Source organism: Entelurus aequoreus, linkage group LG01 (genome assembly GCF_033978785.1).
Source record: "Entelurus aequoreus isolate RoL-2023_Sb linkage group LG01, RoL_Eaeq_v1.1, whole genome shotgun sequence".
NCBI lineage: Eukaryota > Metazoa > Chordata > Actinopteri > Syngnathiformes > Syngnathidae > Entelurus > Entelurus aequoreus.
Window position 1 is genome coordinate 21,606,483 of NC_084731.1, and position 72,089 is coordinate 21,678,571.

Sequence of the window (72,089 nt, forward strand, 5' to 3'; positions counted from 1 at the left end):
TCCACCTGGAAAAATTGTAATACCTGCACTTGCCTTTACAGCTGGGGGGTCAAACTAATTTTAGCTCAGGGGGCCGCATGGTGAAAAATCTATTCCCACGTGGGCCGAATGGGTAAAATCATGGCATAATAACTTACAAATACAACTACGACAACTTCAGATTGTTTTCTTTGTTTTACTTTGGCCCAAAATAGAACAAGGAAATGTACAGAAAGAAAATGTACATATCACAAATAATCCTCCTGACAAAACACTTAAGAACACAATAAAATTAGACTTATTCTCAGTGTTTCTACAAACCAATTAAACTTTAAGTCACAGCCCATCAATGTTTGAACAAAAACAAAATGAAGCATGAATAAAAAAACACTTCTATGTATAAACTACCTAAATTGTCATTTCCATTGTTGACTTTCTTTAAATTTGCAGAGAAGAAAATCATTTTTTACAGAACTATATCAATTGTGCAGTGTCTCATGCAGCATTTTAAGTGAGGTTACCAATTGTTTATTTTACTCCTGTTTGTTTTACATTGGGTTGAGGAGTCACAGACCTGTTTTACAGTGTACATTTTGCTTGGTATACTTGCTCGCCCCAGTATAAAATATTTGCTTGCCTAACAGAATCGCTATTGTGACATCCAATGGACACTTTTCGAACAGCAGTTTCTTTCATTTAAAAATGCAGCTCAATTTTACACTTAGCAAACTGGCCGCATGTTGGACATCCCTGCTTTACAGCATATACTGCTAAAAAAAACCTAAACAAAAGAGGAAATCAAAAGGAAGAAAATAAACAAAGAAGAGCCAAAACTGAAATAAATATTGGTCCGGCGTACTCAAGATGTAGGGCATTGCAGGCCAGGCTTAGAGTAACTTTGGACGTGCTCGTGGCTGTTTTCCTTCGAGACAGGTAATCCAATGATGCATTTTCCGAAAAATTTTGTGTGGCAACATGTGTTACTGATAGTCTGCAACAAAATATGAACTAAGGGATCCTTCGATGCAAAGTGCGCACAGTGGGCGGCGGAATTTACAGATTGAATTCTGCCTGGTGACAAGATTGAAGAACCCAAGCTTTATTACTATAAATTATCTTACTTCCTATGATCCGTTTTTTTCAATACTCTTAACAATCACATATATAATTTCTCAACAAAAACACACACCAGCACTGCTGGTGTCAAAATAAATACCATAAATAGTAATTGTGAGAACCCTAGTGTTTGTCAAACCCCCTATTATTTTGTGTTCTTTGTAAATACCATCTGTTTGTACCCCGGTTTGAATTTGCTCATGGTTGGACATTGCCTGAGCTCCTTCGATCCGTTCCAGTTTCACTCCACATAATGAAATGTAAAAGGTTGTTTCCAAGTCCAGCGTGCATAGAGATGTTTCAGATTCAGTTTTGCCCTCAGATCATTATTTTCAGATTATTGAAATCAATTGTTGGCAAAACCTGAACGACCACTTCTGTGTTTCGCCAGAGTATCCACGGCCTGTAGAAATGTGCGTACGTGAAGCATGATGTTGGAGTGAGACACTGCACATTTCCACGCCGAGTTCATTCTTGATACATCTCATCTTTGCCGTGAAAAAGGGTGAAAGGCGGGTTTTTGTGCATACGCAAGCTTAATGCATGAAGCCCTGGCCTTTGACTGTTCAATTGAAGGATGCGGTTAGAGTCTAACAATAAACCTGGTCGTCATTTCTCTCTGCATCCAGACTATCTAACCCATGGGTTGGCAACCCAAAATATTGAAAGAGCCATATTGGACGAAAAATACAACCAAACAAATTCCTTCTGGAGCTGCAAAAAATTCAAAGTCTTATATAAATCTTACAATGAAGGCAACACATGATGTTTATATTAGCTATTAACTATCAAAATGTCTATGTGTCGCAGGCTGACGCAATTCTTCGATGACAGAAATGTTGAAATGTCATATTTATTCTACAAATTTTTGTAACATTGGAAAACAATAGTAAAACAGAGGCTTCTCAGAGGGTGAGATAATTCCTGGAAATTACTGGCTTAGAATGGCCAAAGGTATAGATGTGTGTGTCCAAGTTAAAGGAAACGGCAGGCTGTCTTCTTCTAATGGATTTATAACAATCTATACAAGCTGGGTAATGTTTGCTGTGGTCTGGAACAACATGGCACACAAACAACTATCAGAAATGCAACCAATATCGCATCCAGATAATGTGTCATGAGACATGCAAATATACATTAAATACACAGAGGACATAGGAAATTAAATGATGCAATATAAGTTAAAGTTAAAGTTAAAGTTAAAGTACCAATGATTGTCACACACACACTAGGTGTGGTGAAATGTGTCCTCTGCATTCGACCCATCCCCTTGTTCACCCCCTGGGAGGTGAGGGGAGCAGTGGGCAGCAGCGGTGCCGCGCCCGGGAATAATTTTTGGTGATTTAACCCCCAATTCCAACCCTTGATGCTGAGTGCCAAGCGGGGAGGTAATGGGTCCCATTTTTATAGTCTTTGGTATGACTCGGCCGGGGTATGCAAATATGTGCATAAAGCTAGCCTAATAGCATGTTAGCATCGATTAGCTTGCAGTCATGCACGGACCAAATATACCTCAATAATAGCAACAAAGTTCACCTTTGTGCATTCACACACAGCATAAAACATTTGTTGGACAAGATGAGACAAAGAAGGAGCGACATAAAACACGTCTTTCTGTGGCAGCGTCGGAGAAAGTTGTACATGTAAACAAACTACGGTGAGTTCAAGGACCGCCAAAATTAGTAGGACAAAACGGAGATGCTCTCATCAGTGAATCATGTTTATTATAAACAGTGGGATTTATCACAATTAGGAAGGTTTATGTCATGTTTGTCTTCCTATAGAAACCCTATTAAAACAAAAATATATGTTTCCCCCATCTTTTTCTATTTTCATACATTTTTGAAAAAGCTCCAGGGAACCACTCGGTGACGCTAAAGAGCCGCAGGTTGCAGACCACCGGTCTAACCGCATGACCTTCTCGCCGGCTGTCCTGGTTACCAGCTCCAGCCTTCCTTGTTTGTTGTGCAGTTCTCTTCTACATATTTTCTTAGTGAGTATCTGGTTGTTACTTTTCCTCGTGCATTTATGTGGCTCTGCCCTCTTTCGTTTGTACTTTGTCTCTTGTTTTTTGGGTCACACGACATTCCCTTTTTGCTGCCGTCGCTTTATTTTTCAACTTCTATCCCTTACGCCATTTTTCACAGCTTGTGTGCTATTTTTGTTGATAAACCTACCGAAACATTTTCTGACTGAGTCTCTGCTTTTGGGGTCCAACTTCCAGCCCTGGCAGTTTCACCTCTCACCCAAGCAGGATTCATCACTTCATGCTCACAGACTTACAGTACATAGGACAGCTGTAGTCTGAGAGCCTGGTGCAATATATAAAGTATTCATCACAATACCTAATGACATAGTACACGTTTGTATATGGCGGGGGTCAGCAGCTCTTTAGCAACACCCTAGTGCAGGGGTAGGGAACCTATGGCTCTAGAGCCATATGTGGCTCTTTTGATGACTGCATCTAGCTCTCAGATAAATCTTTGTTGACATTGCTTAACACGATAAGTAATAAATAATTCTACTGGTAATCACAGTGTTGAAAATACCCACGTATCAACCAGACTACAAAGCCATCAGCAAAACCATGCAGCACCAGAAGTCACATTAATGGTAAGAAGTATTTTATTTATTATTGTTGACTTCAGAATAACAATATTATTAAAAAGAATAAGAGACTTATTATACTCTAAAAATGTTGGTCTTGCTGAAAAATGCACACATTTAGTTGTATTCAGTGTTAAAACATATTATATGGCTCTCATGGAAATACATTTTAAAATATTTGGCTTTTATGGCTCTCTCAGCCAAAAAGGTTCCCGACCCCTGCCCTAGTGGCTCCCTGGAGCTTTTTAAAAAATGTTTTAATAATGTTTCTGTAGGAGAACAAACAAAACACAAATATTCCTAATTGTTAGAAAGCCCACTGTTTGATATGTTTGTGTTTATGCTTCACTGATGACAGTATTTGCCCAGTGCCGTTTTGTCCCACTAATTTTGGCGGTACTTGAACTCACCGTAGTTGGTTTACATGTACAACTTTCTCCGACGCTGCCACAGAAAGACGTGTTTTATGCCACTCCTTCGTTGTCTCATTTTGTCCACCAAACGTTTTACGCTGTGAGTGAATGCACAAAAGGTGAGCTTCGACGTTATAGACTTTCGTGGAGTGCTAATAATCCATGCTAACATGCTATTTAGTAGGGGTGTGGGAAAAAAATCGATTCAAATTCGAATTGCGATTATCACGTTGTGCGATTCAGAATCGATTCTCATTTTTAAAAAATCGATTTATTTTATTTTATTTATTTAATATTTTTTTCTTTTTTTTTTTTTTTTTTTTTTTTTTTTTTTAATTAATCAATCCAACAAAACAATACACAGCAATACCATAACAATGCAATCCAATTCCAAAACCAAACCTGACCCAGCAACACTCACTGCAATAAACAGAGCAATTGAGAGGAGACACAAACACGACACAGAACAAACCAAAAGTAGTGAAACAAAAATGAATATCATCAACAACAGTACCAATATTAGCTACTATTTCAACATAGCAGTGATTAAAATTCCCTCATTGACATTATCATTAGACATTTATAAAAAAAGAAAGAAAAGAAAAGCTCCTCTCTGAGCTGCCACCTTACCGTGGTAGAGGAGTTTGCGTGTCCCAATGATCCTAGGAGCTATGTTGTCTGGGGGCTTTATGCCCCCTGGTAGGGTCTCCCAAGACAAACTGGTCCTAGGTGAGGGATCAGACAAAGAGCAGCTCGAAGACCTCAATGAGAAATAAAAACTATGGACCCAGATTTCCCTCGCCCGGACGCGGGTCACCGGAGCCCCCCTCTGGAGCCAGGCCCGGAGGTGGGGCACGATGGCGAGCGCCTGGTGGCCGGGCCTGTCCCCATGGGGCCCGGCCGGGCACAGCCCGAAGAGGCAACGTGGGTTCCCCCTCCAATGGGCTCACCACCCATAGCAGGGGTCATAGAGGTCGGGTGCGATGTGAGCTGGGCGGAAGCCGAAGGCAGGGCACTTGGCGGTCCGATCCTCGGCTACAGAAGCTAGCTTTAGGGACGTGGAACGTCACCTCGCTGGGGGGGAAGGAGCCTGAGCTAGTGCGCGAGGTGGAGAAGTTCCGGCTAGACATAGTCGGACTCACTTCGACGCACAGCAAGGGCTCTGGAACCAGTTCTCTCGAGGGGGGCTGGACTCTCTTCTACTCTGGCGTTGCCGGCAGTGAGAGGCGACGGGCTGGGGTGGCAATTCTTGTTGCCCCCCGGCTCAGAGCCTGCATGTTGGAGTTCAACCCGATGGACGAGAGGGTAGCTTCCCTCTGCCTCAGGGGAGAGGGAAGTCTGGGCTTCCCTGCTTAAGCTGCTTCCCCCGCGACCCGACCTCGGATAAGCGGAGGAAGATGGATGGATGGATGGATGGATGGATGGAAGAAAAGAAAAGAACAATAGTGTCACAGTGGCTTACACTTGCATCGCATCTCATAAGCTTGACAACACACTGTGTCCAATATTTTCACAAAGATAAAATAAGTCATATTTTTGGTTCATTTAATAGTTAAAACAAATTGACATTATTGCAATCAGTTGATAAAACATTGTCCTTTACAATTATAAAAGCTTTTTACAAAAATCTACTACTGTGCTTGCATGTCAGCAGACTGGGGTAGATCCTGCTGAAATCCTATGTATTCAATGAATAGAGAATCCTTTTGAATCTGGAAAATATCGTTTTTGAATCGAGAATCGCATTGAATCGAAAAAAAATCCATATTGCATCGAATCGTGACCCCAAGAATCGATATTGAATCGAATTGTGGGACACCCAAAGATTTGCAGCCCTACTATTTAGGCTAGCTGTGTGTACATATTGCATCATTATTATTTACGACGTCCCAGTCAACTTTCTCACCTGGCCGGATTCCTGCCTTCCTTTTTCGCCCTCTGGCTCCTCTCCCCCGGCGAAAGCGTCATCGGCGCCGCGGTAAACGTGGCGGCCAGCTGGTGAAAGTTAGGGCACTCCTGGCCCGGCTTTCCGTGACTTCCCGAAGGAGGTATGGACCGGTACCTGGTTTCTTCCTGCACCCACGTTTGCAGGATCCCGCCGGGTCCTGTATTGTTCCTGTCGTCGGCCTGCAGGGGGAAGCTCGCCCGCCGCGCTCCTGCTGTCCCCGCCCCCGGAGGTGCGGAGTGAATTCCCGCCACCTGCGGGCTCTGTGTCGGGCCCCACCCGGATCAGCAGCGGCCTTGGACGCGCCGGCCCCCGTTAAGTTCGGTCTTGTTAACGCAAGATCCTTGACAAACAAAACATTTATCCTGAAGGATTTATTCGTCTCCCGCGGACTGGACTTCCTCTGTGTGACGGAGACATGGCTGAGAACTGGTGAGTTCGCTCCTCTAAATGAACTTTTATCACCGGAGTGCTCGTATTTTGATTCTCCGCGGTCGTCTGGCCGAAAAGGAGGAGGATTAGCAGTCGTTTTTAAAAATGACTTTAAATGCCGTCAGATCCGCCTGCAATCCTCCTTTTCAAGCTTCGAACTATGCATGTTTGAACTGGGTCTTTCTGATGTCGTCCTGTGTGCCGTCGTTTATCGACCACCCAAGTACCACAAAGACTTCATAAATGACTTTTCTGAATTTCTGGCCGAAATTCTGCCCAAATATGATCGTGTTCTTATTGTTGGTGACTTTAATATTCACACCTGCTGCCCAGACGAACCTCTATCCAGGAGCTTCCTGAATGTCATTGACTCTTTTAATTTTATACAGTCAGTATCTGGTTCCACACATGAACGTGGGCATACACTAGACCTCGTATTGTCTTATGGTTTTAATGTTGACAATGTCGTTGTTGGTGATGCTGTGTTTTCTGATCATAGTCCTGTTATGTTTAATTTAAGTTTGGACCCTGATGTGAAACCACTTGCCGTGCGTCATGGGCGTCTTATTAGGTCTGACACCGCAGCCACCTTCTCCCCTTTATTCACTGTGTCCATGCAGAGTATATCACACTCTGCAGACACTGAACAATTGATGTGCTCTTTTCTTTCTACATGTTCTGAGGTTCTGGATAGTATAGCGCCCCTCAAAGCTATACGTCCAAAGCCAAAACAGGAGCCTTGGCTCAATGAAACCACACGCACAGCTCGGCGTGAGTGGCGAAGGGCGGAGCGCAAGTGGAAAGGGGATCACTTGGAGGTTTCTTATCAAATTTTAAAAGAAAACTGTCAAAAGTACCAAAGTGTGGTTAAAGCTGAGAAAACGAAATATCTGTCAGACTTAATTTTAAATAGTATCAGCAAGCCACGTGTTCTTTTTAATACTATTAGTTATGTTCTTAATCCGAATCCAGCCACTTTACTGGAGATGACAAGTGAAACTTGTGAAAAATGTCTCTCCTTTTTTAACGATAAGGTTGCTTTTATTCGGGCAAATCTTTCTCGCTCTCCATTGAGTTTTAATGTGGCCACTCAGTGCTCGGCTGTGTTTAGTCAGTTTGAGCCTGTGTCCATGCCTGAGCTTACAGGAATAGTCCACAAACTGAAACCCTTGTCCTGTCCCACAGACCCAGTCCCCCCTCGCTTTTTTAAAGAAATCTGGGACACTATAGACTTGTCTGTTAAGGACATCATCAACAGCAGCTTGATTTCTGGCTGTGTCCCCTCTTTTTGTAAAAGAGCTGTTGTCGAGCCTTTGATTAAAAAAACAGGTCTAGATCCGACATGTTTGTCAAATTATCGGCCCATTTCCAAATTACCTTTTGTGTCAAAAATTCTGGAGAAATGTGTTTTAGCGCAACTGCAGCCTTTTTTAGATGAAAATAGCACTTTAGATCCATTTCAGTCTGGATACAAGGCTTTGCACAGTACTGAATCTGCACTTTTAAAGGTTTTTAATGACTTGCTTTTAATGTCTGATTCTGGTAGCTCTGCCATTTTGGTGCTTTTAGATCTTACAGCTGCCTTTGATGCAGTCGACCACACAATTCTTTTAGACCGCCTGAGAGACTGTGTGGGTGTCAGGGGGACTGCATTAGAGTGGTTCAGATCCTACCTGTCAGAGAGGTCCTTCTCTGTCAGGCTGGGGGACGCCACCTCTTCTTCTGCTCCGCTTTACTGTGGTGTCCCCCAGGGATCCATTCTAGGCCCCATCCTGTTTTCCTTGTACATTCTCCCTCTTGGAGAGATTTTTACGAAACATGGAGTGTCTTATCACTTTTATGCAGATGACTGCCAAATGTATATGCCAATTTCAAAAGGCCACGGCCCCCTGACACCCCTTCTCAACTGTCTATGTGATGTCAAGGCTTGGTTAGCCCATCATTTTTTAATAATGAATGAGGGAAAAACGGAAATTTCCGTTTTTGGTCCGGCCCTCACTGACTTGGGACCATTGCAAAATTATGTGCGTCCCAAAGTCACCAGCCTTGGCGTCACTATAGACAGCGATTTTAAATTTGACAAACAAGTCAATGGCGTTTTAAAATCGTGTTTTTATCATCTTCGTCTTTTAGCAAAGGTAAAACCATTTTTATCTTTTAACCTTTTTGAACAAGTCGTGCATGCTTTTATTTCAAGTCGCCTGGACTACTGCAATGGACTTTATGCTGGCATTAGCCAAAAAGCTCTCTCCCGGTTGCAGTTAGTCCAGAACGCGGCAGCACAACTTTTAACAGGGGCCAGGAAACGTGAGCATGTAACCCCAATTCTTCGGAGTTTGCACTGGCTCCCTGTTCATTTTAGAATTGATTTTAAATCCTTGCTGTTTGTTTTTAAAGCTTTACATGGACTGGCACCTCAGTATATCTCGGACCTCATCCAAATTTACACTCCTGCGCGCGCTCTGAGGTCCGAGAGCCAGCTCCAGCTCGTGGTGCCCAGGACGAGACTTAAAACCAGGGGAGACAGGGCTTTCTCTGTGGTCGGCCCTAAACTCTGGACCACTCTGCCCCTCCATATTCAAACTGCTCCCACAGTGGAGTGTTTTAAGTCTCGTCTTAAGACCCACTTTTATTCTTTGGCTTTTAACACTACGTGAGTTGTGTGGTCTTCTGTCCTCTGTTGTCCTGTGTGGTTAGGGTTAGGGTTATACATTTTGATGTCTATTTTAGTGTTTTAATTGGTTTTACCCTTTAAAATCGTTTTTAATCATATTTATTTTTTATATTGTCTCTGTATTGGTTTTCTATTCATTTATTCTTTGTTTTTATTCAGTCATTGGTGTAGCATAATATTGTTTTTAATATTTTTTTTAATATCGTTTTTAATATTGTTTTCAATATTGTTTTTAACATGGCTGTGCAGCACTTTGGAAACATTCTTGTTGTGTAAATGTGCTATATAAATAAAGTGGATTGGATTGGATTGGATCATTATGCCTCGTTTGTAGGTATATTTGAGTTAATTTAATTTCCTTTACCTATGTCATCTGTGTATTTAATTTATATTTGCATGTCTCATGACACATTATCTGTATGAACTATTGGCTGCATTTCAGATAGTTGTTTGTGTGCCATGTTGTTCCAGACCACAGCAAACGTTAGCCAGTTCGCAAAGATTGTAATAAATCCATTGGAAGAAGACAGCCTGCCGACTAATGTACATCAGAGCTATTCAAATGTTTGTATTTTTTGTATTTAGTGTATTAGTTTCTGCAACTAGTGTTTGGATCCCACTGTACGCAATATCTGAAGAGCATGGAAAAAAGTATTTCACTGTGGTGTACTCTGAATGGCAAATAAAACCTTGAACCTTTAACTTGGACACACACATCTATACCTTTGTTAATTGTAAACCAGTCATTTCTAGGAGTTCTCACCCTCTGAGAAGCCTCTGTTTTCTTAATGTTTCCAATGTTACAAAAATGTGTAGAATAAATATTACATTTCAACATCTGTCAACAAAGATTTTATTCAGCCTGCGGAAGTCATTTCGATAGTAGGCTATTATAGCTGACATATGTACACATTGCATCATTATGCCTCATTTGTAGGTATATTTGAGCTCACTTATTATTTACTTGTATCCTCTTTGTATATAATTTAGTTTTGAATGTCTCAAGACACATTATCTGTATGTAATATTGTCATTTCAGATAGTTGTGTGTGTGCCATGTTGTTCCAGACTACAGCAAACAGTACCTAGCTTGCCAAAGATTGTAATAAATCTATTAAAAGAAGACAGCCTGCCGTTTCCTTCAACTTGGACACACACATCTATACCTTTGGCCATTAAAATCCAGTAATTTCCAGGAGTTATCTCACCTTCTGAGTAGCCTCTGATTTACTTATGGTTTCTAATGTTGTAAAAATGTGTAGAATAAATATTACATTTCAACATTTCTGTCAACGAAGATTTGCTTCAGCCTGCGACACATGGTCATTTTGATAGTAGGCTATTATAGCTAATATAGACTCTTACATCATGTGTTGCCTTCATTATAAGACTTATATACAGCTTTTCATTTTTTGCGTCTCCAGACAGATTTGTTTTTTTTGTATTTCTGGTCCATTATGGCTCTTCCAACATTTTGGGTTGCCGACCCCTGGCCATAAGGTGAGGAAACTTGCGGGGAAAGTGCAACATGCTTGAACTGGGTCTCAGCCAGTCCTCTGAATGGGTTTGTCCAGAACAGCAGATGGTCTGGTCTTTTGAACCATTGTGAATCATCAATCCTCTGCACTGCACCAGTGGCAATCAAAACATGGTCTTCCAGATGGAGAGGCAGACCGTACACACACACACACAATATGTCCCGGTGCAGTTTTTGTCATAAACTCGTGCCGGTCAGCGGTAAAACAGTATGGAATATTTGCAAGTGCAGTTGCTCTTTAAGGCTGTGGGAATCTAATTATTCTGCATTAAACATCAGCATGTACTGTTATACCCGACAGTTTTGCCTGAAATATCCCACTGCTGTCACAAGGATCATGTTGATCTCTTGATGAGAGCACTTTGCTCATAATTATTGTTCATAAGCGAATGCTCTGCTTTTAATAGTGAGAGTGAGGCCCTTATGTTATGTCGAGCCCTCTGGCAGCCTCTCGCAGTATCTGTCACCATCTCGTCAAGGGCAGCATGCACCACACTGACACACTGTATCGGGTGTGTGTTCATGTGTGAATGGTTTGGTGGCCCAGATTTAACAAGGCGCGCCTCGTCCTCATGCATAATGGAAACAGCAGATTCCACGTTAATTTGACGGCCCGAGTGTCCTGGGTAATGTCAAGCACCTGTAAAGGTCGATTACCGAAACGGTACTGTATAAAATGCAGGGTTCGTACGGGTGCTTAAAAATCTTGAAAAATGCTAGGATTTTAATGTGTTTTCAAGGTTTGAAAAATGCTTGAATTTTGGGTGAAGTGCTTGTAAATGCTTGGAAATGTTCCTCATATTTCCCGGCAGTCTGACTCAATAGGCTAATTGTAAAATGGAAACCAAATAAAATAAGTTTCCTTAAAAATGAATGAATGAATGAATCAATCAATCGTTTATTTATACAGCCCTAAATCACAAGTGTCTCAAAAGGCTGCACAAGCCACAACGACATCCTCCGTTCAGATCCCACATCAGGGCAAGGAAAGACTCAACCCAATGGGACAATGAGAAACCCTGGAGAGGAACGCAGACCCCCCACCCCCTCACCCAGGACGACCGGTGCAATGGACGTCGAGTGGATCTAGCATAATATTGTCCAGTCCATAGTGGATCTAACATAATACTGAGAGTCCAGTCCATAGTGGGGCCAGCAGGAGACCATCCTGAGCGGAGACAGGTCAGCAGCGCAGAGATGTCCCCAACCGATGCACAGGCGAGCGGTCCACCCCGGGTCCCGACTTTGGACAGCCAGCGCTTCATCCGTGCCCCCCCTCCACGAGGGAGAGGGGGGCAGAGCAGAAAAGAAAAGAAACGGCAGATCAACTGGTCTAAAAGGGGGGTCTATTTAAAGGCTAGAGCAGTGGTTCTTAACCTGGGTTCGATCGAACCCTAGGGGTTCGGTGAGTCGGGCTCAGGGGTTCGGCGGAGGTCAAGACACACCAGACTCATCGTGTAAATAAAAACTTCTCCCTATCGGCGTATTACGGATTCGGCAACAGCAGAAGTCAGACTGATTTGCAGGTGTGTAATTTGTTGTGAGTTTATGCACTGTGTTGGTTTTGTTCTTTGAACAAGGTGATGTTCATGCACGGTTCAGTTTGTGCACCAGTAATAAAACATGGTAACACTTTAGTATGGGGAACATATTCACCATTAATTAGTTGCTTATTAACATGCAAATGAGTAACATACTGGCTCTTAACTAGTCATTATTAAGTACTTATTAATGCCTTATTCGGCATGGCCTTATTATAACCCTAACTCTCTAAACGTAACCCTAACCAAATAACTCTAAATTAAGTCTTTGTTACTTAGAATATGTTCCCCATACTAAAGTGTTACCAAAAACATATAACTTTGTCTTGAATTTGAAAAAAAAAAAACATTTTATTTTTCACTAAAGAAGGGTTTTCACTAAAGAAGGGTTCGGTGAATGCTTGATTGATTGATTGAGACTTTTATTAGTAGGTTGCACAGTGAAGTACATATTCCGTACAATTGACCACTAAATGGTAACACCCGAATAAGTTTTTCAACTTGTTTAAGTCGCGGTCCACTTAAATTGATTCAGATACAGATATATACTATCATCATAATACAGTCATCACACAAGATAATCACATTGAATTATTTACATTATTTACAATCAGGGGTGTGGAGGGGGCGGGGGGAGGGGGGGGGGGGATGCGCATATGAAACTGGTGGGGTTTCGGTACCTCCAACAAGGTTAAGAACCACTGGTCTAGAGTATACAAATGAGTTTGCCGAAAGCTACACGCTTGATCTGTTGGCTTTGCACGAGCCCTTACATTAGGTTGTTGCCATGCTAGAGTTCTGTGTCGCCCCCAAGAGGACAGTGGTGCATCATGCCGGGAGGTTGTCGTTTTAATGAACATCGGATGGAAAATGACAAATACAAACTTTGGATAAAACGTGGACCAAATCCACGTGTAGCCTGCTGCAAAGTATGCAAAAAGGAAATCCAACATGGTTCGATGTATTTTTTGCTTCATCATTTTGGTTGCCTACTTAACTTGCCTACTCAGTTAAAGCAAACAAGTTACATTTTGTCGTTTTGGTTAATTGCATTAAAATAGTTACGTTATTGGACTTGTTTGTGCTGTGAAGGTCATGTAATGTATAATTTGTAACCTTTTTCACAACTTAGAGCTGAGTTAACATGAATGATTATGTAGTTTTTACACAACATGGTTGTGTGCGTTTCTTGCTCTAGTATTTCCGTTGTCTACTTAAGTTGTCTGGCTAACTCACACTGCAAAAAGTCAGTGTTTGAAAACAAGGAAAAAAATAAAATAAAATTAGGGGTATTTTATTTGAACTAAGCAAAATTATCTGCCAATAGAACAAGAAAATTCGGCTTGTCAAGACCTTCCAAAACAAGTAAAATTAGCTAACTTCAATGAACCCAAAAATACCTTAAAATAAGTATATTCTCACTAATAACAAGTGCACTTTTCTTGGTAGAAAAAAAAGAGACATTTTTGCTCAATAAGTAGAAAAATATTCTTAAATTAAGTAAATGCTAGTGCCATTATCTTGACATAATGATATGCGCTCGGCATTACATTTCTTGAAACCAGCAAACTTATACTAAAAACTAGTTTATTTTCCTTAATGGAAAGGCAACAAGGCAACCACTTATTACTCTCGGGGTCTCCTAGCCGCTCAGGCAAATCATATTGTCTAAAAATGCATTTATCCATCGATAACATGACATCATCGCGCCAAGTGCGTGCTCTTTCAGTCAATTAGTGCGCATATATACAGCCCGGCCCCCGGCCAATTTTTATTTTATTGTAATCTTGAATAATTTATCTGAATGTGAATGAACTATTTCTGTTCAAAATTGTTTGAAATGTTGAATATTAACTGTCAGTTTACTGTACTGTGCCAACTGTACTACTATATGAGTATGTATGTTCTATTGTTTCATTGAAAATAAAACAGCAAAGTCCATTTGGCTGTCATCTGTTTTAATTACGAGACACAATTGTGTCAAAATCGTGATTTTTTTTTCATGCTTAAAATAAGAATTGATTACTTAAAACAAGTAGTTTTATACTTGTGAGTGTTGATGACACAGCTTTGCAACAGTTGATATTCTAGTTTCAAGCATGTTTTACTCAATATAGGTCATCAAATCTCAGCAACAAGCTGTATTATCTTACTGAGATCATTAAGGACCAAAACACTTAAAACAAGTAAAACACTCTAACATAAAATCTGCTTAGTGAGAAGAATTATCTTATTAGACAGAAAAGAAAAAAAAATTTCCCTTATTTGAGACATTCAATCTTACCTAGATTTCAGTTTTTGCAGTGCAGTGAAAGCAAAAAAAGTTAACTTTTGTCTTTGTGTTCATTTCTTATCATAGCCACAGTTATAAGGCTAGATATGCTTAATGAAAGGTAACTGAGGTGTTGTGGAACAACTTTGTGAACAAATGCATTAGCAAATTGTCCAAATTGACAATATATTTAATGTTCAAACTGCAGTGATTTCTCCAGAAATTGATGAACCTTTTGATGATATTACGGACCGTAGATGGTGAAATCCCTACATTCTTTGCAATAGCTCGTTGAGAAATGTTGTTCTAAAACTGTTCGACAATTCGCTCACACATTTGTTGACAAAGTGGTGACCCTCGCCCCATCCTTGTTTGTGAATGACTGAGCATTTCATGGAAGCTGCTTTTATACCCAATCATGGCACCCACCTGTTCCCAATTTGCCTGTTCACATGTGGGATGTTCCAAATAAGTGTTTGATGAGCATTCCTCAACTTTCTCAGTCTTTTTTGCCACTTGTGCCAGCTTTTTGAAACATGTTGCAGGCATCAAATTCCAAATGTGTCATGATCCGTGGTTCGGATCATGTTTTTGTTATGTTCTGTTAGTTTTACGCTCCACAGTTCCTGTTTTTTGTGCACCCTTGTTTGTTTTAGTTACCATGGCGACTTATGATTTTCACCTGCCTCTGATGTTCGGGCCGCGCACCTGTTTCCAATCTAGAGACATTATTTAAGCCTGCCTTGCAGTCAGTCATCCTGGCGTCATTGTTTGCCTCATGCCTGGACCACATACGTCTTGTTTATTTCATGCCACAGTTTCATAAGTTCTCTATGTCCATAGTCAATGCTAAGTGTTAGCTTGTGCCTTCGCCTTGTTTTCCGTTTTTTTTGTACCCTTTGAGTTTTGAGAAATAAATATGTTCCTACCTGCAAGCCCCCCCCCCCCCCGTCGTGACAAACTGAGCTAATATTTGCAAAAAATAACAAAGTATACCAGTTTGAACGTTAAGTACCTTGTCTTTGCAGTCTATTTAATTGAATATAGGTTGAAAAGGATTTGCAAATCATTGTATTCTGTTTTTATTTACGATTTACACAACATGCCAATTTCACTGGTTTTGGGTTTTGTACCAGAAATGGCATAACAATTGGGAAAAACGTCACAATTTGGACAAAATTGTTTTAAAAATACCTCGGCTATATCTCCATGGTTTGATTTAAAATTTTGGGGACTTATGCAGATCCCAAATACACAAAAACAGGTACCAATAAGTAAAAAAAAAAAAAAGTGGGTTTTGCATAGTAGGTCCACTTCATTTTAAAAGGTCACACTTTACATAAAAATGATTACAATGTTTGTCACGCTTGTGCCATTTTTTAAGTACCGGTTTAGGAACTGACACTTTTTAAAAAGGAGCATTTTGATACTGGTTTGGTTAAATCGTAAATGGTACCCATCCCTCATTGGTACTGCGCAAACATGGCTGTTTTTTTTGTGGGTTTTTTTGTCACGTCTTTGTATAGATGGAACACACACTGTGCTTGGCCAGAGTTGCCTGTGGCTCTCTGGAGAGTTATCAGCCAATTAGATGTATGGTAACATGACACCTTTGTTGTGTTCAGTCACATAACTGAGGCCTAAAGTGATATACAATTACAGTTGAAGCATTCATTATTTATTTTCAATAAGTGTTTGTGGTGTTGCATCAAAATGAAGTGGTTCGTTCGAATACAGGTCTCAGAAAAGACACAATATATAAATAATGTATTGTTTTAGTCTTGTCAAGTATGTTATAAACCTGTGGGCCTTGTATTGCCACTTTCATTTACTTGCACTTGGCACTTTGCATTGGTAACCAAACTCACAGCGACTATATCAGGGGTGTTCAAACTTTTTCCACTGAGGGTCAAACAATGAAAAATGTAAACATGCACGGGCCAAATTGATATTTTTCAGTTTCAAAACAAATAGATTATTTTTTGTAATTTTTATTTAATTCTATTTTATTTTTTTAAACCTTTAAAGCTCTTCTCAAGTTTGTTCCTGCAGACCTGAAAGAGTCTTAGTATTTTTTATTTTTTTTGGAAGTCTTGTATATTTCTTAACGCTTAAAAAAAACAAAAAAACATAAAAAATAACACATATATATACACACACAACACTTAAATTCCTAACCCAAATTCAAGTCTGTCGATACAAAAATAAAAATACAATCTGTTATGTTGTATACCCCTTTTGTCAAAAAAAACCCCGTTTTTCAATGGCAAAACACAAAATATGCAATATGTTCCCCAAAGTGGAATATTTAATGGGAAGTAATTGGACCCTTAAAAAGGTAAATTATTAATAACAACATTGATTATAATGCAATTTTATGTTTAGAGCAATGACAGTTTAAAAAAAAAAAACACTACAATTATTGGGTATCCAAAAGGGCCCCTCAAAAGTGTTAAAAATAAGTTTTTTTTTTTTTTTTTAGTTGTATTACTTTCAGTATTTAAATCTTTAGATCAACTTTAGATCATAAGTTATTATTGTTTCGTGTTTTTTAAATGTGTTTGTTTTGTGCTCTTTTTGTCATAGAAAATGTTGTTTTTTCAATGGGAAACACACAAAATATGCAATATTTTCCCCCAAAAAATATTTCAAAGTGGATCATTTGATATGAATTAATTGGAAGCAATTTGTAACAACCCTGATTTTGATTCATTATTATTTTTTGAGCAATGACAATTAAAAAAACACTAAAATGATTGGGAATCCAAAGGGGCCCCACTCATAAAAGCGTTCAAAATAAGTAATTTGTTTTACTTTCAACATTTAAATCTTTAGATCAACTTTAGATCATAAGTTATTATTGTTTTGTGTTTTTTAAATTTGTTTGTTTTGTGCTCTTTTTGTCATAGAAAACTTAGTTTTTTCAATAAGAAACACACAAAATATGCAATATTTCCCCCCAAAAAAATATTTCAAGGTGGACTATTTAATCTGAAGTAATTGGAGCCTTGAATAGGTCAATAATTTACAACAACCCTGATTTTGAGTCATTATTATTTTTTGAGCAATGACAATTAAAAACACTACAATTATTGGGGATCCAAAGGTGTTAAAAATAAATATATACAGTATATATTTTTTACTTTCAACATTTAAATCTTTACATCAGTTTCAGATTATAAATAATAATTATTGTTGTTTTGTGCTCTTTTTGTCATAGAAAACTTAGTTTTCTCAATAGGAAACACACAAAATATGCAATATTTACCCCCCAAAAAATATTTCAAAGAGGAATATTTGATATGAAGTAATTGGAACCTTGAATAAATCAATAATTTATAAGAACCCTGATTTTGATTCATGATTATTTTTTGAGCAATGACAATTAAAAAAACACTACAATTATTATGGGTTCCAAAGGGGCCCCACTCATAAAAGTGTTAAAAATAAAAAAACATTTTTTTTTACTTTCAACATGTACATCTTTGGATCAATTTTAGATTATAAATTGTTATTATTGTTTAGTGTTTTTTTATTTGTATTTTTTTTGTGCTCTTTGTCATAGAAAACCTTCAATATGAAACACACAAAATATGCAATATTTTCCCCCAAAAAATATTTCAAGGTGGAATATTTAATCTGAAGTAATTTGATCCTTGAATAGGTCAATAATCTATAACAACCCTGATTTTGATTCATGATCATTTTTTGAGCAATGACAGTTTTAAAGAAAAATAGTCTCCATGGCAGCCTTGTGTTATTAAAGCAGGGGTGTCAAACGTACGGTCCGCGGGCCGGATCAGGCCCGCTAACAGATTATATCCGGCCCGCCTATGCCTGGTTCACACCAACGGCGCTTGCCGCGTTTTAAAGCGGCGAGCAAAGCGCCGTCATTTTTGTCAATTTTTCCACGAATATCCCGATCTCCGAAGTAATGTTATGCTTTGATACGCTCTGATACGCTCTGATACGAATTAGTTGCCGCTTTGTTACCGTTCCTCACAATTTGATCCCGCTTTGATACGCTTTAAATCACGCTTTGATACGTTTTATTACGCTTTATTGAACTTTATTATGCTTTGATGCGATCATGACGCTTTAAATCAGGCTCTGACACGATTATCAAGCTCTGTTGTGCATTGTTACAAAAATAAGAAAAAAAATGTGAAAAACTCAGTATACTGTTTTCCACACATTTTTTATATTCATTTATTTTTTCAATTTCTCTTTTTTGTTCCGTTATATTATGTTTATTATTTATTATGTTTTATATCTTCATTTCTTTTATTTCTTTGTCATCTTAATAAACATATATCTTTCATTTCTTATGCTAGTTGACAGTAATAAAAGGCATTTCTTTTATTTTTTATATTCATTTATTTTTTCAATTTATCTTTTTTTCTCGTTATATTATGTTTTATATCTTAATTTATTGTATTTCTTTGTCATCTTAATAAATATTTATCTTTAATTTCTTATGCTTGTTGACAATAATAAAAGGCATTTCTTTTATTTTTTATATTCATTGATTTTTTTCAATTTCTCTTTTTTTTCCGTTATATTATGTTTTATATCTTCATTTCTTTGTCATCTTAATAAATATCTATCTTTCATTTCTCATGCTAGTTGACAATAATAAAAGGCATTACTTTTAAACGTAACATATTCTCTTTATTATTAACATTTTCAATGTTAGTGCACCAGTCGAGGAAAATGAGCAAACTACATAAATAACATCCTGTAAATTGATTTTGATATTATTTTTTGGTAACACTTTAGTATGGGGAACATATTCACCATTAATTAGACCCCAAAAGGGACAAGCGGTAGAAAATGGATGGATAGATGGATTAGTAACTTATTGGCTCTTAACTAGTCATTATTAAGTACTTAATAATGCCTTATTCTGCATGGCCTTGTTATACAACCAGTAAGCCATTAACTAAGAGTCCCAACCCTTATATGTTCCCCTAGTATCCAAATAACTCTAAATTAAGTCTCTGTTACTTAGAATATGTTCCCCATACTAAAGTGTTACCTATTTTTTTTTATCTCGATAGATTGAAACTTAACACCAATGAGTTGACTGATGAACATTATCACATAAATTTACTCAGAAAGTACAAATAACGACAAATAAAGATAGAATACTAATAACCGCAACATGTAAGACTGCAGATGGAAATTACCTATAATCTGGAACAGAACATATGTCTTTGAGCTTAATGTTTCTGCGCATTGTCCCTTCAAATAAAGACTAAACTAACCAAGTGTAAAAAAAAACATTATGATTTGTACATTTTCAGAATGAGCTTGTTCTATTTTTACACAAAGAAAACAATCTGAAGTTGTCTTTATTTTTAAGTTATCGTGCCGGGATTTTATCAGTCCGGCCCACTTGGGAGTAGATTTTTCTCCATTTACCAAGGGCGACTACTTTGAACGGAACATTACTAAACTGCGTGGAATGTTCGCATAACCTCTCACATGCTACAGTCCCCCAGGGCTCATTAACAACAGACCTTTGCAAAACTCTTCACATCACCCCCATCATTCCACCACACTGACATTTGTTAAATGATGGTGCCGTTGCAGTTGCTCATGTGTCTACTGAGTGGTGTAATTCAGGGGTGTCCAAACTTTTTTCCACTGAGGGCCGCACACTGAAAAATCAAAGCAAGCGGGGGCCATTTTGATATTTTTTATTTTAAAAACCAATACCATACATGTATAAAAAATATACATTAAGGCCTCCACTCAGGCTTGATCCCAGGAACCCCAAAGGGTTTAGGTAAAAAAAAAAAAAAAAAAAGTGTCATTATTTAGTATTATTATTATTCAAAGTTTAAATCTGTAGATCAACATCTGTAAATATAACTTTTTTTTTTTTTTTTTTTAAGATTTGAGTTGTATGCCCTTTTTGTCAAAGAAAACCCTGTTTTTTTTATGGAAAAAACACAAAATATGCAATATTTTCCCCCAATAAAATTTTAAAGTGGAATGAACATTATATAATAATAACCCTACTCAGTGGCCTAGTGGTTAGAGTGTCTGCCCTGAGATTGGTAGGTTGTGAGTTCAAACCCTGGCCGAGTCATACCAATGACTTTCAAAATGGGACCCATTACCTCCCCTGCTTGGCACTCAGCATCAAGGGTTGGAATTGGGGGTTAAATCACCAAAAATGATTCCCGGGCGCGGCCACCGCTGCTGCTCACTGCTCCCCTCACCTCCCAGGGGGTGATCAAGGGTGATGGGTTAGATGCAGAGAATAATTTCGCCACACCTCATGTGTGTGTGTGTGTGTGTGTGTGTGTGACAATCATTGGTACTTTAACTTTAATTGGAGCTCATAACATAACTCATACCAACATTGATTTTAAATTATTATTATTATTTTTTGAGCAATGACACTTAAAAAAATAAATAAGTCCCACCAAAATGATTGGGGATCCAAAAGGGTCCTGCTCAGTAAAGTGTTAAAAAAAATAAATCGTACATTTAAAAAAAAAAAAAAACTTTTAACACAGTCTCGAGATCAACTTCAGATCTATCCGTCAATTATAACTTTTATTGTTGTTTATTATGATTCTTGTTTGTTCGTTTTAGGTCCTTCATTAAAAAAAATTAAAAAAATGTTTTTTATATGGCCAACACAAAATATGCAACATTTTCCCAAAAAAAATATCTAAGTGGAATATTTAATGTGACGTAATTGGAGCCTTGAATAGGTAAACAATTCATAATAACATCATTTTTGATTCATTATTTTTTTTTTTTTGGCCCATATAAAATTGATACGTCTGTGAAAGTGCGAGACACCTGTCTATGTGGAAACTGCAGCGGTCCCTAGTCCTTGTGACTCAGCGTGTAAAAAAGCCTCATATTAGGTGACCATTCAGTGACTCCGGTAAAGGAGATCAACTGAGCCAAGTTGTCACGAATCTGTTTAATGGCTGCAGAATAGACAGGTGGCGTCTCGGGCTCCATATGGTAGAGCTTTGGTGAAACTTGGTGAAACTGTATGGGACTGACCAGACACGATGTCTGTAGGTTGCTGGGTGATTCCTGGTGGTCCTATGGCGCCTTAGAGGCCAGTGATCCGTGTTGGTCAGTTTGATAACGCAGGTGCTGCTCCAATGAAACGGGTTAATCGCCGTTTTATGAGCAATGATGGAACCTGGTTTTTGTGATATGAGACGGCCGATTCCACAAAAGCACGCGTGCATTAGTTGTTTATATTGGCCCTAAATCATATCTAAAGCTAAAATTATTTTATAAGACTGATTATTTTGGATTATTGTGGTTGTATTGTGAGAGAAGGACAGAAAGTGAGAGAGAGAGGAATAGAGAGCAGGTGAAAAAAACAACAAAAAAAAACAGATTGAGGGTGAAGAGGATGGTTTGAGAAAATATGGGAAAAGGATGTTTATAACCTTACATTACAATAAAAATAAACACAGTGCGGACGTTAAAAGTTAAAAGATTAAAAGATTTAGCTGAAAGATAAGGAGAAACGTGAATAAAAACATTCCTTTGTTTTGGAGAGTATCACGCACAGCGGGAGGTCAGAGTGCAAGCATGACAGCTTGCTCGCGCCTACTGATAGTTAAATTAACTTATACATAATCTTTAAGTGAATTAAAAGGGTACTTAAATACACATGAAGTAGTACGTATAATCTTTGAATTAAGGTTATTGATTAGCAATTAATGGGATAGTTAATAATGTAATTTTAAAACGTGATATGCAAAATTGAACTAACCGAGAGGATATGAAAACGATGGGTGTACATGTTTTGAGTTCCAAATTCTGGAGGAAAAAACCTCAACAAAACGTAAAACCATACAGACGGACTTGGGTGGTAGCCACGGTTGTGCTAGGTCAAGCGAGGGTGGAAAGGAGGGACTGCCAGCTTCTCTGAACAAGACAAGCTCCAAAGTTGTAGCCAGAACATGCTCACAAAAAATACAGGTGTGACAGCAGGACGAACAGCAGGATACAAACAGACCCCTGCTGGACATAAGTGTCAACGGACAATGTTCAACACAATCTTTGAAGCATTCCTTTGTGGTCAACCTGCACACACCTTGTAATGACCTGCTTACAAACTGTGCCCTGACAATTCAATACCGCACAGAAGGAACTTCCTGATGTTGCCTGACAGCACGACATCAGCTGACGACTGCTGGGGACGCCTCCCAGGAACGAGTGGAGGACGGGGACTGCTCCAACTGTCCTAGCACTAGCTGACTGAGGTGCGTCCGTGTGCCCTGCCACCCAAACCGCCAAAGTGTATGATCACCAATTAGACGACTCATAATAGGAGCCTTTTGACTCTTATATATGGTGGGACTCAAGGTATGGCCGCTCATGTGAACTATCCTTACAACAATTAGAATGGTGTAAGATGGACAACTAATGACCCACATTGTTCCCTCTGTCCTGCCTACGAAACCAGAAATTTAGGTCAAATGATAAAACAGGGCGTAGCTGCCGCTGATTGAACCGATACGCAAATACCACATTTTCAATTATTTCGGTTGTCTGTTAAAAACAAAGCTATTGGCTGCAATTTGGACATTCCTACTGTAGGCTACAAAGAGCTAGCAGATACACAACAGCTGAGCTAAAACAAAATTTAAGCATATCAAATAATTATAATTGCTTATTACGTACACAAAGTCGCAGAGAGACAGAAGTCTGTAGAAAGTATTCAGTAACAAACGTGTCCGCATTATTAAACTTTCTACCACAGGAAACATACTGAAAAAATACAGCAGTTACTGTCAGACTCTAATCCGGATTACCTTGTCTATCAGAGACATGGTTAAAACCCACAACAACTTTCGTTCTAATTAATGTCCCGGGGGACAAGATTACAGAAAAGACAGATCGAGTGACAAAGGGGGGAGGAATTATGATTTATGAAAGGGAAAACATTAAAAGTAGATACATTTGAGTATGTTGAAATTAAAATTACATTTTCCTCAGAAATGTATTTCAAGGTAATTGTAGTATACCGACCGACCACAGCTAAAGACATTTTTCTTGATTCATTTTCAGACATCCTCAAACAGCATAGTATGAAAGAAGTAACGTCATGGAGGACGTTAATCTGCACTGGTTAAATAAGACGCGTAGAAAGAAACTTAAGGATATTATAAACGGCTTCTACATGATACAAATGATAAGCAGCCCTACTAGAATTACAATTGGATGACAAAAATCAAAGAGAACATCTGTAAATACCCGAATACAAAACCAGAAAGAAGAGTGTAAAATAAAAATACCATTGGATTAATAAAACAATTTGGATTCTAATAAAGACATCGGGACTCAGCTCTCATAAGAGAAATTATAACAGGTCTAAATACAGATCGTATGATTTTAAAAGTTTGGAGGAACAAAGTTACAATGTTTATGCGGAAGTCTAAGGCTGACTTTCACTTAGAATTAATCAAAGCTGCAAAAGGGAACATTAGAAAATTATGGAAAACCAGATACAAACTTACGGAAAGAGAGCAAACAAGAAACAACACTGTAACATTGAGTATCAATGGCGCTACTATCGCAGACAGTCTGGACATAAGTGGTAATTTTGATGAACATTTCATCCAGTCTGTACAAACCCTGAATAAAAAGTCCCTCAAAATCAGTGCAAATAATTGTCATTTATTCATATGGACTAATTTTAGAATTAACAAATGAAACAAAGTTGAACAAAATCTTCGCTGCATTATCAGACTTACGATCTAGAGATATATATATGGGTTGGACACTATCTTCCTGAAAACATATAAGGATTGTATTATTGCTCGTATAACAACGATTGATAAATAGATCAATAACGGAAAACACTTTCCCTACCACGTCGAGAAACTGCTGCTATGATTGAATCCATAAAGCAGGAAATAAAGAGGACCAGAACATGTACAGACCGATTGGCCTTCTCCACGTTATAACAAAAGGAATAGAAGATTTGAAATTGGGAGGTGGCTTTGGAGCAATCAAGGCTGCTCACACGGTCACTAAGAGGGGCATTTTGTTGACACATCAAATTAATGAGTGTTATATTTATCCATGAGAGCATTTTTGTTGTAGATTGTGAGGTATGGCTGTTAAAATCTTGGTTGTTTTTACGAATGATGACAGATGTGAACAAGAGCATGTATTGTCTTTGTGTGATGATGTAAATAAGGTGTGGTTGTATTGTATATTAAGTATGTGTCCATGAAGGGGCATTTTAGGACTTCTCTTAATCTGATTACATGCTACAGTATGATTATTTTTTTATTAATTATTGATTACTATGAATGTATATATTTATTATGATTAATTAGTGTCATAATTTTATTGCTTGATTTGTGGATCCCCTTAATTTAGGTAGCCAGGGACTACAGATGGAAAGTAGCTATTTAGATATAATCTGGTACAGAACATATCTGTTTCTGAACTTAATGTTTCTGTGCATTGTCCCATCATAGATAGACTAAATTAAATACAACTATTTAGTGAATTATTGAGGCCACAATAATTCACTAGGTGTTGTAAAATATCAAAGTACTATTGCAAAAGCGAACAGTGACCTCAAACATGACCTGTCCTCCGCCTCTGTTCTTGCAGCGCTTGACTATCAGCTGTCTTTTCTTTTTCTTGGATGTTTCTGAAACTACTAATACTACTACTACTACTATTACTATTACTACGACTAACACTGTCCCTGTGAGAGGGACAGAGGGGGGAGGTGAGTTTGGATTGGGTCAAGTTTGAGCGTGTTGAGGGTTTATTTAATCGATATGATCAATCCGGTACAAGGATAAAGGAACATAATGATTTAGATTGACAATTGCAGTGGTTGGCGAAAGCAACCCCAACCTCAAAGGAGGGTGCCAATTCAGTAATTAAATGTTTTGTGAATGATCTAATATCCCGACATGGTTTCCCCAAAAAGATTAGGTCAAACAACGGCACCTATTTTGAGAAAACAGGTTAATCGTCTTCAGTCACAAGATCAGCACTTCTCAGGACCAGCAGCTTCCTAGGAAGGTGGAAAGACCATGACACCAAAATGGTAAGTTTGCAAAATGTAGAATTTGTGTGCCAGTTCCTCTGTGCAGATTTGAGGATGAAAGCAGCCACTCCAGATTCCCTTGCACTCGCTAAGAGGGGCACGGTCAAAGCCGACCAACACCCGATACCTGACTGGAAGGAACCGAGAGGAGAGACAACACCTTGCCAGCGATGACGAGAACGACTAAGGTTGCCAGCCAATATGTGTCCGTCGGGATTCCAGCAGCTGCGGAAGGATGCCCTGAAGCAAGCCGAGGGCCTGGACCAAAGCCCCACGCCCCATACTCTGCCCCAGCCTTCCCCAAAGCCCCACGCCCCATACTCTGCCCCAGCCTTCCCCAAAGCCCCCACAGCCCCATACTTTTTCTCAGCTTTTCCCCAATTTCGGCCAGCACGGACATGCCATTAAACAGTCTGCCCAATGGACTGAACCACACCCCAAGAAGAGACAGAGACAGACTGTTTGAGTGGATCTCTTTCTTCACCAAGGCAGCCAAAAGCCCAACGAGGTGTCGGCAGGCCACCAGCCTGAGGCACCACCGAGCCATCTATACGAGCTCTAATCGAACATGGACTCATACGAAATTCAGTTGTGTGTTCAAAATTAATTGGTAATTAACAATATTGGTAACTACATCAATTGCAAATGCCGGGAAAAATATTTTTGCAAATGTCTTACAGTCATAAGTCTATATAGATTGATCTATTTATGTTCAATGATGTTCATGATCAAAGTATTTGTTATTCCTTTACTAAATCAAAGGGTAGGCCACTAATTGTGTTCTGTGAGATGGTTTTACTGCAGGCTGGTAACAGCGATCGCTCTGAAGGAGGGTCATAGACGGAATTTTTGCCTCGTATAAAAACATTGAGGTTTTTGCCTCTATCTGCGGTAGAGATTTAAGTTAGTGGTCTATATCAGAAATTGTTTTGGTCCAGGGTCTTAAGACCCTGGAAGGCGGGTATGTAGTAGAATTTCTGACCTTTGACCTATATTGCATGTCTAATGGGAATGTACGCTCATTTGATTTCTTTCCTATTCTGTACCAGTGGGACAAAAGTGAATGTTAAGTCGTGCCAACCTGTCTACAGAATGTGTTGACTGTCTAAAGGATTCGAGTTGTTATGGAACAGATAGGGAAAAGATAAAAGACATTGACGCACTCGATAAGGAACTATGACGCACAAAAGACATATAAAAAATGGCAGAAGACCGGAACTCGACAGTGATTTTGGCTTGTGTGTGTCTTGTTTGCTCCGGAGTAGTGTGTGGTCTGTCTGCACGGCCAACTTAATTCAACCTGCACTTCTGATAATGGGTAAATACATTTGTTGTACTAAACTACTTTTGTTGCCTGTTTAAGCTTCGGACAATCCACTACAAAAGAAACAGCCTAAATGACACCTTTTGTGTTATTAGTGTCAACATTGCAACATGTTCTTGTTACATTTAACCTGTTTGCTCTTTTATACCACTATTTATGTTTTTTTTTTGTTTGTTTTTTTTAAATCGTATTTTTAGAATGTGCCGTGGGACCATCCATCCATCTTCTTCCGCTTATCCGAGGTCGGATCGCGGGGGCAGCAGCCTAAGCAGGGAAGCCCAGACTTCCCTCTCCCCAGCCATTTTGTCCAGCTCCTCCCGGGGTATCCCGAGGCGTTCCCAGGCCAGCCGGGAGAGATAGTCTTCCCCGTGGCCTCCTACCGGTCGGACGTGCCCGAAACACCTCCTAGGGAGGCGTTCGGGTGGCATCCTGATCAGATGCCCGAACCACCTCATCTGGCTCCTCTCGATGTGGAGGAGCAGCGGCTTTACTTTGAGCTCCTCCCGGATGGCAGAGCTTCTCACCCTATCGCTAAGGGAGAGCCCCGCCACCCGGCGGAGGAAACTCATTTCGGCCGCTTGTACCCGTGATCTTGTCCTTTCGGTCATAACCCAAAGCTCATGACCATAGGTGAGGATGGGAACGTAGATCGACCGGTAAATTGAGAGCTTGGCCTTCCGGCTCAGCTCCTTCTTCACCACAACGGATCGATACAGCGTCCGCATTACTGAAGACACCGCACCGATCCACCTGTCGACCTCACGATCCACTCTTGCCTCACTCGTGAACAAGACTCCGAGGTACTTGAACTCCTCCACTTGGGGCAGGGTCTCCTCCCCAACCCGGAGATGGCATTCCACCCTTTTCCGGGCGAGAACCATGGACTCCGACTTGGAAGTGCTGATTCCCATCTTTATCGCTTCACACTGGGCTGCGAACCGATCCAGTGAGAGCTGCAGATCTTGGCCAGTTGAAGCCATCAGGACCACATCATCTGCAAAAAGCAGAGACCTAATCCTGCAGCCACCAAACCAGATACTCTCAACGCCCTGACTGTGCCTAGAAATTATGTCCATATGAACAGAATCGGTGACAAAGGGCAGCCTTGGCGTTGTCCAACCCTCACTGGAAACAGGTCCGACTTACTGCCGGCAATGCGGACCAAGCTCTGGATTATTTAAAGGGCTGATTAAAACTAATTCAATTGATTTGTTTTGGTGTATGCTTGGTGACAAAGGGCAGCCTTGGCGGAGTCCAACCCTCACTGGAAACAGGTCCGACTTACTGCCGGCAATGCGGACCAAGCTCTGACACTGATCATACAGGGAGCGGACCGCCACAATCAGACAGTCCGATACCCCATACTCTCAGCACTCCCCACAGGACTTCCCGAGGGACACGGCCGAATGCCTTCAACAAGTCCACAAAGCACATGTAGACTGGTTGGGCAAACTCCCATGCACCCTCAAGGACCCTGCCGAGAGTATAGAGCTGATCCACAGTTCCACGACCAGGACGAAAACCACACTGTTCCTCCTAAATCCGAGGTTCGACTATCTGGCGTAGCCTCCTCTCCAGTACACCTGCATAGACCTTACAGGGAAGGCTGAGGAGTGTGATCCCACGATAGTTGGAACACACCCCCTGGTTCCCCCTTCTTAAAGAGAGGAACCACCACTCTGCCAATCCAGAGGTACCGCCCCCCGATGTCCACGCGATGTCCCATCAGCCATGGGGCCGTTAAAAAAATTACCTGCGGGCGGCAAATGGCCCCCGAGCCGCACTTTGGACACCTTTGGTGTAATTGCATGCATAAAAGTACAAATATCTACCATCGCAAGTCGTCCAAAGGCCATGAGACAAAAACTACTGCCAGTCGATATATTTGACTTGTGCAAATCCCACAAGGGCCTACACTGCAACCGTGCCTTCATAATAGAACAACCTAACATTGATTAAATTCTAATTCAGCAAGCTACAATACTATTTGTGAGAAAAAAACAGACACCTATGGATAGCAAAAGTTTTCCGCCCACAGAGTGATCTTCCTAAATAGTAAACATATCGATCCACGCCGTTGTTAATCCTCAGACTTGTTTGGACGCCTTTAAATCATCTAATAAAGCCAAGCCATTGGAAATGGTGATTGCATTGCCCGAGGAGGCTATATACTCTTAATTTAGGAAGCCGAACAAGACATTTTTACGCCCGTTACTATTTGTTAACTCTCTTTTAGAGCAAAAGGGAAATATCCTGCTTTGCACAAAAGAAAACGTCTGCTCTTGTGCTGCAGCGGGTGTAGTCAGCAGTGTAGCTTAACAACGCGCATTAATGAGGCCTGAATCCCTTTAGCCTGAACCCGTAATTAATTGTATCTCGGAGCAACCATTTGAGACTGTAGGACCGTGTAGTCCCAAGTGTTGCTCCGGTTCTGCTGCAATAGTTGAGACCTGCTATTGCATATTAAGGGACCCCCATTGTGCGCTTGTTTCTGAGAAAAATACACTTTTGAAAATGATTAAAGAGTGGAATGGAAATGGAAATAGTGATGTTTTGAAGCTGGTGTGTGTTCCATTTATTCACAGCAATTTTAGCATGTAATCAATTAAATCACTTTCAGTGTTGCGGAGCCCCAATGTCTTGGTCATTAGTTGGCACTTTTTTACGGGAACTGTTACCCAGCATCGCTTCTAAGTGGTGTTGTCCCGGTACCGGTACCACAATAATTTTGATACTTTTTTTTAATATATATACACTACCGTTCAAAAGTTTGGGGTCACCCAAACAATTTTGTGGAATAGCCTTCATTTCTAAGAACAAGAATAGACTGTCGAGTTTCAGATGAAAGTTCTCTTTTTCTGGCCGATTTGAGCGTTTAATTGACCCCACAAATGTGATGCTCCAGAAACTCAATCTGCTCAAAGGAAGGTCAGTTTTGTAGCTTCTGTAACGAGCTAAACTGTTTTCAGATGTGTGAACATGATTGCACAAGGGTTTTCTAATCATCAATTAGCCTTCTGAGCCAATGAGCAAACACATTGTACCATTAGAACACTGGAGTGATAGTTGCTGGAAATGGGCCTCTATACACCTATGTAGATATTGCACCTAAAACCAGACATTCGCAGCTAGAATAGTCATTTACCACATTAGCAATGTATAGAGTGTATTTCTTTAAAGTTAAGACTAGTTTAAAGTTATCTTCATTGAAAAGTACAGTGCTTTTCCTTCAAAAATAAGGACATTTCAATGTGACCCCAAACTTTTGAACGGTAGTGTATATGTATATAATATAAATAAAAATAATACAATATTACACACAGAGCTCACAAATCTGTCAAAATATTTTAGTGCGACTTATACTCCAGTGCGACTTATATGTTTTTCCCTTCTTTATTATGCATTTTCGGCAGGTGCGACTTATACTCTGGTGCGACTTATACTCCGAAAAATACGGTATTTGGGATCTGCATAAGTCCTGAAAATTTGCGCTAGTCCGCCATTGTAGTTAAGCTCCTTTTTTTTCCCTCTCTGTCTTATTGTTATGGGGCATTCCTCCTCCGCTCTTGCCATTTCTATTACAAAGTAGCGTACAGTTCTAACTACAGATGTCCGATAATATCGGACTGCTGATATTATCGGCCGATAAATACTTAAAAATGTAATATAGGAAATTATCGGTATCAGTTTCAAAAAGTAACATTTATGACTTTTTAAAACGCCGCTGTACGGAGTGGTACACGGACGTAGGGAGAAGTACAGAGCGCCAATAAACCTTAAAGGCACTGAATGCAACGCATACTTGGTCAACAGCCATACAGGTCACACTGTGGGCGGCCATATAAACAACTTTAACACTGTTACAAATATGCGCCACACTGTGAACCCACACCAAACAAGAATGACAAACTCATTTCGGGAGAACATCCGCACCGTAACACAACAGAACAAATACCCAGAACCCCTTGCAGCACTAACTATTTCGGGACGCTACAATATACACCCCCCGCCCCCCCCCCCCTCCCCCCAACTCAACCTCATGCTCTCTCAGGGAGAGCATGTCCCAAATTCCAAGCTGCTGTTTTGAGGCATTTTTAAAAAAAAAAATGCACTTTGTGACTTCAATAATAAATATGGCAGTGCCATTATGGCACTTTTTTCCATAACTTGAGTTGATTTATTTTGGAAAACCTTGTTACATTGTTTAATGCAGTGTTTTTCAACCACTGTGCCGCGGCACACGAGTGTGCCGTGAGATACAGTATGGTGTGCCGTGGCCGTGGGAGATTATCTAAATTCACCTATTTGGGTTAAAGATATTTTTTGCAAACCAGTAATTATAATCCGCAAATAATGTGTTGTTGTTGTTGAGTGTCTGTACTGTCTGGAGATCGGCAGACTTACCACGTTATACTCTTCCATATCAGTAGGTGGCAGCCGGTAGCTAATTGCTTTGTAGATGTCGGAAACAGCGGGAGGAAGCGTGCAGGTAAAAAGGTATCTAATGCTTAAACCAAAAATAAACAAAAGGTGAGTGCCCCTAAGAAATGCATTGAAGCTTATGGAAGGCTATGCAGAACAAAACTAAAACTGAACCGGCTACAAACTAAACAAAAACGGAATGCTGGACGACAGCAAAGACTTACTGTGGAGCAAAGATGGCGTCCACAAAATACATCCGAACATGACATGACAATCAACAATGTCCCCACAAAGAAGGATAAAAACAACTGAAATATTCTTGATTGCTTAAAACAAAGCAGGTATGGGGAATAGCGGTCAAGGAAGACATGAAACTGCTACAGGAAAAGACCAAAAAAAGACAAAAAGCCACCAAAATAGGAGCGCAAGACAAGACCTAAAACACTACACACAGGAAAACAGCAAAAAAAAGTCCAAATAAGTCACGGCGTGATGTGACAGGTGTTGACAGTACACCTACTTTGAGACAAGAGCTATAGTGATGCATCCTTGGTTATGTTTTAAAGTCGTATCCAAAAATTGCGACAACGACTTTTTATTGTCAATATTGGCTGCTGAGTTTAATTTTTTAATGATTCCTGCTGGTGGTGTGCCTACGCATTTTTTCAATGAAAAAAATGTGCCTTGGCTCAAAAAAGGTTCAACAACACTGGTTTAATGCATCCAGCGGGGCATCACAACAAAATTAGGCAAAATAATGTGTTAATTCCATGACTGTATATATCGGTATCGGTTGATATCGGAATCGGTAATTACGAGTTGGACAATATCGGAATATCGGATATCGGCAAAAAAGCCATTATTGGACATCTCTAGTTCTAACTTATATCTGTCAGCAGACTTGCTAAAAACGAACTAAAAACAACACATCGGCAGTGCGCCTTATCATCCGGTGTGCCCTACGTTCCGAAAAATACGGCACTCATTTCATGCTTGTTTGTGCAATTATGTATTATTATGTATGAACATTCCAATTACCCCAAACACTGTTATCTGCATCGTCTCCAGGAAGGACATCTGCACACTCACAATTTGTGCGGATTGTAATTATAATGTTGTGGGGGGGGGGGGGGGGGAATGTAGAGAGAAGAAGAGGATAATAAAAGATCCTTTAGCCTGACCTTTGGAGACAGACACTGAAATCATAGCAATGACATTTCAACTCAGGCCAATTATATTTAGATATTAAATGAGTAATTACTAGAGAGAGTCACAATTCCCAACTCTCATTATTTAGTTTTGCTTAATCATTGCTTGCAATAAAATGTTACTTGCGAATGCATCAAGATTGTTTATCTGTAAGATACAGCCTCTCCAATACATTGAACATCACGGCTTCTTATTATTCCTAGAATGGCTGCACTGATACAGTATATGCTGCAGATATACAGTATATATCTATATATTTTTGTGTACTTTACATTTCGGCGAATTGTTTATTTATAACGATGACAACGTGCCAGCTTTTTTTTGTGTTTTTTTGCAATGTGGTTAATCCTGTGGGATAATCTATTTTTTATGTCGGCTTTTGGTTGTAAGGCTTTTAAAAGCATAGGGGGCAAATGGCTTTCCTGTTGGCTGTTTTTTTGTCTCAGATTGTCACAGTCATGAGCGTTACACTTTTTTAGCTGGTGAGCTCGGAGCCCTTTGCCTGTCAGGTGTTCTGCTAATGGAGCTTGCCGGCATGAGTCTTGCATGACTGACAGAAGTTACATTTGCGAAATGACCTCGCAACTCAACATATACCCAAGATTTCTCTAATTGAGGACAAGTAATAATAATAATTATATATTTTATTTGTAAAAAGCACTTTACATTGAGTAAACAACCTCAAAGTGCTACAGTGTATTAAAATTAAAAAAAATAAAAAATAAAAAATAAAACATTTTTTTATAAAAAGATAATACAAAATAAATAAAAATAAAAACTAGAACAGCCAAATAGCTAAAACTAGTATGTGTTTATCTAAAAAAAAAAGATTTTTTTTTAAAAAGAAGGGTTTTCAAGCCTTTTTTAAAAGCATCCACAGTCTGTGGTGCCCTCAGGTGGTCAGGGAGAGCGTTCCACAGTCCCCGAGCGACGGAGCAGAAAGCCCGATCTCCCATTGTTAGTAGCTTTTGTCTTCGGAGGTTGGAGGAGGTTAGCCTGTCCAGAGCGGAGGTGTCGTGTGGAGGATTTGGGGGTGAGTAGTTCTTTGAGGTAGAGGGGGGCATTTCCATGGAGGCACTGGTGGGTTAGTAGGGAGACTTTGAATTCAATCCTGAGTGGAACAGGAAGCCAGTGAAGGGATTTGAGAGTTGGTGTGATATGGTCATATTTTTAGCAATAGTTTAATAATTATTATTTTTATTTTTTTTATTATTTAATTTTTTTTTATATACAGCACTCTTAAAAAAAAAAGATACTCAAAAAGGCACGTCGCATGATCGCAATGATAAAAAGCACATAAAGTATTAACTGTACTAAATCAACAAAATAGCCAAATAGAAAAAAACAACACAACTCAAGAAGTGTTTAGTCTAAATTAAAAACCAATTACAAACACAAAAATAACTAAAAGAAGTCTTTTTCTCACAATGTGTCGACTTTTTTTCTTATAAAATTGTGAACAATCTATCCTCTTCTTTCTGTTTTGGTAATATTGCAAAATGTTCTCGTAACATTATTACTTTTTTTATGTAAAATTATTAGTTTTTAATGCAAAATGGCGACATTTGTCATAAAATACTGACCTTTATGACAATATTGCCAATATTTTTGTTGTTCCTGTAAAATAGTGACATTTTTTGGAGTAAAATTGAGACTTTTGTCAAATTTGCCAAGTAAAATTCCGATTATTATTATAATATTGCCAAAATGTTAAAGTTTTCTTACAAAATTGTGACATGTCGAGTAAAATGACGACTCTTTTCATAAAATTGCTAAAAATGTGAGCTTTTTCTTGTAAAATTGCGACTGTTATTGAGTAAAATTCCAACTTTTATCATAATATTGCACAAATGTTCAGTTTGTTTTACAACTTTAAGACATGGCCAGCTAGCTAGCGGAATGTCCATCCGCCGTAGGCAGTGTTTCAGCTATTTCTATATCACTAATCCTCGCCTCCATGGCGACAAATAAAGTACGTTTCTTACAAGTATCATCCCTGAAGGACGAGGAATAGCTAAACATGCTTCACTACACACCGTAGCTCACCGGCGTCACAATGTAAACAAACGCCGTGGGTGGATCTACACCTGACATCCACTGTAATGATATCAAGTACAGACACGTATCTAGTCGATACTACTATGATTACGTCAATATTGTTTGGCATCACAAAAGCTGCTTTCGTTTTTTTTTTAAATGTATATTATGTTTATAAACTCAGGAAATATGTCCCTGGGCACATGAGGACTTTGAATATGACCAATGTAGGATACTGTAACTGTCATGACGTGGATTTTTACGCAGCTTACTGCGAAGATTGTTTTCCCGGGATGCAATCGGACTAGACCAGTCATGGCTTGAAGGTAAGAACATGATTTAATCTTTCAAAAAGTACTACAAAACAAAAAGGAGGCACAACTTAACGCAGGGAACAAACCTAATACTCTAACGTAAACTATGGACATGAAACAAAAACTCGCTAACTGACAGGAATAAACAAAAACTCACTTGGCAAGGCATGGAACGAGCAGTATGAACAAAGCATAAAACAAGTCAGCACAGAGCAAATCCAGAATAATGTCGCCAGGCCGACTAACTGGCCAAACAGGCTTAAATAATAGTCTCTGATTAGCGACAGGTGTGATTCGAACAAATGAGATCGGTGAAAACTAATGAGTTGCCATGGTGACTAAACAAACAAGGCAGCGTAAACAGGAACGAAATGAGTCTTAAACAACCAGAAAATTACAAAAAAACATGATCTAGACCACAGATCATGACAGTAACTACTTGGTATGGGATTGATACCCAAATTTGTCGTATCATCCAACACTAATGTAAAGTATCAAACAACAGAAGAATAAATGATTAATACATTTTAACAGAAGTGTAGATAGAACATGTTAAAAGAGAAAGTAAGCAGATATTAACAGTAAACGAACAAATAGATTAATAATTAATTTTATACCACTTGTCCTTAATAATGTTGACAAAATAATAGAATGATAAATGACACAATATGTTACTGCATATGTCAGCAGACTAATTAGGAGCCTTTGTTTGTTTACTTACTACTAAAAGACAAGTTGTCTTGTATGTTCACTATTTTATTTAAGGACTTAAAGGCCTACTGAAAGCCACTACTACCGACCACGCAGTCTGATAGTTTATATATCAATGATGAAATCTTAACATTGCAACACATGCCAATACGGCCGGGTTAACTTATAAAGTGACATTTTAAAATTCCCGGGAAATATCCGGCTGAAACATCGCGGTATGATGACGTATGCGCGTGACGAAGTCCGAGTAACGGAAGTTATGGTACCCCGTAGAATCCTATACAAAAAGCTCTGTTTTCATTTCATAATTCCACAGTATTCTGGACATCTTTTGCAATTTTTTTAATGAACAATGAAGGCTGCAAAGAAGACAGTTGTAGGTGGGATCAGTGTATTAGCAGCGGACTACAGCACCACAACCAGGAGGACTTTGTTGGAGCGCTAGCCGCCGACTTCACCTTGACTTCCTACGTCTCCGGGCCGCCAAACGCATCGGGTGAAGTCCTTCGTCCTTCTGCCGATCGCTGGAACGCAGGTGAGCACGGGTGTTGATGAGCAAATGAGGGCTGGCTGGCGTAGGTGGAGAGCTAATGTTTTTAGCATAGCTCTGTGCAATCCGGTTGCTAAGTTAGCTTCAATGGCGTCCTTAGCACAGCATTGTTAACCTTCGCCAGCCTGGAAAGCATTAACCGTGTATTTACATGTCCACGGTTTAATAGTATTGTTGATTTTCTATCTATACTTCGAGTCAGGGGTTTATTTCTTTTGTTTCTATATGCAGTTAAAGCAAGATGCTATCACGTTAGCTCGTAGCTAAAGCATTTCGCCGATGTAAAAGGCACTGAATGTCCATTTCGCGTTCTCGACTCTCATTTTCAAGAGGATATAGTATCCGAGGTGGTTTAAAATACAAATCTGTGATCTACAATAGAAAAAGGAGAGTGTGGAATCCAATGAGCCAGCTTGTACCTAAGTTACGGTCAGAGCGAAAAAAGATACGTCCATCGCTGCCTCTCAAGTCATTCACTGTAACGTTCCTCATCTACGAATTTTTCATCCTCGCTCAAATTAATGGGGTAATCATCACTTTCTCGGTCCGAATCTCTCTCGCTCCATTGTAAACAATGGGGAATTGTGAGGAATCCTAGCTCCTGTGACGTCACGCTACTTCCGGTACAGGCAAGGCTTTTTTTTTATCAGCGAGCAAAAGTTGCGAACTTTATCGTCGATTTTCTCTACTAAATCCTTTCAGCAAAAATATGGCAATATCGCGAAATGATCAAGTATGACACATAGAATGGATCTGCTATTCCCGTTTAAATAAAAAAAAATAATTTCAGTAGGCAATAAGAAACATATGTTTAATGTACCCTAAGATTTTTTTGTTAAAATAAAGCCAATAATGCCATTTATTGTGGTCCCCTTTAATTAGAAAAGTACAGAAAATGTTTTAGTACCGTTACCAAAATATTGGTATCGTTACAACACTAGTCTATAGTTTCCACACTGACTTGTAATAATGTGATCATGACTACGTCTACATGTTCTCTGGTTTGAGTACATCTCACAATAGAAGCAGCAGCGACACAAACAAGACTGCTCGCTGAGACGGTAACACTCCATCAGAAGTGTGGGGCCCCTGAAAGGTTTACTTGTCATTTGCGTCCGTGTGATTTCTTCAAATCCCACACCAAAAGATACGTTCTGCTACTCCTGCCCGTGGATTCCTCCCAGGAGGCGACTTTTAGTCAAACACGCCCGACCGGGGGCCGTCGCATTCAAATGATACAATAAATCTAGAAAATGCGAAACAGTATTTAACCACCATGAACACGTCACGCGTGCCGGCGGAATAGATTTGGCTGCAGGGGTAAAAAGAGGTATGGGTGTTGAATTAATAACGAGGGGTATGTCAGACCTGAACCCATGCATATTGTATGGATTGTGCCTGACAATAAAATTTATATCTGAAGAATGATTGATATCGCGGACTTGTGATGTGTGCAAAGTCAGGGGGGGGAAGTAGATGAAGATCCACACATTGATCGGTCGGCACACGTCAAGTCACAAAGCAGTGGATTTGAAAAGCAGTAATGGCGTGCGGCTCCTTTTAGAAAATCATACGTGTTATTTTCAAAGCCTTTTTTCCAGTGTTGTCATGGTAAACTCATGTTTTGTATCCAGTGAATATTTTCCCATCATGCTTCTATATAGTACTATTTCAGTTTATATGGTCGCCGAACATTCTCCCTAAAGATATGGCTAAACTTTTGTTTTTTTCATAGTGTTTGCCAACTTATTGTGTTATGTTTACTTTTTAAATAGTTGCAGTTTTTTTTGAGGGGGGAAAATTAAAAAAAAAAAAAAAATAATAATTGCAGTTTTGAATGGACCTCACAGTGGAAAACACTTGTTTTTTCCCTTGTGGATCAATTAAACCTTTTTTTTTTTACCCTTTCCTCTAGAGATGTCCGATAATGGCTTTTTTGCCGATATCCGATATTGTCCAACTCTTAATTACCGATTACGATATCAACCGATACCGATATATACAGTCGTGGAATTAACACATTATTATGCCTAATTTTGTTGTGATGCCCCGCTGGATGCATTAAACAATGTAACAAGGTTTTCCAAAATAAATCAACTCAAGTTATGGAAAAAAATTCCAACATGGCACTGCCATATTTATTATTGAAGTCACAAAGTGCATTATTTTTTTTAACATACCTCAAAACAGCCGCTTGGAATTTGGGACATGCTCTCCCTGAGAGAGCATGAGGAGTTTGAGGTGGGCGACGTTGGGGTGGGGGGGTATATTGTAGTGTCCCGGAAGAGTTAGTGCTGCAAGGGCTTCTGGGTATTTGTTCTGTTGTGTTTATGTTGTGTTACGGTGCGGATGTCCTCCCGAAATGTGTTTGTCATTCTTGTTTGGTGTGGGTTCACAGTGTGGCCCATATTTGTAACAGTGTTAAAGTTGTTTATACGGTCACCCTCAGTGTGACCTGTATGGCTGTTGACCAAGTATGCATTGCATTCACTTGTGTGTGTGTGTGTGTGAAAAGCCGTAGATATTATGTGATTGGGCCGGCACGCAAAGGTTTATTGGCGCTCTGTACTTCTCCCTACGTCCGTGTACACAGCAGCGTTTTAAAAAGTCATACATTTTACTTTTTGAAACCGATACCGATCATTTCCGATATCACATTTTAAAGCATTTATCGGCCGATAATATCGGCAGTCCGATATTATCGGACATCTCTGCGTGGAATATTAACACGCGGCGTGGCGAAGTTGGTAGAGTGGCTGTGCCAGCAATCGGAGTGTTGCTGGTTACTGGGGTTCAATCCCCACCTTCTACCTTCCTAGTCACGTCCGTTGTGTCCTTGGGCAAGACACTTCACCCTTTGCCTCTGATGGCTGCTGGTTAGCGCCTTGCATGGCAGCTCCCGCCATCAGTGTGTGAATGTGTGTGTGAATGGGTAAATGTGGAAATACTGTCAAAGCGCTTTGAGTACCTTGAAGGTAGAAAAGCGCTATACAAGTATAAATCATTTATCATTTAGTAATCTTTTCGTTCAAACCTGGTTATTTATAACACAAATATTTACATAACTTGTAAAATATTAATAAATAAATAATGGGAAATTATCACCGTATATTCCCGGACTATGAGCTGCTACTTTTTTTCCCTACACTTTAAACCCTGCGGACCAGCGCCACTGATTTAAGGATTTTCCTTTACTGACGGCCATAATATAAATGCTTTAACATTTTTTGAAAAGCGAATACACAGAGAAGATGTTTTGGTGCTGCATCCATTCATCCATCCATCAATCCATTTTCTACCGCTTGTCCCTCTCGGCAGTGTCCTTTTATTTAGTGCATTCAACCAGGAGTAGAGTGCTGTTCAGTCTTCCCGCCGTCTATACCGTTCCTACTCATATGGATTCTTCATTCATAATTGTAGGCAACATTTTTAAGTTTTACAATGCAACTAAAACTGTTCATACTTACTAAACCGTCCCATGTGTGACGTCTGTAAGATTTTTTTTTTGTATTGGTTCAGTTTAACAAATTCCTCAGTAAATTCACCATGACATCACTGTGGAGTTATTGAGTCTGTTTAGCTGATTGGATAGCTAGCTTCCACAGCTAGTGGGTCCATGACAATGACTTCTGTTTTGTTTGATCAGCCGTTTTACTGCTGGGTTGCAGACACTGTTTGGAAACAATTAAGGTATGCACACAAAACATTTCTGTGTAAATAACTTATTTCACAATGTATACACTGCAAAAACTGAAATGTAAGTAAGATTAAATATCTCAAATAAGGGTAATATTTGCTTATTTTCTGTCTGATAAGATAATTCTTCTCACTAAGCATATTTTATGCTAGTGTTTTACTTGTTTTAAGGGTTTTGGGCCTAAATGTAAGATATTACAGCTTGTAGCTGAGATTTAATGACCTATATTGAGTAAAACATGTTTGAAACTAGAATATCAACTGTTGCAAAGCTGTGTCATCAACACTCACAAGTATAAAACTACTTTTTCAAAGTAAATATTTCTTATTTCTAGCATGAAAAAAAAAATCATGACTTTGACACAATTGTGTCTCATAATTAAAACAGCCAAATGGACTTTGCTGTTTTATTTTCAATGAAACAATAGAAAATGTGTACTCATATGGTAGTACAGTAAACTGACAGTTAATATTTAAACATTTAACATTTCTAACAATTTTGAACAGAAATAGTTCATACACATTCAGATAAATTCTTCAAAATTACAATTAAAAAAATGTTGGCCAGGGGCCGGGCTGTATATATGCACACTAATTGACTGAAAGAGCACGCACTTGGCGCGATGATGTCATGTTATCGATGGAAAAATGCATTTTTAGACAATATGATTTGCCTGAGCGGCTAGGAGACCCCGAGAGTAACAAGCGGTTGCCTTGTTGCCTTTCCATTAAGAACAATAAATTAGTTTTTAGTATAAGTTTGCTGGTTTCAAGAAATGTAATGCCGAGTGCATATCATTATGTCAAGATAATGGCACTAGCATTTACTTAATTTACTTATATTTTTCAACATATTGAGCAAAAAGGTCTTTTTTTTTTTCTACCAAGAAAAGTGCATTTGTTATTAGTGAGAATATACTTATTTTAAAAAGGTATTTTCGGGTGCATTAAAGTTAGCTAATTTTACTTGTTTTGGAAAGTCTTGACAAGCCAAATTTTCTTGTTCTTTTGGCAGATAATTTTGCTTAGTTCAAATAAAGTACCCCTAATTTTTGTATTTTTTTTCTTGTTTTTGAACACTGACTTTTTGCAGTGAATCTGCGACTTATAGTTTGGTGCAGCTTATATATGGAAAATGTTTATTTTTCATGACATTTAATGGGTGCTGCTTATGTACCGGTGCGCTCTATAGTCTGGAAAATAGGGTATTTGTATTTTTTTGTTCTTGGTTAGCATGTCTGCTTTAATTTGTAGTTTGCATTGCCCCTCCACTTTCCTCCCACAATCCAAAAGACTGTCCATAGGTTGTTTCCAGATTGTGAGTCTGACTCTGTTGTTTGTCAATTTGTGTCCTGTGATTGAGGACCGGTTCAGGGTGTACGCCACCTGCCTCTTTAGTCAGCTGACACAGGCAGTGGAAAATGCATAAACTGATGTAAATGAATGCGTATCAAAAGTCCATCTACCAGGATCTCCTAGGAGGTACATGTGCTTGACAGTCCTATACATCTAATCCAGGCCACTTTACCTTTCCACAGGGGAGGAATAATAAGTAGATTCCTCGAAGATGCCGTGAGGCTGCCAGAGGCAAATCTTTGCCTCGTTCTCTCCAGTGTGGTATTATGGAAACTCCTAATCAAATGCAGCTTTGGACATATTTGTAGACTTTATTGGGTTTTTTATTATCACTTTATTTTGTGATGATAAACAATATGTCATCATGATTTCTCATGACAATTATTAGTTTCTGGTATTTTGTTTTATTCCCTCTCCAGCACTCTTATTCTTGTTTCCATTTCTTACTAGTACGACTACACCCGAGCGCTGGCTCCCACACATGTTGTGCTTTGCCAATCAGGATGCTTTTTATTATTGCGCTATGAACCTCCACGCAGCTTAGCTTTCCCTATGCTTGCTGTATGTTGGTGATGGTCGGGTGAAGCCTCATGAGGCAATTAGTTCGAGGGTTTCTCGAAGCTTCATGCATGCCCTAGCACACAGGGGTCAAACTCAAGGCCCGGGGGCCAAATCTGGCCTGCGACATCATTTTATCTGGCCCGCAAACATCTGGAAATATAATGTGTCAATAGAGTACTTCATATTTTCTCACCAAATGTAATAGATTTTTTTCATTTGGACAGAAAAAATATATATACTGCTTGAAATTACATACCTTTTCAACTTTAATAGTATCCAATATTGCAACAAATATTACAATATATTATACTTTCCAAACATGTCTAAATAAAAAATAAATACTTAAATATCTGCTTGACTTATGATTTTACAACAAACTACCCATCAAATTAATAAAAATGACAATACATTTTACGTTTTTTACAGCATATTACTGTATATTGAAAAAAACTACTACTATTTTTTGCGTTAAAAGTCTGTTGACTGAGCTGCCAGTTTTTGCCTGTAAAATCTATGGTTGTTGTTTTTAAATGGTGTATTACTGTAAATGGAAATACAGTTTTTACGGTAGAAAAACTGGCAGCTAAGTTGCCAGAATAAAAAAATAACTTGCACTGTTTTTTCATTAACAATATAATGTTGTAAAAACCAATGTAAATGTAACACAAAACTTCTGGCAACTGAGCTGCCAGCTTTTTCCGTAAACCTCCCTCCGTAAACTCCCCACCCAAAAAAAAAAAAAAAAAAAAAGTGGTACTGTTTTTTCATTTACCATAAAATGTTGTAATAAAAACAAAAACACACTATGTTTTAAATTTATGCTTGTTGATTTTTATTTTTTCTGCACTATGACTAGGGAAGGTTGTTTGGATTGGGTCATATAAGTGAATACTTTGCATGCACTTACATTTAAGTACAATGTGGAAATACTGTCAAAGCGCTTTGAGTACCTTGAAGGTGGAAAAGCGCTATACAAGTATAACCCATTTATCATTTATTTTATTTAATTATTAGTCACTGACTTGAGTTACTTTCTTGCGGTGGATGGCAACAGATTGACAGCTATCAGACTGCTCACTATGTGTATGTTACATGAAAACACCTCCAAATTGCTTATAGGTCTCGTGCCGTCTCACGGGCCAAATTTAAGACACTGGTGGGCCGCACTTGGCCCGCGGGCATTATATTGGACACCCCTGTAATAGATGGTATGGCAGGCTGTGTAATGTTTTTCTGTCATCTTGGGAAAATGGTATATGGGCTTAAAGAGGAAGATGACAATATAATGTGACTTAAACAAGGATGTACTGAACAGAGGATATTCAGTTTAATTGTATTTGTAATTTTAAGCAATTTTTTTTTTTTTTCTTGACACAACCTCTCCATTATCCCAGCTATTGATTTCTGGAGCCTGTTTAAATGAGTAGAAATACAGTAGGTTACCTAATTAACCTTTTTGTTCAAAACTGGGAACTGTTGTTGCTGAGAATCGATCCCACGTCATGGGTCATCCAAAGCAGACTCATACGTCATTACACATTTTTGAGGGTTGAATTGAATGATAACTGATTAATGGGTTATACTTGTATAGCGCTTTTCTACCTTCAAGGTACTCAAAGCGCTTTGACAGTATTTCCACATTCACCCATTCACACACACATTCACACACTGATGGCTGGAGCTGCCATGCAAGGCGCTAACCAGCAGCCATCAGGAGCAAGGGTGAAGTGTCTTGCCCAAGGACACAATGGACGTGACTAGGCTGGTAGAAGGTGGGGATTGAACCCCAGTAACCAGTAACCCTCCGATTGCTGGCACGGCCACTCTACCAACTTCGCCACGCCGCCCCTGAAGTCAGTTATTTTGTATTTCTGGCAATATGTAAAGTGCTTGGATTGAGTTGACCGTCAAATGTAATATTGTGCACCGTTATTCATGGATTTTGGGCATTTTAAAAACTATTTGTATCCTCTATTAAGATTTCGGACTGACCACAACTCTCAAAAGCCCACATTTTCAATGGAGTTTGGGCGGTTTGTGTGTTGTCGAATCTCCAGGCAATATCCAAGCTCTGCTACACCAGAACGTAACGTGACATTTTTGATGTGCTAACTTACTTACTTAATTATTGATTAGTCCATTTTATTCATTTTATATTATCTAAAGCAGAAGAGAAGAGAAGCAACACGTTCGACTTTAATACTTTCTTTTGTAATTCTCAAAGTGTTCTGGTTTGTTGTTGTTTTTAATAGAGATGTCCGATAATATCGGCCTGCCGATATCATCGGCCGATAAATGCTTTAAAATGTAATATTGGAAATTATCGGTATCGTTTATTTTTTTTATATATATTTTTTTAAATCAACATAAAAAACACAAGATACACTTACAACTAGTGCACCAACCCAAAAAACCTCCCTCCCCCATTTACACTCATTCACACAAAAGGATTGTTTCTTTCTGTTATTAATATTCTGGTTCCTACATTATATATCAATATATATCAACACAGTCTGCAAGGGATACAGTCCGTAAGCACACATAATTGTGCGTGCTGCTGGTCCACTAATAGTACTAACCTTTAACAGTTAATTTTACTCATTTTCATTAATTACTAGTTTCTATGTAACTGTTTTTATATTGTTTTACTTTCTTTTTTATTCAAGAAAATGTTTTTAATTTATTCATCTTATTTTATTTTATTAATATTTAAAAAAAAGACCTTATCTTCACCATACCTGGTTGTCCAAATTAGGCATAATAATGTGTTAATTCCACGACTGTATATATCAGTATCGGTTGATATCAGTATCGGTAATTAAATAGTTGGACAATATCGGAATATCGGATATCGGCAAAAAGTCATTATCGGACATCCCTAGTTTTTAACTTTAGCATTTTATATGGATTTAAAGTTTAAGTCAGTAAATGACTAAGACTGTATGTATTCAAGTCTGTTAAAAACTAATTTCATGAAACCCCTTATTTAATTACAAATCTATATAATTATATATCAATATAATTAATTATACATCAATCAATCTCCAACCTTGAAGTGATTAATTTAAATGAAAATACCTTAAATTAAGGGCTTTTTGCATCATTTATTTAAAATTATAATTAAAATAGATTAACTACAGATGACATTTAATTAATCTTGCATTTTTTTAACAATCCAATTTATTTTTTCATCAAAAAGTTGCAGCAAGGGTTTGAGTTGTAATGTTATTAAAAATAAAAATACATCAGCTTTTGAATTTGTACCTTTCCAATCAACATTTTCATGCTGAAGGCCAAAAACAAAGGATTCCCATCAAATAATTTTCAAAATGCTTCATTTGCACACATTACCTAAAAGGCTGGGCGTTGTTGACATGTACCAGACAAGGGTCTGAGCTATTGTAAGAGTGACTTTGAGCAATAGACTTGAGATATTATTTCATGATGCTGTTCCTGGTTTGTCTATCTTGTTAACAAATGACAACGATTGGCTAGAATATGAAGGGAATTTGCGGGTATTGGTTGAATTGTGTGAATTAGTGCGATATGCAAAGTCACAAACTCCTGGAGGGTCTGCCTATTAATGTAGGACTAAAAAGGACATGCATTGGAACCGATATTCTAACAAATGTGTCGGTTAAAGTCAGTTTTCACTATTCATTTTCCCTCATCAACAGAAATATTGTCACATACCCGCGTCGTTGCGTAAGCAGAAGACGGCATCCAGGTAAATATGTACTTATTTACAAAAACAAGGCGCTAGTGCACAGGGAAACAAGGAAAATGATCCAGCAATCCCTGAGAAGCGAGTCTGCATAAACCCTTCTGATTAGTGATCAGGGGCAGGTGAGTCTCCTGATAACTAATGAAAGGAAGGTGTGTTTATTCAGCACTCCCAGTGAGAAGTGGCAAAAAAGGAAGGTAGAAATAAACACTAAACACAGGAAGGACAATATCCAAAGTCTGACATGTCATGACAATAATAGTCCAAACTAGTGTTGTCCCGATACCAGTATGTTGGTACTGGTACCAGTACCAAAATGTATTGTGATACTTTTCTGTACTTTTTGATACTTTTCTAAATAAAGGGCACCACAAAAAATTGCATTATTGGCTTTATTTTAACAAATAATCTTACGGTACATTAAACATATGTTTCTTATTGCAAGTTTGTCCTTAAATAAAATGGTGAACATACTAGACAACTTTTCTTTAGTAGTAAGTAAGCAAACAAAGGCTCCTAATTTAGTCTGCTGACATATGCAGTAACATATTGTGTCATTTATCATTCTATTATTTTGTCAAAATTATTAAAGGCTTTCTGAAATTATATTTTCTTATTTAAACGGGGATAGCAGGTCCATTCTATGTGTCATACCTGATCATTTTGCGATATTGCCATATTTTTGCTGAAAGGATTTAGTAGAGAACATCGACGATAAAGGTCGCAACTTTTGGTCGCTGATAAAAAAGCCTTGCCTGTACCGGAAGTAGCGTGACGTCACAGGTTGTGGAGCTCCTCACATCTGCACATTGTTTACAATCATGGCCACAAGCAGCGAGAGCGATTCGGACCGAGAAAGCGACAATTTCCCCATTAATTTGAGCGAGGATGAAAGATTTGTGGATGAGGAAAGTGAGAGTGAAGGACTAGAAGGCAGTGGAAGCGATTCAGATAGGGAAGATGCTGTGAGAGGCGGGTGGGGCCTGACTTTCAGCTGGGAATGACTAAAACAGTAAATAAACACAAGACATATATATACTCTATTAGCCACAACACAACCAGGCTTATATTTAATATGCCACAAATGAATCCGCATAACAAACACCTCCCCCCTCCCGTCCATATAACCTGCCAATACAAATCAAATACCTGCACAACACACTCAATCCCACAGCCCAAAGTACCGTTCACCTTCGCAAAGTTCATACAGCACATATATTTCCCCAAAGTTACGTACGTGACATGCACATAGCGGCACGCACGTACGGGAAAGCGATCAAATGTTTGGAAGCCGCAGCTGCATACTCACGGTACCGCTTTTCCAACTCAAAGTCTTCCTGGTAAGAGTCTCTGTTGTCCCATCTCCACAAGCATGCGTATCCAACTCAAAGTCCTCCTGGTAAGAGTCTCTGTTGTCCCATCTTCACAAGCATGTGTATCCAACTCAAAGTCCTCCAGGTAAGAGTCTCTGTTGTCCCATCTCCACAAGCATGCGTATCCAACTCAAAGTCCTCCTGGTAAGAGTCTCTGTTCTCCCAGTTCTCCACAGGCCAATAGTAAGGCTTGACTGTCATCGTTCGGGAATGTAAACAACGAAACACCGACTACGTGTTTGTGTTGCTGCAGCCGGCCGCTAATACACCGCTTCCCACCTACAGCTTTCTTCTTTGCTATCTCCATTGTTCATTAAACAAATTGCAAAAGATTCACCAACACAGATGTCCAGAATACTGTGGAATTTTGCGATGAAAACAAACGACTTAATAGCTGGCCACAATGGTGTCCCAAAATGTCCGCTACAATCCGTGACGTCACGCGCAAACGTCATCATACCGAGACGTTTTCAGCAGGATATTTCGCGGGAAATTTAAAATTGCACTTTACTAATCTAACCCGGCCGTATTGGCATGTGTTGCAATGTTAAGATTTCATCATTGACGTATAAACTATCAGACAATCCGTGGTCGGTAGTAGTGGGTTTCAGTAGGCCTTTAAGGACAAGTGGTAGAAAATAACCGGTACTTTTTAGAGGCGGTATAGTACCGAATATGATTAATTAGTATCGTGGTACTATACTAATACCAGTATATCGCACAACTCTATTCCAAACAGAGGGTCAGTCATTAAGAATAGGTTTCTTTTCAGTATGTTTAAAAGTAAATGGGTTATGGTAAATGGGTTATACTTGTAAAGCGCTTTTCTACCTTCAAGGTACTCAAAGCGCTTTGACAGTATTTACACATTCACCCATTCACACACACATTCACACACTGATGGTGGGAGCTGCCATGCAAGGCCCTAACCACGACCCATCAGGAACAAGGGTGACGTGTCTTGCTGAAGGACACAACAGACATGACAAGGTTGGTAGAAGCTGGGGATTGAACCAGGAACCCTCAGGTTGCCGGCACGGCCACTCTGCCAACCGCACCACGCCGTCCCAAAGTGAATGTTTGGAACTTGTGTTTGAAAATGTATTATGGACTAATAAGTGGACCCCGACTTAAACAAGTTGAAAAACGTATTCGGGTGTTACGATTTAGTGGTCAAATGTACGGAATAAGTACTGTACTGTGCAATCTACTAATAAAAGTCCCAATAAAAAAAAACAAAGACTTGTTGAAAATCTGACTGGTTTACTTGATTTCCTATAGACCATGTGTATGTCCTTCTGTGTGTGGCTTGTTGTCTCTTTCATAGTCCTTGTTCAGGTCAATTCCGATTTTTTTTTGCCCGTATGTGACCTGTATCGTATTTGTGAACAGTGCAATTCTGTATTTTTCAAATCCAACCCAAGTCTCTTCTTTATGTGGACATAAATCAGATATATGTATGTGATGCGACGGTAGTCTGACTGCTCCAGTCGCGCTCATCCGACCAATAAGTCAACAAACAGCGACAAGCGTCACAATTCTTCAGCAAAATAGACTGTTGCAAAATAAATAGTTGATAAATGAGCAAAAAACAGGCAAAAATAATGTTTTAGGAATGTCAATGTTTAACCCTTCCTGTCTTTGACTGCTCATCCGTACGATCTTCGGAGCAGACGTAGAAGCTAAAGTCCCTTCTTAATCGTCCTGGGCATGACGTTAAAGTGCATCCGGCAGTGGAGGCTCCTCTATGGGGTCGTGGGGCACTAGGAGGTTAACCCCATTTACTACTGTTACCCCAGGTGGCCCTTGGCGAAGGCCTAGTACCTGACTGCCCCCTAGCCAGGGATACGGTGAAGACCTCAACGGCGGAGCAGGCGGAAGACGGTTGTGGCGAAGTTGGTAGAGTGGCCGTGCCAGCAATCGGAGGGTTGCTGGTTACTGGGGTTCAATCCCCACCTTCTACCATCCTAGTCATGTCCGTTGTGTCCTTGGGCAAGACACTTCACCCTTGCTCCTGATGGCTGCTGGTTAGCGCCTTGCATGGCAGCTCCCACCATCAGTGTGTGAATGTGTGTGTGAATGGGTGAATGTGGAAATACTGTCAAAGCGCTTTGAGTACCTTGAAGGTAGAAAAGCGCTATACAAGTATAACCCATTTATCATTTATCATTTATTTATAGATGTAAGAACTACCACAACGGCCGCGATGGCGGAAGAAGGCTGCAGCAGAAAAGGGTCCCCAGTCGTCTTGGACTCCATGCCACTGGACCCTGACCCGATTCTGTCAAAGGATCGTGTGGTGACTGTTGGATTTATTATGTGTATTTGTTATGTGTATATGTATTTATGGCGGACTTACCTGGGACTTTAAGATGGGCGGGGCTACCACTGACAGGTGACCATGTACGTAGCTTTAAAAATGGCGTCATTGTTTCGTTTGTAAAAAACAGCGTGCTTCGTCACCAGCATACCCCACTGGTGTGTGTGCTCGCGCACAGGGTGCGTGTGATGCGTCAGTGCGTTAGATTTGTGGCAGAAGGTGCTTGTAGTTAATGCATGCTGCATGCTGCTCCTGCTTGCTACTCTCTGCTTACAGCTATCGCCACCAGCTAGCCCCTGGGTGGGTGAAAAGAGGAGCCGAGTGCGTAAGCCTCCTCCTGCTGGTACAAAGCCTCTCCACCACCAAGACTCCTGTGGTGCCTCCTCGTGGCCACGCACGGTAAACTGCGTCTTTGCGGACGCAGGCTAAACTGTAGGGGATCTCGGAGCAGCAGTGGGCCCCAGAGGCGAGACGTGCAGGCCCACCGGTGTGTGGACACGCCCTGGCGTCCGCCAACCACTGCCCCATCTATGGGTTAAATAGTGTTTGTGGGCCTGGCTCGCAGGGTGTAGTGATGCGTCTAGTGCAGCATGCTAGAGAGACGTTGCATGTAGGGATGCATGTGACGCATAGCTCCTGCCGCTGACTGACCCAGCTGGGTAAAGGAAGCCGAGTGCGTAAGCCTTCCGAGGTCAGTACATAGCCTCTCCTTCACTAAGACCCCTCACCTTGCCTCCTCGTGGCAGCATACAGTATTTGGAGTCTCGCGACTTCAGGCTAAAAGGTAGGGGATCGACCCGCTGCCTTGCGGGTAAGTCCAGGAAGACAAGGGCTAGGGGAGCACACCCTGAGAGAAAAGCACCGTGATGGAGGCACACGTAGGCGGGCCACGACAGACTGAGGGTTCCGGCGGCCTCCTGCAGCTATGAAGAGGTGCTGGTTGTCCTGGGTTTCCCCCTTGCCACTAGGCTCCATCTCTTTGTGGCGAAGATAGTGCGGCTGGGAACTGTGCACCCCCAGAGGCACTTAAAACATATCACCGCACAGGTCTCTGCTTCTGACCTTGGTGGATCCAGAACAGCAATTGGATTCTGAAGCACAAAGTCTGACGGCGTCAGGATGTCTGATAACGGGGGCAGGTTAGAATGAACTGGGAGCTTCTAGTCAGATCCCTGCACGTCAGCGATACAGGGCTATAATGGTCGCTATCAGCTGGGAATTGAGTGGCAGCTGATTTCGGCAGACCCCTGTATGACTGAGCAGCCCTATTTAGGAGCCACACTGCTCACCCCAAAGTTGGGGGAAGGCCTAGAAAAGGTGGCCTAAACATTGCCCACTCTTCATACCCCGGGTAGGATACCGCACCTACCGGGACATTCCACTACCGCGGTCGAAAAACAAAAAATAAACAAGTTCCCCTGAAATTGGCTACATGGAACATTAGAACCCTCCTGGACAACAACCCTGACAGGCCGCAAAGAAGAACTGCGCTTGTTGCTGCTGAGCTCAGACGTTATGGTATTGACATCGCCGCCTTGAGTGAGACCAGACTTCTGGATGAGGGATCCCTAAAGGAAGAAGGCCAAGGTTATACATTTTTCTGGAAGGGTTACCCTACAGAAGGTCCGCATCACCATGGTGTTGGTTTGGCAATAAAAAACAGCCTGCTACCCAGTTTCACTGAAACACCTACCGGCATAAGTGAAAGACTCATGTCTGTCCGTATTCCCCTTGCAAAACACCGCTACGCAACTCTTCTCAGTGCCTATGCGCCAACTTTACCATCCGAGAATGAGGCAAAGGACCGTTTCTACCAGGAACTAGATGAGGCCCTACAGCGCATCCCTAGCAGTGACAAAATCCTCCTGCTTGGTGATTTTAATGCCAGGGTGGGGAAAAACCACCTCATATGGAAAGGAGTGATTGGGAAGCACGGTATCGGGAAGGTCAACAGCAATGGCATGAGGCTACTCAGTCTCTGTGCTGAGCATGACCTGACAATCACCAACACAATCTTCCAACAGAAAAATAAACACAAGGCTTCCTGGATGCACCCACGATCCAAGCAATGGCATCTGCTGGATTACGTCATCGTGAGACGCAAGGACACCAAGGACGTGCACATCACCCGTGCAATGCGAGGTGCTGACTGCTGGACTGACCACCGCATGATTATCTCCAAGTTGCGAGCGTCAGTACGTCCCCCTGTTCGTCTCCGAAAAATTGGAAAGAAGCGGTTGGACTGTGCCCGGCTTGAAGCAGACGAGGCCCGGAACAGCCTTCGATCCTCCATTGCAGGGAAGCTCCAGGAAATCGACCCCTTCCTGAGCCCTGAAGGCAGTGTTGATGACAACTGGACCTGCCTTAGCTCAAAGCTCTATGAGGCTGCAGCCGAGTCTATTGGCTACCGCCGTAGGAGGCATCAGGACTGGTTCGACGAAAATTCAGAATCCATCAGAACCAAACTGGACACCATGCACAAGGCCCATAACGCAGCCTTGAACAACCCTACATCCGTCAGGCTAAAGCAGCACTGGAGAACATCAAGGAAGGAGGTACAGTCTGTTCTACGAAAACTGAAAAATGACTGGTGGACTGACAAGGCTCAAGAAATTGAACATTTTGCAGTGAAGAACGACATGCACAACTTCTATAATGCTGTGAAAACCATCCATGGCCCCAGGAACTCCTCTCTCTCACCGGTGAAGTCGGCTGATGGCTCAACCCTCATAAAGGACCAGAAACAAGTTGTGGATAGATGGGCGGAACACTTCCAGACACTTTTAAACCAACCTGCCACCCCTGATCTGGCAGTGCTGGATGAGCTGCCCAGCTACCAAACTATTGAAGAACTGGATCTTCCACCAACCTTCTCTGAAGTCCTGGCTGCAATTAGGTCACTTAAGAACAACAAGACCCCTGGCCCGGATGGCATCCCTGCAGAGATCCTTAAACAGGGAGGCTATCTCTGTACCAGAGCAATTTTCCATTATATTGCTGATATATGGAAGCGCGGAGCAGTCCCCCAGCAATGGCGGGATGCAAATGTTGTAACCATATATAAAGGGAAGGGTGAGAAGTCTGTCTGTGGCAATAGTAGAGGAATATCCCTCCTGTCTGCTGCCGGCAAGGTTCTAGCCAAAGTGATGCTGTCAAGACTCATACAGAGCATAACGGAACACCTGTTGCCTGAGTCTCAATGTGGCTTCAGGAAAAATCGCAGCACTGTGGATATGATCTTCACAACACGCCAGCTACAAGAGAAGTGTCGGGAACAACATCAAGATCTATACATGGCGTTTGTGGACCTATCAAAGGCTTTTGATACGGTCAACAGAGACTTGCTCTGGGCGGTCCTTCTCAGGGTTGGTTGCCCGCGGAAGTTTGTAAACATCCTGCAAAGTTTCCACGAGGGGATGATGGCTCAGGTGACAACAGGAGGACATGAGTCTAGGCCTTTCAAGGTATCCACAGGTGTCAGACAGGGCTGTGTGCTTGCACCTGTACTATTCAACATCTTCCTCATGAGTGTCACCTGGCTACTGCACAAAGAAGTTGAGGGGAGCAGTGGTGTGCTGGTGGATTACAGGTTGGATGGAAGCTTATTTAACATCAGAAGGCTGCAGGCGGCTACCAAGGTCAAAACTGTGAACATCGTGGAATTACAGTATGCTGATGATTGTGCCTTCGTGGCACATACATCAGAGGCTTTGCAGGCGACGTTAACAGCTGCTGTGAAGGCCTATAGTAGACTGGGTCTCACTGTGAACACTGTAAAGACGGAAGTACTGTGCCAGTGGAACTCCCCTCCGCCAACTCGACCACCATCACCTGTCTTTAACATCGATGACAAGCCCCTAGCAATAGTCCCAGACTTCAAATATCTTGGGAGCATCCTCTCCGAAAACTGCAGCATGGACAATGATGTTCAAAATCGAATCAGGTCTGCCTCAGCCTCCTTTGGTAGACTGCGTAAGAGGGTGTATGTGAACAAAGACCTCAGCATACGTACCAAGGTGGCAGTCTACCAAGCCATCTGTGTCTCCACACTATTATATGGCTGTGAAGCTTGGACCCTGTATCGCCGCCACATCCAACAGCTGGAGAACTTTCACATCAAGTGTCTCCAGCGGATCCTTGGGCTGACATGGCGTGATCATGTACCACACACGGAAGTCCTGAGTAAAACTGGTACCAAGAGCATGGAGGCCACTTTTCTCCAGTACCAACTGCGATGGGCCGGCCACACCATCAGAATGTCAGTTGATAGACTTCCGCGACAACTGCTGTATGCTCAACTTCATCATGGCCAGAGATCTGCAGGTGGCCAAAAGCGGAGATATAAGGACCAACTGAAAATAACTCTCAAGAGGTGTGGAATACAGCACACACAGCTGGAAAGCTCTGCCTCAGATCGCCCTCTCTGGAGGCAACTCTGCCATGCAGGCCTTCAACATTTTGAAGAGGAGAGAAGCGCAGCGAGGGAAGGGAAACGCCAGAGGAGGAAGATGGGCCCTGCAGCCAAGACCACAACAAACACTGACTTCATATGCCCCCATTGCAATAGACCATGTGGCTCTCGTATTGGACTTTTTAGTCACCTCAAAACTCACCAATAGAAGAAGTGGAAGTCATCATCGGATACGATGGACTACCATAAGCAAGTAAGCAACCCCACTGGTAAGCTCATTTTATTATATCCGCTTTTCTTTGTTAGATCAGCTGAATTATTGCTTAAATTCCATGCTTGCCTGCTTCTTTGCTCTTCTGTTTGCTGTATGTCTGCTATGTACGCAGCGCTTGTTGTGCGGTTGACTTGCTGCGTCACAACCAGGGCAAACACTCAAAGTTTAGTTTTTAAACGACGTTGGCAAAATTAACAGTAATGTGCGGATTGAAATCTGTTGGATTATATTGTTGTCACGTAGCGTGTGTCCGGCTGCGTTTGAGAGTTCGAAGGTTTGAGTTAAAAATACCGGCACTTTACTTCCTGGTTTGGCTGATGGGATTTGTAGTTCTTTTGTATAGTTCTGCTCATATGTGTAATGTGTGCCTCAAACAGATCGCCAGTGTTTTATGTCTTTTTAGTATGTTTGTCCATGACATTATGGTGACATTATAAATAATTCTGATTACATTTAAAACATTATATGACATAAATTAATGGTGATGATAAAATGTAATGCTAAAATTAATAAGTTAGGATAAAATCAGTGATTGATAATATGTCATATCATGGTTGACAACATTATGGTTCAGTTGATGAATTCATGTCTATTATTTACATTATGATGATTCAAGATAGATACATTGTTTTGTTATGTTCATGTTTTGATGATTCAAGATAGATACATTGTTATATGTTCATGTTTACTTTTAGGTTATTACCTGCTACTACTGCTACTGCTGCTGCTGCTGCTACTGCTACTGCTGCTGCTACTGCTACTACTGCTGCAGTTGCTGCTACTACTACTGCTGATACTGCTGCTACTAAATAAAACAAGCAAAGAGTGCACTGCGAGTAATTCCTTTTATGCTGAGTGACGACCCCTATTCAGAGGGCCAATACGGAAAAAACTGAACAGTGACTGTCTGTGCACCAGTCTCCCCACGTTAAACAAAGTCACGCACAGGCATCCTCCATAAAGGGATACACCCCTACCAGGAGGATCGTCATACTCGTTTGAGTGACCGCCGATGATGATGAATCGTCTACGGCAGGGGTGTCCAAAGTGGGGCCCGGGGGCCATTTGCGGCCCGCAGCTAATGGTTTACCGGACCGCCACACATTCTGCAAAAATTGCAAAATTGATAATATTGCAAAAATAAAAAAAAAAACATTTTAAAAAAGTGGAATGAGGTGAAATCTAACAAGAAAAAGTTGCAAAGCTGCCATGCAGGCTGTTTGGTTTTTTTTGTCTTTGTTTATTTTTCTTTTTTTTTGCCATTGCTAAAAAAAAAAAAAAACATTAAAAATCTGTTATAATGAATCATTACTTAAAAAATATCACTTTAAAATGTTTTATGTGGAAAAAATATTGCATATATTGTGTGGTTGCCATAAAAAAAACATCAACGTTTTATTTGACAAAAGAGCATAATACAAACAAAATAATAGTTCAAACGTAAAATCGACAGATATATCTGAAGTTGATCTCGTAATTTAAGTGTTAAAAGTAAAAAAAAAAACAAATAAAAATGTATCACTTTATGAGTGGGGGACCTTTTGGATCCCAAATATATTTAGTAGGATTTTATTTAACTTTTCACTGTGATTACTCAAAAATATTAAATTAAATTTCAGTTTTATTATAAAAAACAAAGTTGTCTTTGACAGAAAACCTTTTTTTGTTTTACTTTATATCAACCTCAAGTTGATATAGAGATTTAGCGTAAGCGTTAAATAAAAAATAATAATAATAATTTAACTTATTTTTAACAGTTTAATGACTGAGACCCTTTATAGTCCCCGGGAGCCCTAAAGGTTAAAAAAAAAAAAATCCATTTATTTTGTCAAGGTTTGAAAATGAAAAATATCAAAATGGCCCCCGCTTGCTTGAATATATTCGTGTACGGCCCTCAGTGGAAAAAGTTTGGACACCCCTGGTCTACGGCCTATGTGTCAAAGTCAGATCCGGCCCGCAAATTAATGATCTATGGCCCCCCGGGATGATATTTGATTAGTATTATAACCGGCCCGCAGGCCACAGCCGCCTGCTGCTGTTTTGCACGCACCAATACTCCATCAGTGTTGGCGCTAGGAATTTTCAAAATGGGGTCCCCATCAAGGCATAAACATGGGGTCCCACAGTCAATTTTTGGTGTCCCACTTTTTAGTAACCGTTTTGAAAACAAATGATAAATGAATGCATTATCCTGTTATATCTCACATTCTCTATTGTGTTTTGGAAAAAAGGTTGTCATAAATGTTATTGAATTCATTAATAAAGATAATACAAAAGAAAACACATTTTGTATGCATATGTAAATGTATTCAGTTATAAACATTCATTCACTTTCTTCTTTCCTTCATGGACTTAAACTTTACCGGTAGTTTTTTCTATATTTTTATTGTAATATTTTCAGAATATATTTGTTCTGTTGGTGGCCAAAGTAAGACAAAGAAAACAATGTGAAGTTGTCTTTATTTTTTAGTTTTAATCCCATGATTTTAATAGTCCGGCCCGCGTGTGCACAGATTTTCTTCCATGTAGCCCCTGAGCTAAAATGAGTTTGACACCCCTGGTCTACGGGCAATAATTAGGTTCAGAAATTGTTGACTACGATTGCACACAATCCTTGAAATTGCTACAAATGCACGAGGACTGAGAACTACTAGAATTGAAGCCATGATTACTTGCTTTCTGCTCCGCCGCTCCCAGTCTGTGGAACGCTCTCCCTGACCACCTGAGGGCACCACAGACTGTGGATGCTTTTAAAAATGGCTTAAAAGCCCTTCTTTTTAAAAAAGCCTTTTTTTTTAGGTATGTGCATACTAGCTATAATTATTTGGCTGTTCTAGTTTTTGTTTTTATTTATTTCTTTATTATCTTTTGTATTTATTTATTTATTTTTTGTTAATACACTGTAGCACTTTGAGATTGTTTACTCAATATAAAGTGCTTTATACAAATAAAATATATTATCATTATTATTATTATTTCATAAACAGACACGCACACGTGATATCATGACGTTACCATGAATTGATTAACGTGGACCCCGACTTAAACAAGTTGAAAAACTTATTCGGGTGTTACCATTTAGTGGTCAATTGTACGGAATATGTACTGTACTGTGCAATCTACTAATAAAAGTTTCAATCAATCAATCAAAACTTCATGTCTGCATGTGGCTCAGATTGCGTTCACATTAGACATCGCATTTGTTTTGGTAATGTGAATGACTACATAAAAAGATCGCATATCCCATTGTTTCAACCAATCAGCTACTTTTCTCCACCCCAGCTTTGTCTATACTAGGGGTATCCAAACTTTTTCCACTGAGGGCTGCACACTGAAAAATCAAAGCAAGCGGGGGCCATTTTGATATTTTTTTATTTTAAATACCAATACAATATATGTATACAAAATATACATTTAGGCCTCCACTTAGGCTTGATCCCGGGGACCCCAAAGGGTTTAGGTAAAGAAAATATAAAAAATGTGTCATTATTTAGTATTATTATTATTAGTGAAGTGAATTATATTTATATAGCTTTTACATAGTGAAACCCAATATCTAAGTTACATTTAAAACAGTGTGGGTGGCACAGGGAGCATGTAGGTAAAGTGTCTTCCCCAAGGACACAACGGCAGTGACTAGGACGGCGGAAGCAGGGATCGAACCTGTAACCCTCAAGTTGCTGGCACTGCCACTCTACCAACCGAGCTATACCGGTTATTATTATTCAAAGTTTAAATCTCTAGATTAACATTAGGTCTATCCGTCAATATAAAGTTATTTTTAAATAGTTCAGTTGTATGCCCTTTTTGTCAAAGAAAACCCAGTTTTTTTATGGAAAAAACACAAAATATGCAATATTTTCCCCCAATAAAATTTTAAAGTGGAATATTTCAAATTATATAATAATTGGAGTTTATAACATAACTCATAACAACATTGATTTTAATTTATTATAATTTTTTGACCGATGACACTTAATTTTTTTTTTTTTAAAGTCCCACTAAAAAAGGGTCTTGCTCAGTAAAGTGTTAAAAATAAAATTATAAACACAATAGTCTCTAGATCAACTTCAGATCCACCCGTCAATTACAACTTCTATTGTTGTTTTTTATGTGTCTTGTTTGTTCGTTTTAGGCCCTTCTTTAAAAAAAAATAAATACAAAAAAAATAGTTTTTTATATGGTAAACACAAGATATGCAACATTTTCCCCAAAAAATATCTCAAAGTATAATATTTAATGTGACGTAATTGGAGCCTTGAATAGGTAAACAATTCATAATAACATTGTTTTTGATTCATTATTTTTTTTTTAAAGGAAGAAAGAGCCTACATGGCAGCTTTGTGTTATTAGAGTAAACATTGCAACATTTTCTTGTTACATTTCACCTGTTTGCTCTTTTATGCCCCTTTTTATGTTTTTTATTTTTTTTTATCGTATTTTTTGAATGTGCCGTGGGGCCGTTAAAAAAATTACTTAATGGCCCCGGGGCCGCACTTTGGACACCCCTGGTCTATACCATCACATCGTTGTGTTGCTCCATGTCGTGGTAGGTTCTACGACAAATATACCTTCAGCCCTGGTTTCGACCTTTGCCTTGTGCTCATTATTAAAGGAATAAATCTGTGTTGAATTATCTGACCTGGACCTTCGCCTGTCTTCTTTTCTTTTTCTTTTTTGCACACTTACACATATATGAAGGTTTTGCTTTCCACATACTTATAATAAAGCAACAAATCCCTGGTGAAAGAATGCAAAACACATTAAATTTAAATACAATGATTATGTGCATAACCAACATAATCATATGTCCAACCACAATTAAACTAAACTCAAAATGTACATTGTATTATGACAGTTTTCAAAAATATAATTTAAAACGTTATTAATGTAATATTGATACCCACATCAATACTTCTCAAATAGTGAGGTGAGAGGCAAAGGGGACTCTCTGTATTAGTGTAAATATTAAAGATGAACATTGATGTATCAGCGGCAAGGACAACATGTAGTGATAACCGGAATTAAAAGACCAATAAATATGACATAGAGCATATTACAAATACCTTTGGGTTTACTGTAAATACTTGGGATACAGCAAAATAAAAATACTTGGCCTGAACCGAAAACTGAAAAAATGTCCGACCGGAACTCTCTGATAACTAAAGTTCCTTGGGTGAATAATTTCAACTCACTACACCGGTATGTTTTAGTGCTTTCATGGCAAGTTTACTGACAGGTATATGTAAGAACTTTACACTGCTTTATATTAGAAGTGGCAACAGAGGAGGATGAATGTCCCATAACAAGAAGATAGAGAAAAAGAAGAAGCTTATCGACTACGGACTACAAAGGCGGAAGCGCGCATATTTTCAGGACTTATGCAGAACCCAAATACACATCAGCAGGTACCAGAAGGTAAGAAAAGTTGCTTTTGCATAATCTTGCAAAACAAAACGCCAGATAATATGTCTTACCTTATACACACACCATAATAATACTCAAATGTTTAATGCGCCAACAATCCACCAGGCGGTGCGGCTTCATAGCTTACCAAAGTCGTACTAAAACATTTTGATAGGTTTTTGAGCGCCGAGTGCAATGTTCTATATTTTCAATGGAACATATAACATGTTGATGTTCACTTGAGTCATATTGCAGTCTACACGTATCTCTTATGTGTGACTGCCATCTACTGGTCACACTTATCATTCCACCATGTACCAAATAAAATAGCTTTGAGGTCGGTAAGCACAATACAAATTATTCTTTACATTAAGCGCACTGTCAAGTTTTGATAAAATTAAAGGATTTTAAGCGTGCCTTATAGTCCGAAAAATACAGTAAACACATTCATATATATACTTCGATGAATAAAACATTTAAAAGTATGAACACTTTTATTCACCATTGGCACTTATTCACTTCCCTTTTCTGTGCAATGTTGTTCACATAACCAGAATGGCGATCGGGATGCTTGAATTTCCGGCGATATATTAAGCCCGATGTGGAGAAAGTTTTCACAGAAGATTGCCCTCTTGATATTTCAAAATTGATTGTTATCTGCAGGTTTTTCTCTGATGTATAGAAGTAAGTCATCGCAACATTTGATGTCAGCAGTGTTGTTTCTGTGTGATAAGTCTTTTGCAAAAAAGGCAAACATACTTTTTGTGCCAATTGGCTGAAAATGTATGTGTATCGCAAGTAGATTCATTAGGAAATAAGTAAAGACTAGGAATTTCCGATAATATCGAACTGCCGATATTATCGGAAATTATCGGTATCGGTTTCAAAATGATCAGTATCGGTTTCAAAAAGTAAAATGTATGACTTTTAAAAACGCCGCTGTGTACACGGACGTAGGGAGAAGTACAGAGCGACAATAAACCTCAAAGGCACTTCATTTGCGTGCCGGCCCAATCACATAATATCAACGGCTTTTCACACACACAAGTGAATGCCAAGCATACTTGGTCAACAGCCATACAGGTCACACTGAGGGTGCCGTATAAACAACTTTAACACTGTTACAAATATGCGCCACACTGTGAACCCACACCAAACAAGAATGACAAACACATTTCGGGAGAACATCCGCACCGTAACACAACATAAACACAACAGAACAAATACCCAGAACCCCTTGCAGCACTAACTCTTTCGGGACGCTACTATATACACCCCCCGCTACTCCCTACCCCTCCCCACCTCAACCCCGCCCACCTCAACCTCCTCATGCTCTCTCAGGGAGAGCATGTCCCGAATTCCAAGCTGCTGTTTTGAGGCATGTTAAAAAAAAAATAATGCACTTTGTGACTTCAATAATAAATATGGCAGTGCCATGTTGGCATTTTTTTTCCATAACTTGAGTTGATTTATTTTGGAAAACCTTGTTACATTGTTTAATGCATCACAACAAAATTAGGCATAATAATGTGTGAATTCCACGACTGTATATATCGGTATCGGTTGATATCGGAATCGGTAATTAAGAGTTGGACAATATCGGAATATCGGATATCGGCAAAAAAGCCATTATCGGACATCTCTAGTAAAGACCGATGTGTGTTGACAGCATAAAACCAAAACAATTAAAGTTTTCAAGTTTACTTTGTTCGGACTATTAAAAAAATGCATGTCCCTGTCAATCATTTGCATGTTTTTTCTGTTTTGAAATTCACATCAGATAAAGTCCAACTCGTTTTATCTAGACCTGACGACCTGAGTCATACCCGGACGTCAGAAAGGGAAAGTATCAATGCGCGACTTTGCCGTAGCGACACACTGTAACAGATAACGATACATCACAGTAGCAATATCTCTTGGCTGAAACAAATCTCTCTGGTTTCATAAAGAACATTTGTTTTTCTTGACACATTTTTTTTTCAAAAAAATCCCACTATTCAGCAATCATTTCCGTACATTTATTAAACCAAGCACTCAGAGTCAAACATGATGACGGAGCTACAATTTTGCAATGTGGGAATATGTTTTTAAAACGCACTCGGGGTGAGGCTGGGCCTGAACCAACAGCACGTGCACTGGATGTGATTGATAGTGTTGTTATTGCTAAGGACTCTCTTCTGGCTGCCTCTGGGACCCTTTTCGATCCATCCGCTGTCTGCTCCTTCTACTACCCATAAATTTCACACCCCATGCTGGAATCTATTTGGAGCTTAAACAACTGTTTTATTGATGAATTTCTCTCGTATGAGAACGTGTGCCACGTTGGACTGGCATGGGACTTTTTGACGTCCTACGATTAATCCGACCATTTTATTTAGCTATGTAATTAATGTACACTGTAAAAAAAAAAATCTGTAAAAATCTACTGGCAGCTACGGCTGCCAAACGAAAACCATAAAATTAAAGTAAAACATTGTAAACCAAATAATGATCAAAAACATTATGTTTAGAGAAATTTTCATGAAACGTTTTGCGGAAAAATATCGTAATTTTACAGATTTTTACTAAATTACTAAAATCAACCACCTTTAAAGGCCTACTGAAATTAAATGTTCTTATTTAAACGGGTATAGCAGATCCATTCTATGTGTCATACTTGCTCATTTCGCGATATTGCCATATTTTTGCTGAAAGGATTTAGTAGAGAACATCGACGATAAAGTTTTGGTCGCTGATAAAAAAAAAAGCCTTGCCTGTACCGGAAGTAGCGTGACGTCGCAGGTTGAAGGGCTCCTCACATTTGCACATTGTTTACACCAGCAGCGAGAGCGATTCGGACCGAGAAAGCGACGATTACCCCATTAATTTGAGCCAGGATGAAAGATTTGTGGATGAGTAACGTGAGAGTGACGGACTAGAGTGCAGTGCAGGATGTATCTTTTTTCGCTCTGACCGTAACTTAGGTACAAGAGCTCATTGGATTCCACACTTTCTCCTTTTTCTATTGTGGATCACGGATTTGTATTTTAAACCACCTCGGATACTATATCCTCTTGAAAATTAGAGTCGAGAACGCGAAATGGACATTCACAGTGACTTTTATCTCCACGACAATACATCGGCGAAACACTTTAGCTACGGAGCTAACGTGATAGCATCGGGCTCAAATGCAGATAGAAACAAAATAAATAAACCCCTAAATGGAAGGATAGACAGAAAATCAACAATACAATTAAACCATGGACATGTAACTACACGGTTAATGCTTTCCAGCTTGGCGAAGGTTAACAATGCTGTTGCTAACGACGCCATTGAAGCTAACTTAGCAACGGGACCTCACAGAGCTATGATAAAAACATTAGCGCCAGCCAGCCCACATCTGCTCATCAACACCCGTGCTCACCTGCGTTCCAGCGATCGTCGGAAGGACGAAGGACTTCACCCGATCATCCGTGCGGTCGTCGGCTAGCGCGTCTGCTATCCAAGTCAAAGTCCTCCTGGTTGTGTTGCTACAGCCAGCCGCTAATACACCGATCCCACCTACAACTTTCTTCTTTGCAGTCTTCATTGTTCATTAAACAAATTGCAAAAGATTCACCAACACAGATGTCCAGAATACTGTGGAATTTTGAGATGAAAACAGAGCTTTTTTGTATTGGTTTCAATGGTGTACCAATACTTCCGGTTAACTAGTGACGTCACGCGCATACGTCATCATACATAGACGTTTTTAACCGGAAGTTTAGCGGGAAATTTAAAATTGCACTTTATAAGTTAACCCGGCCGTATTGGCATGTGTTGCAATGTTAAGATTTCATCATTGATATATAAACTATCAGACTGCATGGTCGGTAGTAGTGGGTTTCAGTAGGTCTTTAATAAAGTGACGATGCAAACAGTTCTGCAGAAAAATACCTTTATTCTACAGAGTTTTTCCAAATTATTACGATCAAACACCTTTAATGAAGTGACAATGCTGGCAGTTTCACAGAAAAATATCATTATTTTACACATTTTTTTCTGAACAGTTAAGATCAACCACCTTTAATAAAGTGACGATGCAAACAGTTCTGCAGAAAAATACCTTTATTCAGTTAGATTGTTAGTATGGACATAGACTTTTATACAACAAGCTACATATTTAATGACAGATAATTACTGTAATTTTACATGAATTTGAAAGTAATTTAAGAAAACAGAAAATGCTATGTATAATTAATTTGGTATTTTTCTGTAAAAAAAAAAAGAAATATACATAGTTTGTCATTACTGGCATATTACCTAAAATAATAGGCGGATTGTTTATTTACAGATCATGTCTTCAATTCTACAGTTGTATAAACTATTTAAAAAAAAAAGAAAAATTACAGTAGAAATTAAGAGTAAATTAACCATAAAAATAGGATGTTTTCTTTTACAGTGTAAGCTTGCAGAAAACCGTTCACTTAGTACAAGGGTCGGCAACTCAAAGTGTTGAAAGAGCCATATTGGACCACAAATACAAAAAATGGAGCCGCTAAAAATTAAAATACTTATATAAGTGTCACAATGATGGCAACACATGATCTAAGTGGCTAATTAGCTATATTAGCCTACTGTCAAAATGACTTTACAAGTCTTATATAAGTGTTATAATGAAGAAAACACATGATGTAAGTGGCCAATTAGCTATAATAGCCTACTATCAAAATGACTATGTCTCGCAGGCTGATGCAAATCTTCGTTGACAGATATGTTGAAACGTAATATTTATTCTACACATTTTTACAACACTGGAAAACATTAGCGTGGAGGGGGGCGTGGCCTGCAAGCCTGCCGCGGAATGGGGTGTGCAAGGACCGGCCTCAGAGACAGCGGCAGGTGAGTAGATGGCCCAGGTGGGCCTTGTTATCTAATCACCTGTCGCCTTTATTAGCAGCAGCCGGTACGAGACGGAGGAGTTGGAGTTGGAGCGAGGGCGAGACACACGAGATTGAAAAGAGAAAAAAACATATATTGCTGGAAAGCAATCGCTACATGAAAATAAAAAGACTTGATACAAACAATCTACCGGTCTCCCGAGGGTCTGTCGGCCAGGAGAACCCACACCAGAGAGAAACCTTCACAATTAGTAAAACTTCTCACAGGATGAGATAACTCCTGGAAAAGACTGTCTTAGAATGGCCCAAGGTATAGATGTGTGTGTCCAAGTTAAAGGAAACGCCAGGCTGTCATCTTCTAATGTTTTTTTTTCCCAATCTTTGCAATCTGGCTAACGTTTGCTGTGGTCTGGAACAACATGGCATACAAACAACTATCAGAAATGCAGCCAATATTACATACGGATAATGTGTCATGAAACATGGAAAAATAAACTAAATACACCGATGACATAAGTAAAGGAAATTAAATGAGCTCAAATATACTTACAAACGAGGCATAATGATGCAATATGTACATACATCTACTCTAAATAGCATTTTAGCATCAATTAGCTTGCAGTCATGCACGGACCAAATATGCCTGATTAGCACTCCAACAAGTCAATAACAACAAAGCTTACTGTTGTGCATTCATGCACAGTATAATACTTTGGTGGACAAAATGAGACAAAGAAGGAGTGGCATAAAACACGTCTTTCTGTGGCAGCGTCGGAGAAAGTTGTATATGTAAACAAACTATTGAGTCACAGTCCACACAACTACAAGGGCCGCTGGACAAAACGGCGTTCGAATATGATTCATTAGTGTCGCGGTACTATACTAATACCGGTATACCGTACAACCCCAAATATATATATATATATATATATATATATATATATATATATATATATATATATATATATATATATATATATATATATATATATATATATATATATATATACTATAGAGTGCACCGGTATACAAAGTGCACTCACTAAATTTCAGGGAAAAAACAAAAATCTATATATTAGCTGCACATAAGCCACAGATATATATGTTGCGAACTTAGTTATTTACACAGAAAGATTCTGTAAATGTTTATTTACCTATTTTAACTGTCTCCAAACGGTGCCTGTAACACGGCAGTAAAAAGGCTGATTAAAAAAAAATAAAAATAAAAAAAAAAAATATATATATATATATATGTATATATATATATATATATATATATATATATATATATATATATATATATATATATATATATATATATACATATATATAAGTCATTGTCATGGACCCACAGGGAAACCTCTGGAACAGGCTTGTAGGGATGATATAACCTTTGTGTTTTTTCTGACCTAACATACATACATGCACATACACCCACATACTATATATATATATATATATATATATATATATATATATATATATATATATATATATATATATATATATATATATATATATATATATATATATATATATATATATATATATATATATATATATATATATAAATATATACATATACATATATATATATATATATATATATATATATATATATATATATATATATATATATATATATATATATATATATATATATATATAAACATATATATATGTATATGTATATATATATAAACATATATATATGTATATGTATATATGTATATATATATATATATATATATATATATATATATATATATATATATATATATATATATATATATATATATATATATGTATATATATGTATATATATATACGTATATATATATATATATATATATATATATATATATATATATATATATATATATATATATATATATATATATATATATATATACGTATATATATATATATATATATATATACATATACATATATAAATATATACATATACACATATATATAAATATATACATATACACATATATATATATATATATATATATATATATATATTGAAGGATATATATATATTTTCATATATCCATATTTTGTTTTACTTCCATAGTCATATTACAAATAGCTAATGTTCCATATTGTACTCTTTTGCATTCAAATCATCTAATGACAAAGTGCTCGCACTTGGGCCGGCCTTGAAGTAGAAGGCAGAGAGGAGGAATTCCTCCTTCCTGTGCTTCCCAGGCTGACTCAAGATAAGAGACAATGAACATGTGTTTTAGGTGAGACAAGTGAGGTCGGGGGGAGATATTGAAGAGGAGAGTGCTTTCCGGGATGTTTTCAGATCAACTTGGGCTATGCATTTGCACATGTGTGTTGTTCGAGGCTGGTCTCTATTCTCAAATATTTGACAATAAATTACAAAGTACCTATTCTGTCCCTGGTGGTACTTTTGAGTTCAGTTTATATGTCATCTAAAGAACTTGGGACTGACAAGCGTTCTGAGTTCCCCTTGGAGGAACATCTGGTCAAACGCAACAATTTGGGGGCTTCGTCCGAGATGACACGCTGACAATTGGACCTTCTCTTGCAATCTTCTGGACAGACTCACATGGCCAAAACGTAATTCAAGGTAAGCAGAACCTTTCTTTTTAGATAAAATCTGCATTAGGAGTCTGCCCAGAAGTCTGTAAGTCAAACACAGAATTGTACCCCAGACACAGAGTGGTGATTTTGATGGATTGATTGATTGCATTTTGATAGATTGATTGCATTTTGATAGATTGGTTGCATTTTGCCGTACCCACCATTGCATAAAAGTTGTGAATACCACTCACGTCATTGTGTCAAGATTACCGTGACGGGCTGCTTCACTGACGAGTAAGCAAATAGTCGGGTGTGGCTCGCCCTGGGTGTTTGGTCTTCCCTAAAAAGAGTAACGGGATGGATGCCCATCATATGGTACAGTAAATACTCCCTGGTTGTAAGTTCCCTGTTGACATTTGTATGTGCACACAAACTAAGGATGGGTTGGAGGCCATTTGTAAAGTACAATAAATACTCCCTGGTTGCGAGTTCCCTGCGGCATTAACGTGTTCGCTAAAATTAAGGATCGTACGGGAGGAGGCTCTTCTGTACCATATGATAAATTCCGCGGCTGGAGGCCATTTTTAATAAGTACAATAAAGACTCTCTGTTTGCGAGTTCCCGGCGACACTCTAGTGTGCGCTAAAATTAAGGAAAAATAGACACAATGGCCACGGAGTGTGACAGACAGGAATGTGATGAATGGTTACTGATTAATCTTCAATTGAATGTACTGTTGTCGACAATGGAATTAGCAGGTAGAGTTTAAAAAAAAAAAAAAAAAAAAGAGAACGTTCCTTGAAAGGGTTAAGAGGGAGTTTACAATACTCGAAAAGTTGTGAACTCAAACGTCTGGTAAAATAAAAAATAAAATACAAAAGTAACTGGAAGTTTTATGGTAAAGTGAAACGCAGAGAGGGTGCTTACGTGTGCGTGTGTGTGTGTGTAGGGCCGTAGGCACTTGCTTGTGTGTGCGTGAGTGCTTACACGTGCGTGTGTGTGTGTGTGTGTGTGTGTGTGTGTGTGTGCTGGATGCGCGTGCTCATGTGTGTGTGTGTGTGTGCGCTGGTGAAAATGGAACAGGCAGGTCGAGAGAAAAAGGAGCAGGGTTGGTGCTCGAGAATTTAAGAGTTTGGCGTATGATAAAAGTAAACGGGGATTACGTGGAAAAACGAAATGCAGCAAAAGAACAGATGATTAATGAGACAAATATGACAGAATGGATTGATTTGTCTTTTGCCTGCCGCGCATGCGTAAGACAATTCAAACGACCCGCCCAGACTTTGACTAGGCCACCGCCCCCTACTCCTGTGACAAGTGAGGGCGCTGCTCACACAGCCTCTCTAAGATTGAACCCTCCTCCAAAACTAACGCTGTCTCCTGAGTGTAAATCACCTCTGGTGCCTAAGCCCCAAAATAACAGCCACCCAGCGGAAATCCTCCCGAATATGCTTAATCTTACTAGACAGCAGATAATGCATGAGTCAACGCAAAACTCCTCACTTAACACGCCAGATCATTTTGTTGCCATAAACAAATGCCCTCCCCCAGTAGATGACAGCCTCTCACGTGCACATCAGACATTCTTGAACAACACACAACAGAGCCAGACTTTGTGGTCTCCTGTAACTGTTAATGGCTCAATGGAAGGCTACATTGACCAACACCCACATGAACCACATGCATACAACACACGCTCAAAAAAGCTGGAGGGACACGCATATCCACTTTTTCCTGATAATAGCGGCAGATTTCAATATAAGCCTTTTGCTGTGGCAGACATGCAAGCCATCGTTGACAAACTTACACCTGTGTCTGAAGGTGGGAGTCTTTGGCTCAACACATTAGACAAGCTAACAGCAGGATACACTCTCTCCGTAGCAGACTTTAGAGGCATTTTGTATTGTTGTGTTTCCACACAAGATGGCAAAAATACAGAACAACAAGCAGGGACGGCGTGGCGAAGTTGGTAGAGTGGCTGTGCCAGCAATCGGAGTGTTGCTGGTTACTGGGGTTCAATTCCCACCTTCTACCTTCCTAGTCACGTCCGTTGTGTCCTTGGGCAAGACACTTCACCCTTTGCCTCTGATGGCTGCTGGTGAGCGCCTTGCACGGCAGCTCCCGCCATCAGTGTGTGAATGTGTGTGTGAATGGGTAAATGTGGAAATACTGTCAAAGCGCTTTGAGTACCTTGAAGGTAGAAAAGCGCTATACAAGTATAACCCATTTATTTATTTATTTATTATTAATGGCTGAATCTTCGACCTCACCGATAACACCATACGTTACAAACATAGCTACTGCTATGCGCAGTCTCTTTCCTCAAGATGAGGATGATAAGGCTAATGACAGAGCAGCAAGGAAGCAACTCCTTAATTTACAGATCGCTGAAGATAAAAGGTCAAAAGAACTAATTAGTCAAAAATCAGCTAGGGTATATTCAGCACTGGGTGACCTTGCTTCTGAGTTCCAACAGGTGGAGGAAAGAATCCTCAACAGACGTGCGACCAGACGGTTGGACTCGGGTGGTGGACAACACGGTGCTTCAAAGTCAATCCGGGGAAGAAACTGTTTTGCATGTGACCAGCCTGGTTACTGGGCTCGAGAATGTCCGAATATTTCTGAACAGGAAAGGTCCCGGTTTGCCGGCAAACGAACATTATACCGGCGTGGCAAAGGATGCCCACAGCAGGAGCCCCAGCAGGAAATACAGACTGGCCCCCTGCTGGACATGAGTGTCGACGGACAATGTTATCAGTTCGTGATTGACACTGGCGCCACCCATTCGATTCTGAATGCAGAGGTACCAAAGAAACTGTGTTCTTCCTCTTTAAAGGTTGAAGGCTTCGATGGGGTCACAAGAAGGTTACCTGTCACCAAACCACTTCCGGTTCAGATTGCGGGACACACACTAAAGCACCCCTTCGTGATTGACCTGCACACACCCTGCCAAATTGGTAATGACCTCCTTTACAGACTGTACCCTGACATTCAATATCGCACAGAAGGAACCTTCCTGGTGTTACCTGACGGCTCAACCACCAAGCTGCGACACCACTACCAAGGCTCCTCCATGAGCTCATACCACAGCCTGAAACAACAGGAATGGCTGACATCCAACTGCTCTAACAGTGAAAACCCTGGCTGACTGAGATGCTTCCGTGTGTTCTGCCACCCGACTCGCCATATGTTATGATTATTTATATATGTTGGAACTCAAGGTGTGGCTGCTCATGTTGACCTATCTTTGCAACAACTAGCATGGTATAAGATGGACACAATTGTGTCCCACATTGTTCACTTGCTCTCTGTCTCGCCTACAAAACCAAATAACTTAAGTCCAATGATAAGACACGGCGTAGCTGCCAAACATTACACCGACACCCAAATACCACATTTTCAATTGTTTAGGTTTAGCCCATGGTTATGTTAAACACATAACTATGGGCTGCACTTTAGACACCTGTAGGCTATGAGGAGGTAGCAGCTACACAACAGCTGAGCTAAAACGACACATTACACATTTAAGCATATCAAATAAATATAGTTGCTCATTACATACACAAAGTTGCCAAGGCAGAAGTCTGATAGAAAGTATTCAGTAACAAATGTGTCCGCATCATTCGACTTTCTACAACATGAGTTTGACTTAATGAATTATTGGGGCCACCAGGTGTGGTAAAAATTCAAAATACTATTGCTAAAGCATCCGCCATAAGGGTAGTATTTTTTCTAGTATTGGTGACAATATAAATATAAGCATATTTTGCTACTTTCACCATATTGAATAAGTTACATAAAAGTTAGGGTTTAGTTGAGTTTGAGTCATTTGTGATATTGCTAAGGGGTCCCCTACCCTAACAACACCCCCCAGTGGACCACAGAGGCTATAGAGACTTTCATTGACCTCAAAAATGATCTGTCCTCCACTACTTGACTATTAGCTGACCTTTTTCTTAGATGTTTCTGAAAGTGATAGAATTACTAACACAGTCCTTTTTTCAGAAACAGAAGGGGGTGAGTGAGGGTGGATACAGACTCCTTGGAACAAAATCGACAATAAATCCGACTCTGACACATTCCATAGTTTTAACGTTTTTCCCGTGGGTAAGAAGTTATAACTAATTTTAATTTGAAAATAACGATTTTACACATCGATAGTAGTTTAGTAGATCAAATTTAGAATATGGAGGAGGTGAGGGTGAACCATGTATAGTCTTTGATTTCACTGATATGATCAATACGGTACAAGGGAAAAGGTACGTACTGACTTGTGTTGACAATCACAGTGGTTGGCCGGAAGCAACAACAACCTCAAAAGAGGATGCAACATCAGTAATTAAATGACTTGTGAATGACCTAGTACCCCGACATGGTTTCCCCAAAAAGATTAGGTCAGACAACGGCAACCATTTAAAAAAAATACTCACTTAGCCTTGGTCGAAAAGGCTTTCGGACTAGAAGACAGGTTTGGGGTACCATCCTCAGTCCCAAGGTAAGGTTGAAGGATGGACCAGAATATCAAAAACTAATTGGCTAAAATCTGTGCACAGACCAAATTTAATTGGATTGACATGTTACAATTAGCATTAATGATCATTCGAAGGTCCGTGAATAAAACTGTTTTACCGCCCTTTGAGTTTTTCACCCTATGAGCTGCATACAGGGCAGCCCTTCCCAGGACCAGCAGGCCCCATGGAAGGAGGAGGAGGAATCAGCGTAAAACCAAAATGGTATTTTACACAAAAAATACAGAATTTGTGTGCCAGTTCTTCTGTACAGATACGAGGATGACAGCCCACCACTCCAGATTCCCTTCCGCCCGCTGAGAGGGTCAAGATCTAGGTCATCAAACGCAAGTGGACGGAGCCCAGGTGGACTGGTCACTTCAAGGTCGTGGAACGGACGTCTCACGCCCTTCGACTAGCTGGTAAAGGGGACACCTGGTACCACCTCTCCCTCTGCACTCCTGCTGAAGAACCTGACAGATTATCAGCGGATGTCATTGCTGAAATCGCCACATCATCTGCCCCACCCGACCCCATCGCCACATCATCTGCCCCACTCGACCCCCTAGCAGCGCCTTTTGAGCCTGAGGCATCTGAAGAAGAACGGGAGCAGAAAACGACTCATTTTTAGTGTGTGTGTTAACGAGGTAACACACATAAGGGGTGATTGTGCTAGTAACCTCTCCCCCTCTAGGTCATAGAAGAGTGAGGCTTTAATCACACACACATAATCCTACAGCCCAGAAGACGACGCTGAGAGAGAGATTTTCTACCTATATTACTCTTTTCAACTTCTATATTGTATATCCTTATTTGAGACCAGCCTTTATACTCGAAGTTATCCAATTTCTTTTGCTTGTTTGCAGCATAACTATCTGTGTTGTT